We start from the raw sequence: 69,486 nt of genomic DNA, 5'->3' as shown, positions 1-69,486 counted from the left end.
AAGCAGTTAAAATAGCTAGTAAAAAGTAAAAAATGAAACAATTACAAAAACCATGGATCTATTTGTGACGATCAAGTTTCTAATTTTATTATATATAGCTGTTCATTACATACATTTCCATTGCTAATCAATAACAGCTTCCTCTGTCCGCTATCTAATAAAATCATAAATCTGTGTAAAAGGGTTGGTTTTATACTTCTGGACCTACTTCCAAATCATCCAACTGATTTAGGCAGGCTTGGCCTTTTCTGCTGATTAGTTGCCCTCTTCCAAATTATGAATGAGCCAGATTTTACTGAGAAAAAGGTGCTTGAATGACAACTACCCTTATTAATATGCAAATCATCCAACCAATTGTAGCAAGGAGCAGTTAACCTGTAAATTCTGAAACACCACAAATTCTGAACTTTCAGAGAAAAAAATATCATGCTTAATGTCCCAACATTTTCATTAACGTGCTATACTTGCAAAATAATTATCAATTACAGTTGCCATAGGTAGTCAAGCCTACTTATTAAAAATGTAAGAACACTTTTAACAATAAGGTAATTGCTAATAAATTACAAGCATCTTCGAAGAGCTCTTGTGGTGCAGTAGTAGTGAAGGAAGACAATGCAGTAGGGCACCAACTGACTCAACCTTCACCTGAGAATTCAGAGACAGTGGGGGAGGAGGCAGTAATGGACCCAGAGGGTAGCAGGTGCTGAGAAGGAACAGCAAAACAGAAAGAGACAGGTGCATGAAGAACACACCAGCAGCTCCCTTGAAGTTCATGAAGACATGCGGAAGGGTGGCCATGACCAAAAGAACAGTTAAAGTACCAAAGGGGAGAAGGAGATGCATACTCCACTGCCCAGAAACGGCAGTCATCGCAATGAGCCCAGTGAAACCTCACCTACTGTCATCAGAAATCAAGGGGTCTCCATCGCACCACAGTTCCAGGTGAGCAGAAACTGCAACACTTTGACTAAGGAGCAAAGAGGAAAACCAGCTCTGCCAGATTCAAAACTGGACATTCTCAGTTTTGCTCCAATGACACATAGGGGCAATGCTCTCAGAGAGGGATAGGAGAGCTACCTCCAACTTGCAAGAGTGCAGACGTTTGCCCACATAACAGGTATGCAGGAGCTTTTCCAGTGACAAGACCTCAGGAAAATTTTATTAAACTTGTGGGACAAATATGGTAACCTAAAAATATCTTAAAAGTGGGTTCAAAAATTGTCATTGTGAAAGACACGACATGATGTGTATCCAATTTGCATTATCTGGCCAACTTCATATTGGACCACATGTTCCTGCAGGAGTGCGGCATATTGCAGCTCAGCAGCTACAGGAAATGGCCAAGCTTGTAGTCCCACAGGCCTTCAATTTGGTCAGGGGCTAGTGATTGTTGTCCCCGACTTTGGTATTCTATTGCAAGGAGATAACTTCACCATCTCTGAAGTTACATAGGTGTTGGGCCAGCACCTCATCATAGCATACATTATGTACAGAAACGCTCTCCTGGGACTAATTAATGTATACATTCCAGCAGTAAAGAGTGAGCCACTGGCCCTCTTTCAGTTGTTCCCATTCCTGCTGGCCACATCCAGATTTCTGATGGAAACTGCAAAAGACGCCATGTTGCATGACATCTTTCGAACTCCTGTAGACTGAGTGCAACAGAGATGCACCTATTACAGCCAGATGGTTTATCTGCTCAACGATAGATTTCCTGTTTTGGCCTGAGCATTTTCAGTCAGATCCACTGACGTTAACCTGGGCTTTTCTCTGACCACTGTCTCCAGCTACAGAACTGTCACCCACAAGCTGACCAGTGGACGAGCAAGGGAATGTGGAAGCTGAATGTTGAACTGTTGACCCCAGTACATATCAAGGAACTCAAAATGAATTTCACAGGATGATAACCGTAAACCCCCTTTGAGTCTCTGGCAGACTGGTGGGAAACTGTCAAGGGATACAAAAGAGGTTCTTTATCCTCAACGGTGTTCAGAAGGCAAGAGAGAGATGGGGAAAACTGTCCAAACTCCAGAAAAGTAAGCAGAACCTAATCCTACTGCAGATGATGGGGGGCAATATTACTGAGGATGTTCAGGAAGTGAAGAGCTAGCAAACCTCGCTCTTTGTCTCAGAGGTCTCGAAGATAATCTTTCGGTCCAGGGTCCATGCCATGCAGTAGGATGATATGTGCTCATGTTTCATCTTCCAGAAGGTACACAGGGAGAGTCTGTGACCAGCAGTCTGAAGGAAAAAGATGGCTTGGTAACATCATCTCAGTCTGACATCCTGAGATTCAGTTAATCCCTTTTTGCCAGACTGCACGACACGAAGCCCACAGACAGTGTGGACTCCCAATTGTTCCTGTCATCTATCATGGAAGTCTTAAACAAAAGCATGTGGAAGACGGTGGATCTGCCATTATCTCTGGATGAGCTGACCAAGGTCCTCAGGTCCTTATAAAATAATAAAACTCCTGGAAGTGACTGCTTACAGCTGAATTATATTCAGTTCTATGGGACTTGATTGGCCACGTCCTGTTAGGTAGCATGTATGAAAGGAATGTAGGGAAATGTATCATCACCCTCCACAAGCAGAAGGGGGAGAGGGAGGAAATTAAAAATTGGCGAACAATTTAACTATTGAACGTAGATTATGAAATCCTGACTACGATCATTGCCAATCAGGTCAAGTCTGTTCTGGAGTCAGTGATTCACCCCAACCAAACCAGAGCTATACCAGGGAGGATGATCTCTGAGAGCCTGGCACTCCTCAGGCATATGATTGCCTACGTGTAGGGTGGGAAGTGGATGCCTGCCACATCAGCCTGGACCAGGAGAAGGCCTTTGAGAGAATATCACACACCAACATGTGGGACATGCTCTCCAAAATGGGTTTTGGGAAGGGAATCCACAGCTGGATCTGACTGCTGTGCACCAACATTATTAGTGCAGTCTCAATCAATAGGTGAGAATCAGAAGGTTTTCCATTCAGATCTCTAGTCAGGCTATTCATTCTCTTCGGAGATAATGGGAACTGCAGATGCTGGAGAATGTGAGATAACAAAGTGTGAAGCTGGATGAACACAGAAGGCCAAGCAGCATCTGAGGAGCACAAAAGCTGACGTTTCAGGCCTAGATCCTTCATCGCCTGCTGTGTTCATCCAGCTTCATACTTTGTTCATTCTCTTCTGCCTTGTTTGTGAAGGATATGAGCATGAGAGGCATGATTATTCCAGCAGTGTGGATGATGTTGCTGTTTTCTCCTTTGATCTGCTGTCAGTTGTTAGACTAATGAGCATCTCAAACTGGTCTCAGGAGACAAGGTAAATTGAGGAAAGAGCAAGGTCATGTTCTTTGGGAATTGGGCTGACTGATCCTTTATCCCTTTCACCGTCAGGATAGATTACCTAGAGGTGCTAGGAATATGATTCAGAGGGGCTGGCTATGTGCCAAAACTTGGCAGAAGCATGTCAACAAGGTGAGGCAAAAACTGGGCAAATGGGAGCACCAGTCCCTCTCCATTGTGAGTAAAATCCTGGTCATCAGGCATGAGGTACTCTTAGTTGTTGTATATGGCGCAGGTCTGGCCTGTTCCCCAAGTGTACACCACTGCAGTCACCCAAACCATCCTCTACTTCATCAGGAGGTCAAAGAGAGACCATGTCCACAGGAACACCATGTACAAATCTCTAAATAAAGGGGGAAAGGACATACCTAACACTGCCCTCATCCTTCCTCCGGTACATTGATGACTGTATCGGCGCCGCCTCTTGCTCCCCAGAGGAGCTCGAACAGTTCATCCACTTCACCAACACCTTCCACCCCAACCTTCAGTTCACCTGGGCCATCTCCAGCACATCCCTCACCTTCCTGGACCTCTCAGTCTCCATCTCAGGCAACCAGCTTGTAACTGATGTCCATTACAAGCCCACCGACTCCCACAGCTACCTAGAATACACCTCCTCCCACCCACCCTCCTGCAAAAATTCCATCCCCTATTCCCAATTCCTCCGCCTCCGCCGCATCTGCTCCCATGATAAGACATTCCACTCCCGCACATCCCAGATGTCCAAGTTCTTTAAGGACCGCAACTTCCCCCCCACGGTGATTGAGAACGCCCTTGACCGCGTCTCCCGCATTTCCCGCGACACATCCCTCACACCCCGCCCCCGCCACAACCGCCCCAAGAGGATCCCCCTCGTTCTCACACACCACCCTACCAACCTCCGGATACAACGCATTATCCTCCGACACTTCCGCCATTTACAATCCGACCCCACCACCCAAGACATTTTTCCATCCCCACCCCTGTCTGCTTTCCGGAGAGACCACTCTCTCCGTGACTCCCTTGTTCGCTCCACACTGCCCTCCAACCCCACCACACCCGGCACCTTCCCCTGCAACCGCAGGAAATGCTACACTTGTCCCCACACCTCCTCCCTCACCCCCATCCCAGGCCCCAAAATGACATTCCACATTAAGCAGAGGTTCACCTGCACATCTGCCAATGTGGTATACTGCATCCACTGTACCCGGTGCGGCTTTCTCTACATTGGGGAAACCAAGCGGAGGCTTGGGGACCGCTTTGCAGAACACCTCCGCTCAGTTCGCAACAAACAACTGCACCTCCCAGTCGCAAACCATTTCCACTCCCCCTCCCATTCTCTTGATGACATGTCCATCATGGGCCTCCTGCACTGCCACAATGATGCCACCCGAAGGTTGCAGGAACAGCAACTCATATTCCGCCTGGGAACCCTGCAGCCATATGGTATCAATGTGGACTTCACCAGTTTCAAAATCTCCCCTTCCCCCACTGCATCCCTCAACCAGCCCAGTTCATCCCCTCCCCCCACTGCACCACACAACCAGCCCAGCTCTTCCCCCCCACCCACTGCATCCCAAAACCAGTCCAACCTGTCTCTGCCTCCCTAACCGGTTCTTCCTCTCACCCATCCCTTCCTCCCACCCCAAGCCGCACCCCCAGCTACCTACTAACCTCATCCCACCTCCTTGACCTGTCCGTCTTCCCTGGACTGACCTATCCCCTCCCTACCTCCCCACCTACACCCTCTCCACCTATCTTCTTTACTCTCCATCTTCGGTCCGCCTCCCCCTCTCTCCCTATTTATTCCAGTTCCCTCCCCCCATCCCCCTCTCTGATGAAGGGTCTAGGCCCGAAACGTCAGCTTTTGTGCTCCTGAGATGCTGCTTGGCCTGCTGTGTTCATCCAGCCTCACATTTTATTATCTTGGAATCTCCAGCATCTGCAGTTCCCATTATCACTGCCCTCATCCTGATGGCCACCTTTGTGTGTGGCTACATTAAACTGTGCGTAGACGCTTGGTACGCACACACTAAGTGACATAACATCCTGAGGTTCTACAGGTCTCTGCTGATGTAAAGGATGGGTCTGGCTTTGTTGCAATGGAATGCTCCAAGTAGTAAGACCATTCTGTACCACCTGTCCTTGTGGAAAGATTTACAAAGGAAAAAACCTTGACAATTCCATCAGGAAATGGTCAACATATAGCATCCTCAAGATCCTGCAGGAAAAGGAGAGGGTTGATTCCGTCATGTTGTTTCCTGAACATACTGTGAACGTCATTTGGCAGAATGCCTAATCCCCAGAACTTTCCAACAAGCACCAAGTCATCACTTGGCCGGTGTTGAGAAAGGTACTAACCATCAGATCCTTCATGTATACCCAGACTCTCTCCTTGAAGCGGCTGCAACAGGGTGGGAAGTGACTGTCACAGACTGCCTTTTGGAATGTGCCATTGCAAAGAAGGTCTTGAGAGAGGTGCGGTGGGTTTTGTAGATGTTCATCCCACGCAGCTCCGCAACACAAGAGTCTGTTCCCTGGGATGCACACTGAGACAAACATCAACTGTGCCTGCAGGACCAACTCAGTGAAAGTTGCTGAGATAACAAGGTGCAGAGCTGAACGAACACAGCAGGCCAAGCAGCATCAGAGGAGCAGAAAGGCTGACGTTTTGGGCCTAGACCTTTCTTTCGAAAATGAAGAAGGGTCTAGACCCGAAACATCAGCTTTCCTGCTCCTCTGATGCTGCTTGGCCTGCTGTGTTCATCCAGCTCTGCACTTTGTTATCTCAGATTCTTCAGCATCTGCAGTTCCTACTGTGAAGGAAAGTTGCTCTTTGGTCTGCCAGAAATTTGTTGGTCTTCCAGTGTAAAGAGTTGACCTCAACCAATTATTGCAGGCTGGCACATTCCAAGGTCCAGGACTACATGTTGAGGGATGAACTAAAACTTGACACAGCTCCCACCAAGACACATTATGGAAAAATCATCATCTAAGATCTTTCTGCCAAAGTACAATGAATGTCAGTTTAGTTGTCAGACACACACATTGCCTCAAAACGAATGAAGACAGTGTCCTGCATGAGTAGAAAAATTTGCAGGGAAGCCCTGATGAGTGTCAAAGTTCGATGTGTTTGTTTTGTTCCGCTGCAAAGACTGTCCAGAACTATTTTTGTATGTGCAGAAAGATATATTTTCGTGAATAAAGTGTAATAGTGTCCCTATCTCCAGGTCAGATGGCCCACTGGTTCCAGAGTCATATCAGAACAGGTTGATTGAAAATATTTACAACTGTCTTTTCGGACATGTGGAAAATTTTAAAGGAGAATTCTTACATTTCCTTTTTAAATTTTTTCCCCAATCTTTCTTTCTATATATATAAATCCATATTTTTCTTTCTCCAACTGTTTCAGTATAGAATTTACCTTACAAAACTGGGATAGCAGCAGAAGAAACAATAAAGACTTAAACAATTTACTCTCGAAATAGATGCTTAGATACAAATGGGAGCGAATATTCATAGCCTGAGATACATCTTAAGTGATTTTCCTTGCTCAAGTAAAACAGCTCTATGTTAAAACCTGTTATTTGGCAATGCTCTTTCAATAAATTATTTTGTTACTTTTTTAAATAAAAGATTAATCACACTTGTGGCTTAGTATTTTGTAACAGCTAAGATAATTTCAGTAAGTTACACTGAAATCTCTAAGCATACTAATTATTTCTCATCTGTATTTTAAGGCATGAACATTCAGTTGATCTTCATACTTTCAACACATTTTATCAGTAAATTAATGCAAAGATTACTATTGCTTTAACCTTTCATTATAACCAACATTGCACCAAAGGAAATGGAGATTTCAAGCACAATCATTTATATAAATTGAGTTTGTTCTCTCAATGAACAACATCTCTCTAAAATTGTCTTAATTCCTCCAAATAAAAGGTTATGGATACTTGAATGGGCCCTACTTAAAACTGTCCTTTTTGTGGGATATGTGCAATATTTCGTGTTCCTATCATATTCAGGGTCCCCTCCCACATTTTTTGGCACTAAATCAGTAATGCTTCATTTTCCCATCTAAGAAGTGGGAAAATGAATAAAGATTGCTTCCAATTTTCATTCTTCTCTCACCCTCACCTGGTCCATCTCTGACTTTTCCTTACCTTCACTTGATTCTCTATCTTTATTTCCAAGGTTACCCATAAATATTCATTAAAACTTCACCAACTCCAAAGTCATTTCAACTATACGTTCTCGCGCCATGCTTCTTGTAAGGGTTCCATTCCATTCTCTCAGTTTCTTTGATCGAAATCTTACAGGGTTTATGTGTCCACGAAATATGTGGCAAAATTGGGTGACAAAACATGGCAAAATCCATCCTGACGTAAGATTATTTCACTCCAACTTTTATGCTTATAACAAGTGGGATGGCAAGATTCTCACTCGGCAGCAGTAAGGCACCAATTAACACTTATTATTGATTGCTAAATGCCTTGTTAATATGCGTTATTAATATTCTAACTCCCACACTATGAAACTTGCCAAGCAAACCAGACATAGGGAAAACTTGACAAGGAAATCAGAACAAGTGTGTGGCAGATTCAGCTCACAGCTTGCTCTGAACAACCTCCATGTTGGAAACCCACCTGATCTTCTCCCTACGTTACCATGCTCTGTGGGCAATGGCTACCAATATCCCACGTCCATGAATATTGACATCCAACATGTGTCACCCTCTAATAATCCTCATGGCACATCTCCAGTTTATCACTTGTACACTTCTGCATTTAATTGCTGTATCATGGCCTGCACTGGCAAATATCATTGTAATGCAAGGACACTAAGGGACATGCACCCAGCTTATGGGCTGGACCACACTGCATCTCTGGGCTCTTTGCTCACTGACATAGCGCTCACTCACTTTGAAATTACCTGGGCGCCCACAGCACTTCTGCTGTGCATTATCTTGCCCTGCCTTACTTTATCTCGATGTGCTTTGCCCCCTCAGCCAGAGATAACTTGTCTTGCTGATTAATGAAGACACAAAGCAATGAAACTTGTAATAGTTGTCATCAGGCTTTTGCTCAGGGTTTCCAGCGCAGTAAATCAATTGCAGCGTCTGATGCCAGTCCAGGTTCTGCTCGGGGAGGTCAGACTCTTTCCCTGTAATCAGAGTCAGGTAATCACTCGTTGACCCTACTGCGGTCTGTTCCCTCATGGAATGAGAGAAAGACAGGTAAAACAGAATATAAAATTGTATGGCACAGCTATTGCTGTTGCTGCATGTGGGGAGGTGTCATGGACAAGTGAGTAGGCAGCACAGAGGACATGCAAGGATGGTGGTGTTGGGGATTGGGCTGAGTGACAGCAAATGAGAGAAGATGTTGTAGGCAATAGTGAGAGTTATAGAGCATGGAAGTAGGTACAGAAGCAGAAGGTAAGATATTGAAGAGAAGATGGTGCACTTAACATGCCAGAGTAGGGAAGGACATTGTTATGCATAAATGACTGAGAATGCTTTTACTGAGTGGAAACCTCTGATTTCAAATATGAAAGATGCTATTGGGTGTGTTTGGCAATTAATGAATGAGTTTGGTAAAATAAGACAAGAAATCTCGCTCAGCCTTGTGGTGAGAAACCCTTCAAAAAACCTGATTCAACTGGACCTCACCAAAAAAAGTAAGATTCAGTTCTCCATTTCTGTTGTACCCATATTGATTCTGCAACCATCCATAAAAAACTTACATCTTGTGTCCTTTCCTCAAAAGAGGCTGCAATCGTAGGAGTACAGGGACACCTACCATGCTGTCAGAGAGGGAGTTTATCTACGCTGGGGACAGACTGGGTGACTACTTTGTGGAATAGTTCCGCTTATTCTGCAGGCACAGCTCTGATCGTCCAGTCACTTGCCATTTCAATACACCATCTTGCTCTGATGTTCATATTTTTATCCTTGGCCCACAACCTAATTCAACCTGGAGGAATAGCGCTTAATTTTCTTTTAGGTATTTTCCAGATTCCTGAATTCAGCATTGAATTTAACAACTGCAGATCATGACCTCTGTTTTCCATTTTAATTTTTTCCCAGTGTTTGTATCTTATTTTCATGTTTTTCTTTTGATCAGAGCTGAACTTTATCCTGTTTATTCTTGGAAATGGCATATCACTATTCAAGTATTTTTATGAAGAAATACTTTACTGTTAAACCGATAGAGATGTAAACTTAGTACTTTTCAATGTACAGTGAAAAGAACATAACTTGCTGGACTTTTCTGAAGCCAAGTGTCAACAGAGTCGAAAACCCAATTGTGATAACAACTTATGCTTGCTCGTATTATTTCTGCGTGAGTAATTGAATGCCATTTTATTTTTACTTCTGTTCTGCCCGAGCTGATTTCCAGCAGACTATTAATCAGCACAGACCTGCAGTAAATTGCTTTCCAACTCTTTGCAGAGAGGCAGATGTGTTTATAATTATTCAAAAAACACATCCCAGTAAAAAAGATTTCACGTTTGGGAATAATTATATAGGTAGACAGAATGAAAATCCCAAATTGTAGACATCTGAGATTAATGTGAGGCAATTATACTAAACTAATGGGTGCAAATGTGTATACGATTCTTCATATTTTTTCCTCATCAATTATCCTACCCAAGACTTCTCTCCTACAAGAACACCATGTCATGGATATTGGTCTTCCAGGAAAATGCCCAAATGGCTATTTTGCATATGTGAACGTTAACAGTGAATGTTAGAACATTCTTTGACCATAATTTGGTGGTGCTGATATTTTTTAACCAATCCTTTCAGGCATGTTATTACATACCTCTGGAGCAGGTGGGAATTAAATCCTGCCTCAAGGACCAGAAGTAGGGGCAATACCACTGTGCCACAAGAGTTCTAAAATTTTGTTGCGTAGACTGCAGCTGAACCTAATATTGTCAATTAATGTCCACATTAAAACCGTTCTAGCTGCAAGTGATTGAGAGTGGATAACTTAGCTGATTTTATCTTCTATAATCCACGAGATGTAAGAGTAGAAATAAGGCATTTAGCCCATCAAATCTTCAATGAGTTCATGGCTGATCTGATAATCCTCAAGACTACTTTCCTGCCTTTTCAACATAACCATTGATTTTCTTACTGATTTTTAAAAAAAAGTCTGTCTCATCCTTCAGATATTAATGACCCAATGTCCACAACCCACTGTGATAAAAAAAATTCCACAGGTTCACAATCCCCTGAGAAAATAAAATTCCTCCTCATCTCTGTCTGAAATGTGTGACCTTATTCCAAGATCATGCCCTCTGGTCCTGGACTCTCCCACAAGGAGAAACAGCTACCTTGTCACGTCTCCTAAGAACTTTGTTTCAATAAAGCTATTTTGCATTCCTATAGACTCAAAAGAGTAGACACCCAACCTACTCGAGCTCTCCTCCTAAAGCGGTCCCTTCATATGTGAGACCAACACAGTGAACCTTCTCTGGACTACTTACAATGGCCATATATCTTTCCATCAACAAGTGGAACTAAACTTTCCAGAGTGCTCCAGCTTTGGCTTAACCAGTGCCTTCGATACTTTTAGCAAAACCTCTTTATTTTCATACTCTATTCCCTTTGAAATAGAAATCAACATTCCATTTGATTTCACTATTAAGGTTTTGGAGTAGATTTGTAGCTCGGGTTGTGGGTGTTGAGGCTGGTTGGCTCGCCAAGCTGGTTTGTTATTCCGCAGACGATTCAGTATCATGCTGGATGACATCCTCGGTGTGCATTCCTATAGACTCAAAAAGTCTATAAGCATTGGTGTGTTTTCCCGCCTGGTTTTTAAACTCTGGAGTCTGTTGAGCTGGATTGCCTCACTTGCGGCTTTCCTTCGTAGTGGAGTGTACATGGGGTCGAGTTCTATGTGTTTATTAATGGCATGCTTCATGGATTGCCAGGCTTCTAGGAATTCCGTGCCTGTTTCTGCTTAGCTTATCCCAGGATTTTGGTGTTGTCCCAATCGAATTGGTGGTTCTCCCTTTCCATGTGGATTGAGATGAGTGAGTTTTGGTCACATCTTTTTAAGGCCAGTTGGTGTTCATGTACCCTTATTGTTAGTTTCCTTCTTGTTTGTCCGTTGTAGTGTTTCTCACAGTGTCTGCAGGGGAACTTGTAGATGACATTGATCCTGTCCATGGAGGGGAGTGGGTCTTTAGTTCAGGTGAGCAATTGTCATAGGGTTGACGTGAGCTTGTGTGCCACTCTGATGCCCAGCAGTCGTAGGAGTCCTGCGGTTAGTTCTGATGTGTTCCTGATGTAGGGTAACGTGATGAGTGAGTCAGGGCGTGTAGTACCTTCCTGATGTTGTTCGTGTAGGCATCTTCTGACCCAGTTTTTTGGATATCCATTATCTTTGGAAACCTGGAAGAGGTACTCTTCTTCCTCTTGGCATAGTTCCATGTTGCTGCAGTGTGTTGTTGCCCGTTTAAATAGTGTTCGCACCCAGCTTCGTTTGTGTGTGCTGCGATGGTTACTGTTGAAGTTCAGTACCTGGTCTGTGCGTGTGGCTTTTCGATGTACTTTCGTTTGGAGTTCCCTACTTGTATTGCGCTCTACCATGACTTCCAGGAATGGGACCTGTTTGTCCTTCTCCTCCTCTCTGGTGAATTTTATTCCAGTGAGGGTGTTGTTTATAAGTTTGTGTGTCTCCTATAGTTTGGTCCGTTTAATGATGACAAAGATGTCCTCCATGTAGTCTATCCCTAGTTTTGGTTGGATTAGAGGAAGGGCCATTATTTTTAGTCTTTGCATCATTGCCTCTGCTATGAGTCCAGAGATAGGTGATCCCATGGGTATCCCATTGATTTGTTCGTATGTTTGGCTGTGAAAATGAAGTAGGTGGTAAGGCATAGATCCAGTAGTTTCAGCATGTTGTCCGTAGAGATGGTTTCACTGGGGTGTTGCTCTTATTCCAGTAGTGTTGGAAAAGGAGAGCCACCAATTCGACTGGGACAACACCAAAATCCTGGGACAAGCTAAGCAGAGACAAGCACAGGAATTCCTAGAAGCCTAGCACTCAACAAAGCATGCCATTAATAATCACATAGAACTCGACCCCATATACACTCCACTAGGAAGGAAAACTGGAAGTGAGGCAATCCAGCTCAATGGACTCTAGGGTTTAAAAAGCAGGCAGGAAAACACACCGATGCTTCATTGGAGGCTGCACTGAGGATGTTATCCAGCATGGTAATGAAATGTTCGCGGAACAACAAACCAGCTCAATGAGCCACCCAACCTTCACTGTTACATGCTGAACACATATACTAGCTTTTAGTGATTATGCACAAGGACTCCAATTCCTTCTGTGCTGGAGCTTTCTGCAGTCTTCCTCCATTTAAGTAATATCCAGCACCTCTGCTCTTCCTGCCAAAGTGCATAACTTCACATATTATTTGCTGTCTCTCAAGTTTTTTGCCCACTCTCTTAACTCATCTATATCCCCCTGCAGACTTTGTTATATTCAACAATTGCCTTCCCATTTATTTCTATGTCATCCATAAACTTGTCTAGAGTTTCATCATCCAAGTAATTAATATGTACTGTAAATAATTGTGGCCCCAGTGATGATCCCTGCGGCATTCCATTCAAACAGGTTGCCATCTTGAAATTGCCCGACTTGTCCAACTCTTCGATTAATTAGCCAATCTACTGTAAAAATATATTTTAAAAAGCTGTAAATTCATTGAGTGGACAAATATGAGGCTAAGGCAGTATAATTGGGGATAATGTGGAATTGTCCATTTTGCTAAGAAGAATATGGCAAATAAGAATTAAAGGGAAGTATATTTTCTAAATAGCAAAAGATTGCAGATCTTTAAGATGCAGAAGATTTACATATCATTGTGTGAAAATCACAAAAGTTAGCATGCAGATACAGTAAGTAATTTGGAAAGCTAATAGAATGTTATCATTTATCGCATGAGAAATTGAAAACCAAACATAGGGATGTTATATTTCAGTTGTACTGTGCAGTGGTGACACTGCATCTAAAATACTGTGCACAGTATTAGTCACCTTATTTAAGGAAGAATATAAATGTATAGGAGACAATTCAAATAACACTTGCCATTCTAACACCTAAAATGAGAGTGGGATGATCTTTTGAGGAAAGGCTAGACAGACTAGGCTTATATTTGCTGAAGTTCTGAAAAGTAAGTGGTGTCTTGATTCGAACAACTAAATCCTGAGAGGTCTTGACAGGGCAGATGTGGAGAGGATGTTTCTTCTTATCAGAGAACCTAGAACTAGGTGACACTGTTTAAAAAGTCAAATGTCACCCATTTAAAACAGAGATGAGGCAATTTTGTTTCTCTTAGAAGGTCTTGAGCCTTTGAAACTCTTGCCAAGAAGGTGATTGAAGTAGAGACCTTGAATATTCTTAAGGCAAAAGTAAGTTGATTCTTGTTAAGCAAAGAGGTGGATTATTTATATTAAAATGTGACTCAGAGAAGAAGTCCTGTATATTGTATCCACAACGGCAATGGGAGCTTGCTGCTGTCCTGAGCCATGGTCCAATTAAAATCAGGGTTACTCAATAAAGACAAATTCTACTTTACCCACTGCTATATACAATACAATACCTCATTGTTAAACTGGTAAATCAGGGCATGAAAATTCATATTGTATTGTGTTTATACAAAGAGAATTATGATAATAAGTTAACAGATCTAATCTGGATGAGACAGTGAGACATGAACGTGCCACATTCCTTGAATGCCTTCCCATATTCTTATAGAAGGAATAATGATTATTACACCATATTTTTCATGGGATGAACCAAGCATTTGACTGCCTGTGGTTTTAAATAGCTAACAACCCTCCATATCAAACAGGTTGTAACATTCATTAATGCCATAACTAGCATTTATTCATGTTGCTACAATTTGGATCACAATATTCATGATAATCTGCAAATTCCACACAAATATACCACAGTTAAAATTTCGACAAAAAATTAACATAGAATTTTTTAAGTGCCTATGATTTCAAAAAAAAAACAAGGTTTGGTGGTGTGACCATGTTAAGAACAAAAAGCTTGATCTTCAACTAATTAAAAATTGGAGAAATGCCTATTCCAAAATAATTAACAAAACAGGAAAGAACTTGAAAGAACTTTTTCTGGAATTACTAAAAGACTTTGTTAGTACTAATGAAAATCTAATAGCCAAACATGTTGCTTCTATAACGAATGAATGTTTCCTAAGCAGCTACTATTTCATTTAAAAGTTATAACTATCAAAAATCTAATGATAGCATATGAAATTTAAGGGGAAATAACAAGTGAGAAGGACTAATTTAACTATTAACGCTGTCAAATGCTGTTACTTTATTTTCTGCAATAAAGCAAGCATATTTAAAACAGTAACAGAAATTGCTAGAAAAATGCAACAAGTCTGACAGCATCTGTGGGGAGAAAACATTAATGTTTTGAGTCCAGCGACTCTTAGTCGTAACTAATTTAAACACGATTACAACTATTTAAAACAATGGTGGACAGTCTTAATCGTAACTAATTTAAACACTATTACGACTATTTAAAACAATGGTGGACAGCCCCAGATAATCTAAGCTAAGCAATGTCACTGACAGAACAGTCTCTTTCTCAAGTGTTCAGAGAGAAAATACAAAAAGGAAATAAGTGAACATTATTATAAATATATTCACCAGAAGTTTCCACATAATCCTCCCAACCTCACTTCCTATCTCCACTGGAGTGTACATGAATCATCTGCCAAAGTTACAAATGAAAATGCTATACTGACAAAGAAATATGAAACCCAAAGCATTACATGAAGTAAAAAGAGCTGATAATGGGAACAGGGAGTTTAGGATTTTCCAAAGGATTATATCTCTGTATCTCCAATGCTCCTGCTCCTATACTAAAGGGTGAAACTCATGCATCTATGAGGGAGACACGGTAAGTGAGGGGTTAGATTCCATTACTTTAATCAACACTCCCATTATTGATTTATTCGAAGAGAGTTTGGAAGATATTGAGACTATGGAAAATAGATAGTATAGAGTTACTGTCTTTTACCATTTTTACATATGACAAATGAACCTCCCCATACAGCAGGTGAACAAGAACATGTTGATACATAAAATGATACCACAGTTTCCAAATTAAGGTATTTAAAAGATAAGAACATAAAAAATAGGAACAGGTGTAAGATATTCAGATCTTTTAATCTGCTCTTCCATCAATACCATCATGGCTGATCTTTCACTTCAATTCCACCCTCCCACGTTATTCCCATCATCCAATTCCCTTAAGAACCTAAACACTATTAATCTTTGATTTGAAAATGTCCAACAACTGGGAATCTACAGCTCAATAATGTACCATTTACATTCTTCTTAGGATAATAAGAATGCAATAGGCCCTCAGTTACACCCAACCAGCATTACATACTTCAGCATCAACCATTACCGCCCTTACTTAAACAAAGTACGAATAAAAATATTACAGCAGACATGCATAGTAATGAATACAGGAAGCATAAAGTTAGAATTTACTTGTGGTCAACAAGAGTTACCTGAGATGATGGTTTCTCAGAGCCACTTTGTACACAGCCAGGTCTGGTGTACTTAGTCTTAAACACATACAGGCAGTTTGTTTCCAACAAGAAGTTATGGTACAAGCAGCACTTACTTCTGTGCTCTTTACATTGAAAGGTATCTAATCGGTGGGAGGAGCCCAGCAATCCAGGATGTCTTGCAATCTCCCACATGAGTCATGTCATGCAACACTGGTTTAGCATCATTTTAATCTGTTTTGAATATGTTGCATAATTACTGTCATCTGTATTATAGACATCACACACAGGCTACATGCACATACGATGCCTTACTTATTGACATGAATATTCTAACAGCTTTCGAATCTAAATTTGCAAGATACAAGTATGTTGGTTTTCAACTTGCTCAAAAACAATTAACAGATAACCGAAACACAGAGATTTGCAGACGTCCAATCACCACAGTTGTATGCAAACAGACGAGGGAGCGCCATGAACTCGTCCCTCCAGCAAGACAGGAGTACTGTGTGGAAAAAAATGTTGAGACCATTTACGACTTCTTGTTATTCGCAATTGTTTGTATAAATGGCAAAAGCTACTTGCCACTAAAGAATGAGTCTACTGAAACTAATGCAAAGTCCTGGAACTATTTTCAGTCCACCAGAGTAGCAACAACAGCAGCCGAATTTGCATAGTATTTGGCTGCATTAGAGAAAAATCACACGTAGATGTAACCAAAATGTGACGACCCAGAGAGAGAGCAGAGACCAAAAAGTTGAAGTGGACTTGAGGAGGTTTTAAAGGAAGAGAGATGGAGAAATTGTAATATTTAGCAATCGAGTTGTAAGATAGCCAACATAGCTAAAAAGTCTGATACCAAATTTATGGAATTGTCTACCCAGAGGACTGTGAAAACTCAGTCATTGATATGTTTCAGGTAGAGATTGATAGATTCATGACTACCAATGGCATACTGTTACGGAGTTAGTGTGGATAGAAGGCTTTGAAGTGTTCAAACAGACGTGATAGTATTAAATTGCAGAGCTGAGTCAATGGGACGAATGGTCCACTCCTATTCCCATGTTCTTACAAAGAACTGGAGGATATTCAAATACTAAATTTAGAATTAAGGAGGAGAAAAATTCTGATAATAGAGAAGGATAGCAATTTTCAATTTAACGTGATGTTAGTTTCAGGAATGATGCAAATCGAAGACAAAAGTGTGTGGTTAAGGTAGTTGATGGGTAAACCTGACTTATTGCGATAGGATAATAAAGTGTGAAGCTGGATGAACACAGCAGGCCCAGCAGCATCTCAGGAGCCGGACGCAGCTGAGATTTGGACAAATCATTTTTTAGAAGAATGAGAGAACACCAAGCCCAATATTGATTTGATCAAGTTCGGAGGTGATACAGATATGTACAAGAATTTCAATCGTAGAAATATGAGGAAGGTGGATACAGGCCATCTGCAAGAGGTTAAAAGAAGCAATCTTGTTTAATGTATTATCCATTTGACAGCACCTTTACAAAGCAGCATATCCTCAGTATTGCACAAGAATCATACACTGGAGATGCACCCATCTGCGATATACAACCGAATAAGAGGTTTTATTTTGCTTCCTATCACTTAATAATTATGCAAAAAGTAGTAATTGCCCAAGTGACAAATAAGTACTAAATCTGAGTCTTCACGTGCCACCTTTAGATTTCTGAAAAGCACCTGTAGCATTCAAGTTGAAGGAAATTGCAAAATTCACGATGCCAAGAAATGAATGTCATTTTATTGTTGCTACAAATCGGTGTGGAAGAGGTGGCACACATCAGTGGGACTATCATGATCGGGATCTTGAACGATAATTTTGGAGATGTTATAACTTTTTAGATCCTTAATGTGTGAACAATATAGAAAACAAAAGGATTTGACCACCAGCTACAAAGTGCCAGAGCAATGTCAGTTTCTTTGTTTCAAATGTGCTTGTAAACGAGGTAAACGTTTTACAATAATGTTGTGTGAATTTTCATATTCGTAAATCAACATGTGCAACAATAATACTCTACCTTGATGACCGACAAACCTTTTGTAGTTGTCAGTAAAGTGTTTTCAAAAAGCTTATTTTAAAGAGAAAGAAACACTTAGACTCAAACTTTATTGCCAAAATTTTAAAACGACTGAGACATACTTATTCCAGAAACATAATATGAGTGCTAATATTTGATCTTAGCTGAAGGAAACTTTGGTCTTCTTTGGCAGTAAGAGAGATTTGATTGTGTTGTCATTGTTAAAGAGTGTTTTTTGTTCGTCTGGCTAAGTTAAATAAGTTAAAAAGTCTTGGGAAAGGAATCTACGTCACAACACTCGCGTGCATTTTATCTGTGATGGTATTATGAAGAACGGCTCGTTAGAGCTGGAATGGATTTTCTGTTTGGTTTGGAAAGTTACGCGAATGTGTTTGGTGTGTTTATCCTTTGTCTCGCTTGCCTTCTGATTGATCGCAAAGGGCTAGCGGCACCGAGGGGGTTAATGCGGCGTCGGCAGCGGCGGTTCCATTCTTAACGTTCTCCCAATTCACCTGGCAACCGCTGACCCGTGCCTAGCAACGGTCACACCAGGCAGGAGCCGATTGGTCAGTTGGTGATGTGGGTGACGTCACGGTCCGCGGCCGGAGTGACGGGTGAAGGGGAGGAGGAGACCCGCGCGAGCACAAAGTGGAGCAGCTCGCGGGGATGGAGGAGCTGAGCGCTGTGGGAGAGCAAGTTTTCGCAGCGGAATGCATTCTGAGGAAAAGGCTGAGGAAGGTCTGGGGAGAGACAGCAAAAGAAACAAAGCAAAAGAGCATTCGTTGCAATTTTATAGATGTGGATAACGCGCGGTAGCGATATTGCACAGGGGCTTTAATTCGTGTTTATGATGATGATGATGATGGGGTAACGGGACTGACTTGTTATTTGTTTATTTTTTTTCTTTTCCACCACCGCCCCCTCCCCCGCAGGGGAAGCTGGAGTACTTGGTGAAGTGGAGAGGATGGTCTTCCAAGTGAGTGGCATCAGGTTTTAACAATACTACAGCAGCAGCGTGTGCGCGCTCTCAACTCCAGCAACGAGCTGGTTTGAAAGCTTCTTCCTTTGTTTCCACCCCCCCCCCCCAACTTGCCCCGTATCCTATTTCTTCTCATCACTTCCATTCAAAATTAAACATACTGTATTCTGTTTCCCTTTATTTTGTTTTACAATACTCTAGTGACATATTTTTGTTTTGTTTTCTTGGTACCTCTACATTTTAATCCTTAATTGTTGATTTTGTTTTCTATTGTTTAATGTATTTTAAGAGTGCCACTTTCCTCTAATAATATATTTTATGTTGTGATATCTTATTTGGGTATATATAACCTTGTTTACAACTTTTTTAATGCTTAAATTCTGATAGTTTCACTTTTGAGATTGGCAAGATCTTTTATTTATATCATTGTTCTTGTATAATATATCCATAATTTTCTTTTAACTCCAATGTTTGATTTAGTCACTTGAGGTGATTTGTTCTGTCTTTCCAAAGATGATTGTGATGGTGTGATATTTCTACAATGAAGGCAATGATTGTATGTTTACTGAATATATATTGTTCAAAAGTTGAGTTTGTTTAACACACAGAATTATGTATGCATCTTAATCGTTTAATAATTGCTTTTATTTTACTTTTAAAGTTGTGGATTTTTCTAAGATTGTGACAACCAAAGAGCGTGCAACTGCTGTTTTATTGTTTGGGGCCCGGGGGAAGGCACGGGGGATAATGTGCTAATCTGCTTTTTTTTGTTTTGATACAATCAGGTGGCTTCACAATAACAAGCTGTTCCCTGTTCCACAGTTTACATACCCTCCATCTGTGCACTATTCATCTCCACCCCCACTCCAACCCTTACAAAAGTGCATCTTTCTTTGGCATTAAACAAAGTGCAAAGTTGTGATAAAGTCTTTTACCCTTGTTTTTATAGAGTACTGGACTTGAGCTTTAATGAGTTGCAAGTGAAAGTATAAATATATTTGACCTGAGGTCTTGCAAACAGTAACAGGACTTAACTTGCCATCCTTTTGCTTGATATTTGTGGCTGACAGACTGGGGATTTGATGTAAAATCCAGTCTGAAGACAAAAAAAATGAAGTTCCATATGGTATTGAAGGCACAGAAGCTCAGATTTTTCTATGACTAAACTTGGCTTTTTTTTTAACCCTTTTAAGCCAAGTCGTATAATGAGAAATTATTTTCAGAACTTGTACACACTGTTCATTTTATGTTGCAGTGTTGTGAGGACAAGACTTGGGATTAAGATGCAACAGACTTGGAATCTTGGTTGAAACATTCCATTGCTAACAAACCTGAGGCTACTTTCTACCAACCATTTATCAATCTGCTAGTAACATTATCCCTCCACTCCAATTTCTTGTGTATTTCTCCACTTTTTTTTATCGAGCCCCGCATAATCCTTTGCATTCCTTTCTTGTTCAAATGATCAGTTCTTAATCTAAAGTATTAAAGACAATTTATTTTGTAAGACTTTGTTGCTTCTGCTTCGTGAATTAGTGGGTTTTTGTTTTGTTTTTTGAATGTGAAAATCACTTGAACCACTTCACAATGTGCAGTTTTCTAACATATTGCTAAGGTAGGGCCATTTTTCTTTTGAAGAGGAGTGATTTTATAGTATGTACACCTGTGTTTTGAAAAGACCTAACTACAATTAAATGTCACAGTATGCTTTATTACATTTTAGAGGTAGGAAATTGGTGACAAGGTACAAATAAGACCTTAATTTGTTAATCAACGTACAAAAATGCAATGTACTCTTGTTTTAGTCTTTCTCCATTGAAGAAAAATTTAACATTCATTATGAATGGAACTTGGATTATGTTACAATGTAAACCTTTCACTAACCAAACACAGAACAAAAACAACCAACCTTAACTGCTGCGTTCTAAAGATTCACCTGACTGATTCTTAGGATGCGAAGTCGTGGATGATCTATGATCTTGTGAAACCTCTAAAGGATATAAAATTCTTACAGGTCTCAACAGGGTGAACCAAGGAAGGATATATTCCTCTGGTGAAGGGGTGCTGCTGTCTAGAGACAGGGACATTGTTTCTGAATAACAGCTAGGGATTTAGGGCTGAGATGTCAAGGCACATCTTCAGCCTTTAGTGGTGTACCGTCTAAGCTGTGCAGCCACACTGAGTTCCGTGCGTACCAATGGGCATGCTGCCACATTGACTTCTGCTGTCAGCAGTCCCTGCTGCACATAGATCCCTGAAGGTTAGTGCTCCAAGTTAAAAGTTAGTGGTTATGGATCAATGGGTGATGAATCTTTAAAATCCTCTTTAAAAAAAGGGCTGTAGAAGGCAGATATAGCTTGGGATGTCAAATGGCCTGTTATTGTTCCTATTTCACATGTTCCTATGTCTTTTTTTCTCACAGGAGAAGTGGAGGAATTATTTCCTCGCACTCCATTGCAGTGCCCTTCAAATCATGGATGAGATGTATTAACAAAGTGATATTTATGTTAATAATGAAGTGTATTTGTGTGCCCTTTGTAAAGTGTTGTACTGTTTAATTCAAAGCTGTTCCTGTGATTGGGTAGTCTGTTGCCTTTACATCTTGTCAGTTAAACCACAGTTCAGTGCTCACTTTATTCAAGCAATGCATGTGATTGGCATTATTTTGTTTACTACTTTAGAATCATGGAGAATTGTCACATTTTAAAATAGTCTTTCAGGTTGACAATTGGATACAAAATTGGCTTAACAACAGGAGACAGAATGATGGAGGGTTGTTTTTCAGACTGGAGGCCTCTGAACAGCTGTGGTCCACAGGGATCGGTGCAGGGTCCACTTTTGTTTGTCATTTGTATTCTCATAAAAATCATTTTGTGTAAGAGTCATGGTTAAGTTTGCAGACGAAACCAAAATTTTTGTATAGTGATCAATGAAGAAGGTTATTTAAGATTAAAAAGAGATCTTGATCAATTGGGTCAGCGGGCTCAGGAGTGGCGGTTGGAGTTTACTTTAGATGAATGTGAGGTATTACAGTTTGGTAAAACAGATGAGGGCAGGACTTGTATAATTAAAAGTAGGGCCTCAGGTCGTGTTGTAGAGAAGAGAGATCTAGGGGTTTAGGTACATAATTCTTTGAAGTTTATGTCACATACAAGGTGGGTAAAAAGGTCTTGATCACACTTGCCATCATTGCTCACCTCTTTGAATATAAGAGTTGGGACTGCCCTGTTACAGGAAGGATATTATTAAACTGTAGAGGGTTCAGAAGAAACATGTTTATCAGGATGTTGTGGAGGGTTGGAGTTAAAGGAGAAGCTGGGTAGGAGGTTGGGGGCTGACTTTTATAGAGGTTTATAAAATCGTGAGGTATAGATAGTGATTGGGAGATGTGTTTTTTCCGTAGGGAGAAAGATTTCAAGAATGGGGGACATATTTTTAAGGTGAGAAGAGAAAGATTTTAAAAAAAAAAGACACGGCAACTTTTTTACATTGGTTCATGTGTGGAATGAACTTCCAACTGATGTGGTGGATGTGAATACTGTTACAGCATTTAAAAAACACTATATACATGAATAAGGAATATTTGGAGAGATGTGGGCCAAGTGGTTGCAGGTGGGAGTGATTTGGGATTATGGTCCTAATGGTTGGACCAATGGGCCTGTTACCATACTATATGACTGCCTGATAAATCCAAAGACACGTATAAGTCAGCATCACAGAAAAAATGTTTAGATTATGACAAATAGAGGCAATTTTTAGTGCTTTTCTTGGTGATCAAGATAATTGGGGAGAAACAAGTCATTGTGCAGCTCACATGAGAGTTCATTTGTAGACAGTAATTCTTTAGTTAGAAACTGTACACTGGTTGAGCAACACCACAAAGGGTCAGGTGGCTAAGGTGGATTGATAGTGACATAGAATAATGGCAACTGTCTAGGTACCTGTACTGCTGAGGTAGCTCTTGGGAACAACTGTCCTCACCCAATCATGAAATTGTGCTTTAATCTAGGATTAGCAAACATTGGATAACAAAGATACTACACAGTGTAAAATCATAATCTTTAAGCCTCATGATGCTTATTTGGGAGGGGGCAGTTATGTTTTGAACCAAGGCTGGGGGGTGGGGGTGGTGTGCGGAGAAAGTGTTTGGTCCTTGCCTGTTCTGGCTTTCATGTGACTTCACACCCATAACAATGTGACTTGTTCTTAGATAATAAAATGTGAGGCTGGATGAACACAGCAGGCCAAGCAGCATCTCAGGAGCACAAAAGCTGACGTCAGCTTTTGTGCTCCTGAGATGCTGCTTGGCCTGCTGTGTTCATCCAGCCTCACATTTTATTATCTTGGAATCTCCAGCATCTGCAGTTCCCATTATCTCTGACTTGTTCTTAAATGCTTTCTGAATTAGTCTAGCAAACACTCAGTTCAATGGCCTTTGAACTGGATGGACAACAAATACCAGCTTTGTTTCTGCCCACATTGTGACAATAAAGAAGCTGATCTCTGCTATAAAAGTAAAATCTAGTAGATGCTGCAAATGTGACATCAAACAAAATGCTAATTAATGTTTCAGATCATGACATTTGATCAGAATTACCTGAAACATGAACTCAGTTTCTTTCCACAGATGCTGTCAGACCTGTTGAGTAGTTTTATTTCTCATTTCTTTGCTCAACAGTTTCACTACCTTTTCAAGATCAGGTGATAATCTATGAATCCTGGTACAAACCAACAACTGGAAGTTTTGTTTCCATATTGTGAGAAACCTTCTCAAATCTGTGCATCATCTTATCCCCTGAACAGACATCACAAAAAAAGTTTGCGTGGAATTACAGAATATTATCCCATTATCGAGTCAACTAATGATTGTTACGGAAAAGTACAAAAGCTGACACAAATTCCATTCTTACCTGAGAGTCAGAACAAACTTGGGTGCATGTTCTTTTTTGTTTGGTAGTGTTCTATTGAATTTTCAGAAGTGTTTTATATTTGGATGAGATGTTCTGCGTGTGAAGGTAGATGCAATAAGGTCCCACAGCAATATTTGAAGAACAGAAAAGTTATCCTAGTGCTTCTCTTCCCCCCCCCCCCTTTTTTTTGTACATTCAAAACAGATTTGGTTGGTGCTATTTATAAGATCTTGCATGTAGAGAATGAGGTGTGTTTGTCAACAGTGACAACACTGCCGAAGTTATTAATTGCTGTAAAGCACTTTGGGAAATTAAAGGTGCAATAAAACTTTACAGTAATAAACTTTTGCACAATACATCTGGATGCTTGATTCTCCTCACAGCAAGTTCCAGCATTGCTTGTGTCATTAGAAGATAATTAATTGGCAGATCACCTCAGCCTCTATATTGCCTACCTGGGACCAGTTGGAGTACTGAGACCTGGGAAAGTAAACTAGTCATATAAATAAAATATTACAATTGGAGAGTTATATATGACTGCACTTACATTTTTGAAAAAATTAATTTGTTTATCTTACCTTATTCTTTGTTCCATTTTTGTTTTGTAACTTCACTCTAGTTATATATTCTTTCTTGCTCTTGCTTCCTTATTTTCTAATCTATATGTGTGGCATGCTTGTGTCTGTTTCCTAACTGTTACACTCAGCCTTCTTTTCAGCTTGAATCTGCTATATTTTTTTCTTACCCAGACTGGTGCAGAGCTGAAGGTTACTTTTGTTGCATGCTCCTGAAGTCTCCTTCACCTTTTCATTCCATGACAGCAGAACAGGAAAGAAAAATAAATATTTCTTCCACACGGTAAACAGTCATCTCTTCAGGCCTGACTGGTTTACCGCATCTCTAAATAGTTGCTGGTATCGCTCTGCAGGAAAAACCTGAGGTTTCAGTTGGGCAGTTGTATTGGGTGCAAAGGATGACTGCAGGGTCCTAGTGCTTGCAGATGTTCAATGAACTTGGAGCAGACTGAGGTTGTACTTTGTTTTTATCTAAAGATATTTTTGAAATGATTTGTAACTGAGCCCTCTTTGAATAAACCTGTATTCCTAATTCATAGATTACAGGACAATAAAAAAAGTAAATGATATTGAGGCATTTTTATTTTCCCATCATTGTAGTGCATCATTTAATTTTTCTTATGTGTATGTATATTAGCTTTCTATATTTTCAGTTTGTCCCAGTCTTTTTTCTTCTCTTCAGTTACAGAGATAATGTAAGTGCATTTATGTAATACTTTTCCCAACCTTTTGCTGCCAGTGATGCATTTTCTTTTGAAGGCTAATCATTATTGCACTGATTGAAATACCATACAAGTTGAGTCTGAGAAACAACTTGCATAGTGTGAAACAACATGTATTGCAGATGTTCATGATGCACCAGCGCCCTTTCAAAAATTTTGAGATGGGCAAAATATGCTGGCTCTGACAGCATGCCCACCTAAGAATGCAATTGTTAAAAATTGTGCCAGCCTAGTTTCTGTTACTGTTAAGGAAACAACTTTTTTTTTCATTTTAATTTAAGTATTAGCACTTTTATACAAGTGTGGAACAACATAAATAAGGGGGATACTTTTCTACAATACACCTTTTGCCACAAATTTGCTGGTGACTGTGTTTAAACATTTGCTTCAGTTGAATTTTAAGTAATAACTTCCTTTGTGGATGCAATTCTTAGTTTTGACTAATATGTACTGGTTACTTTTTTAAATTAACAAAACTGAGTTAACAGTAAAATCTCAATTTGTTGGATGCTTCTTTTCTCTTACCAATGGGCCATGTAAACATTTATTTAATGTAATTCTCTGGTTTCAGGATTAAACTCAACAGTGTCAGTTCACCAATAAAATGAATGAAACACTTTTTTTTATTTAAACAGTTAAAAATTGTAACTTAGCAATATAGCAAGAATGTAAATTTAACCAAGCCTTAAAGTTTCTGCTTTGGTCAGATTTGATCTCCTCATTCAAAAGTGTGTTCAGTATGTTTTCTGTTAACATGAAAGATAATCTTGCATTTCAATATTAGGAACATTTTAACTAGCTAAAAAAGTCAGTTTTACTTCAATTTTTTTTAAGCCAGTTTTCAGTGCAGACTTAAGCAAAAGTGTACCCTACCTAAAAGGCGCAAATATCAGTAAATTTGCATTTGGTTTTGCAGAATAAATAGTGAGCATAATTTCTGTATCTTAGAATAAAGTGCAAAATTACATTTTCCTTATCTTAATGATATGTTATTTTTTTTGATAGACATAATAGCTGGGAGCCAGAAGAAAATATTCTTGATCCCCGGCTCCTCCTAGCTTTTCAAAGAAGGTAAGAATATTTCTTCCATTTAATTCCATAACTGTGTTTCTTCTATACCTCAGGCAAGAGAGTGAGTAGATCACCTTTGCCTTCTACTTATTTTGATGTTCACTTAACTATCTAGGTGTTAGAAGCACAAAAGCCCCTTCTAAATTTTTTTTGTTCCACTTAGTTTCCCAGTGAAATCAAGATTGGAAATTTGTTCGTACCTTTTTTATTGTGGGTTTGAGCAGCATATTTGAGTCATCAACAGACATGTGAATATTGTTTTGAGTAAGGATGGAATTTTGTTCTAATTGCAGCCAACAAGAGAGAGAACTGCAGAATCGGAAACGAGGCAAGAGGCCCAGGGGCAGACCAAGAAAACATGTGGTATGATTGTTTGTTTTTTTTTCTTTTTTGTTTTATGTCAGCCTAATAGTGAAAAAAGTACTTCTTGTTTTCAGTCACTCTGGTGATTCTATTAGCTCAAGTCAAATTAGAATTGCAAACAAGCCATTTTTGGAATGCCACAGAGGATGAGTGTTACTTGAATTTATAACCATCTTGGTTTTTTTTAGGAAGATAATCAGTTAGGTACGTAACAAACATACAAGAGCAACCAATACCAATTTTGAATCTTGTCCTGAGTTGTAAATATTTAATGACTATTTCCCCAGAGTTATTTTTTTGGATAACGAGAACCTCCTGTTGTTGGTTGCCTTTTTAGTTTGGGTATCAGTCAGCTACATTTGCTCTGGCATTGACAGAATCATTTCATGTGGAAAATAACAATTACTTTGTTTATTTAAAATGCAGATTGCTTGCTCAGTGAACAATATAATAGTTGTCCCTTTTTCTAAAAGGCAACCTTAACTTTTTTGATCGCTATTACTTTTGTCATACGTAGACCATAGAACAGTACAGCACAGTGCAGGCCCTTTGGCTCATTATGTTGTGCTAACCTATTATCCTACTAACATCAAACTACCCTGCGTAACCTGCAGTGTACTGTCATCCATATGCCTTTCCAAGAGTTACTTTAGAGACTTTTAAACATCTGACTCCACTACCATTGCTGGCAGCATATTTCACACACCCACCACTCTGTGTAAAGAACCCACCTCTGACACCTCCCGTATACCTTTCTCAAATCAACTTAAAATTATGCCCTTTGTAATAATAATTTCTGCCCCGGGGAAAAATCTCTGACTGTCCACTCTGTGCCTCTCATCATCTTGCATATCTCTATTAAGTCACCTCTCATCCTCCCTTTGCTCCAATGAAAAAAGCACAAGCTCCCTCAAAATTTCCTCCTAAGACCTGCCCTCCAGTCCAGGCAGCATCCTGGTAAATCTCCTCTGCACCCTCCCTAAAGCTTCCACATCCTTCCGATTAATGAGGTGACCAGAATTGAACACAGTATTCCAAGTGTAGTCTAACCAGGGTTTCATAGAGCTACAGCATAACCTCATGGCCCTTAAATTCAGTCCCCCTGCCAATGAAAGCCAACACACCATATGCCTTCTTTACAACCGTATCAACTTGGGTAGCATCTTTGAGGGATCTATGGACATGGACACCAAGATCCCTCTGTTCCTCCACGCTGCCAAGAATTCTGCCATTAATCCTGTATTCTGCATTCAAATTCGACCTTCCATAATGAATCACTTCACACTTCTCTGCGTTGAATTCCATCTGCCACTTCTTTGCCCAGCTCTGCATCCTGTCAGTGTCCCTTTGCAACCTACCACAGCTTTCGACACTATCCACCACTTCACCAACCTTTGTCATCGGCAAACTTATAAACCCACACTTGCACTTTCTCATCCAAGTCATTTATAAAGATCTCAAAGAGCAAAGGTCTCCGAACAGATCCCTGTGGAACACCACTGGTCACCATGCTCCAGGCTGAATACTTTCTATCTACCCTCTGCCTTCTATAGGACAGCCAGTTTTGTATCCAGACAGCCAAATTTCCCTGAATCCCATGCTGCCGTACTTTCTGAATGAGGCTACCATGGGGAACTCTATTGAATGCCTTGCTAGAATCCATATACACATCCACTACCCTGCCTTCATCGATGTGTTTTGTCACAGCCTCACAAGAATTCAGTAAAGCTTGTGAGACATGTCCTGCCCCTCACAAAGCCATGCTGACTATATTTCTAATCAAACTGCTTTTCCAAATAATCATAAATACTATCTCTCAGAATCCTCTCCAATTTGTCCAGCACAGGAGTAAGATTGACTGGTTGTAAGTCCCAGGATTATCCCTATTCCCTTTCTTGAATAAGGGAATAACATTTGCCACCTTCTAATCATGTGGTACTACTCCCAGTGGTCAGTGAGGACGCAAAGATCATCGCCAAAGGGGCAGCAAACTTTTCCGTTGCTTCCTGTAGTAACCTTTGGGTATAATCTTGTCTGGCCGAGGAGACTTATCTGTCCTCATGTTTTTCAAAATTTCTAGCACATCCATCTTCCTAACATCAGCCTGTTCGAGTATATCTGCCTAGTTTATGCTGTCCTCACAAACGTCAAGGTCCCTTTCACTGAATACTGAAGCAAGGTATTCGTTAAAGACCTCCCCTACCACCTCCGACTCCATGCACAAGTTCCCTCCACTATCCCTGATTGATCCTACCCTCACCCTGGCCATCCTCTTGTTCCTCACATAAGCACAGAACGCCTTGGGATTTTCCTTGATCCTACCCACGAAGGCTTTTTCATACCCCCTTCAAGCTCTCCTAAGTCCATTCTTCAGTTCCTTCCTGGCTACTGCCCCCCCCGCCATTTAAATACTTACCCATAATCATCTGCTCCTATCCGTCTCCGTAACTATAGTCAAGGTCAGGGAGTTGTATTTGCTATCACCAAAATGATCTGACACATGGCCTGTTTCATAGCCAAGCACCAAATCCAATATGGCCCCTCTCGAGTCAGCTTATCTACGTATTGAGTCAGAAATCCTCCCAGACACACCTCATAAAATCTGCTGCATCCAAACTATTTGCATGTAGGAGGTTCCAGTCTCTGTTAGGGAAGTTGAAGTCACCCATGATGACAACCCTATTACTTCTGCACTTTTCCACAATCTGTCTCCCAATCTGTTCCTCAGTGTTTCTGTTGCTGTTGGGAGAGCAGGGGTGTCTATAAAACACCTAATAAAGTGACCGTACCTTTCTCTTTTCTGACTTCCATCCAAACTGACTCAGACAAACCATCCTCTCTGACTTCCCTTTCTGCAGCTGTGATACCATCCCTGATTAACAATGCCACTCCCCCACCTCTTTTATTTCCCTCAATATTTTTTTTTTGAAACATCTATACCCCGGAACATCCAGCAACCTTTGCTGCCTGTGTTATCCAGCTCTCTAATGGCCACAATGTCGTAGTTCCAAGTATTGATCCATGCTGTAAGCTCATTACCCTTATTCCTGACACTTCAACCCATTGCACTGACTGCAACCTTGCCCTATTGACTGTTTATCCTTCCTCACAGACTCTCTATGTTGTATCTGCCTGTATATTGGCTACCCCTTTTTTTGATTTTGTAGCTCCAGTTCCCATTGCCCCCTGCCAAACTAGTTTAAACCCTCCTGAAGAGCTCCAGCAAACCTCCCGCCCAGAATATTGGCGCCCCTCTAGTTAACGTGCAATCTGTCCTTCCTGTACAGGGACCACTTTCCTCAGAAGGTATCCCAATGTAATGTTTGCTTAAAGTGAAAATGCTATTGTGACTTCCTAACTATCTATAACAGACCCTATAATGTATTTGTAGCCCTCATGGGCTTTATTTCTTTTATATTGGCAGGGAAATAGGCAGGTATATTGCAGAGAAATGTGACCTGATGCATTTTGGAAGGAACACCAAAAATACAGAAATTAATTTTAAACACCCAGAAGCCAGAAACTTCAATTTATGTACAAATTTTTAAAGGCGGCAGAATAAGTTTAAAAACTCCAACTGGGATCCATGGCTTTATTAATTGAGACAGAGAACCTATGCAGAGAAACTCTGCTCAACCTTTTAATTTATTGGCTAGGCTTTGAATGGAGTAATGTGTGAAATTCTGCATTTTGTAATTTAGCAAGGATATCAAGGCTTTGGAAGAGAGATTTACCAAGATGATACTAGGGAACTTCAGTTATTTGGAAAAACAAGAGCATCTTATGATTTGAACTTTACAGCAGAAAGGTTTAAGGTTAATAGAGTTGATAAAAGCTCGGAGCTTTTCAAAGAGTAAATTTTTAAAAAAAGACTCCCACTGGTAGGAGGGTTAATATCTGGAGGGTGCCAATTCAGGATAATTTCAAAAGAACTGGGGGGGCAATGTGGTGAACCTTATTTAATGCAATGTGATCCATTTATGTACCTCCTGTAAGGTGGTGGGAGAAGACTCTACTTGTTAGTTAAAGTTATTAGACTATATACTTGGAAATGTTAGAGGGGCAACACAGAGAGTAGGGGAGTGAAACTGATTGAATGACTCTTTTGAACAGCTGATATAAGCATAATAGGGCAAATAGCCACTTCCTATGTTCTACAATCAGCTGCATTACATTGGGCCAAACCTTTTTGTGTTTATCTTCAGTACTAGTGTAAGTATTGCTAAGCTGCAACACTGGTATATACCCGTTTCCATATTGCCAGGTATATCCTCTCGGAACAACACAAACCACTCAATTTCTATCCCATATGTCTGCCCCTTGATTATGAGCAAATTGATGCAAGGTGTCTTTGGCAGTGCTATCAAGCGACTCTTGCGTACAATAAACTTCTGGCATTTTTGGCTCTACCAGGCCACTCAACTCTCAACCTCATTTAAAGCCTTAGTCACAATGGCACGAAAGAGTCAGACTCCAGCGGTGAGAGTTACTGCACCTGCCATCAAACTAGTATTTGACAGAATGCAGCTTCAATGAACTCTAGCAAATTGAGAGTCAGTGGGAATCTGGGAGAAAGTTCTCCACTGGTTGGACTCGTATCTGCCACAAAAGAAGATGATTGTGATTATTCTGATGAAGGGTCCCGACCCGAAACGTCAAGCTTTCCTACTCCTCTGATGCTGCTTGGCCTGCTGTGTTCCTCCAACTTCACACCATGTTATCTCAGATTCTCCAGCATCGGCAGTTCCTGCCAACTCTGATTATTGTTCGATTGTCTCTGTCTCTATCAGAGGCCATAATTGCAAGAATTTCTCAAGGTGGTGACATAGCCCCAACCATTTTCAGCTGCTTAACCAATTACTTTCCCACCATCATGTGTCAGATGTTTGCACATTTTTCAGTAACATTCTCACTTTTCAGATGGCAAAGCAGTCGTATTGATATCAGTGTCAGCCCAAGCATGAATGTGGCCCAGGCTACTGCATAAGTGGCAGCAAGCATTTGCGGTGTGCAAGTCTCAGGCGATGGCCATGTCCAGCAAGAGAATGTAACTATCATGCCTTGATATTCAATGGCAGTACCATAACTGAATCCAGTAATACTAACATTGAGGTCTAACATCAACCAGCATCTAAACATTAGTGACTCGGAATTCTGGTGCAAGTAACTTGCTTCATGTCTCTTCAATGCCTGTCTACGGTGTAGTCAACATGGACTCAAGGGCAAGGTCATACCTGATAAATAAATCTGTTAGAATTCTTTTGAAGTGGTAATGAGCAACTTGGACAAAGGAGAGCCAGTGAATGACCTATTTTTGGATTTCTAGAAGTCCTTTGTTCAGGTGTGCATAGGCTGCTAAATAAGAGAAGAACCCATAGTTTAGGGGCATCGATAGGGATTGGCTGATTGGCAGAAGGCAGCCAGTAGGGATAAAGTGGTCTTTTTCAGGATGGTAGCTGGTGACTAGGAGAGTTCAGCAGGGGTTTGTGTTGGAACCACAACTATTCACATCAATCCGTTACAATCTGTACAAAGGAGCTGAGGGCACTGTTGCTAAGTTTGCAGATGACAAAGATAGATTGAGGGACATGTAGTCATGAGGAAGTGAGAAAACTACAGAAGGACTTGGACATGTTAGAGTGGGCAAAGAAATGGCAGGTGGAAAACAGTGTTGGAAAGTGTCAAGTGTGACTTGTGCACCAAATCTAAAGGATGGGTTGGCATTGAAGGGGTTCCAGAGACACACATGATCCTGACGATGAGGGCCTTATCTAATGAGGAGCAGTTGAGGACTCTGGTCTGGACTCTGATGCAGTTTAGAAGGATGAGGGCGAATCTGATTTATAACTTGCACAATACTGAGGGGCATGGATAGAGTTGACGTGGAGAAGATCTCTCCACAAATAGCAGAGACTAGGACCTGAGAGCACAGCCTCGGAGTGAGGAATCTCCTCAGCCAAACAGTGGTTCATCTGTGGAACTCTTGCTGCAAAAGGCTGTGAAGGGTAAGGTCTTTCAGTGTATTTATGACAGAGGTAGGTAGATTCTTGATTAGTATGGGGAGCAAGGGTTACAGGGAGAAGGCAGGAGAATGGGGTTGAGAAACATATCAGTCACGATCAAATGGCAGAGCAGATTCAGTGGGCCAAATTGTCTTATTCTGCTCCTATATCTTGTGGTCTTACTTCTGGTCTACCATCTGCAAGGCACAAGTTAAGAATTTGGTAGATACTCTTTCCCCTTGCCTGTCTTGTGTGCAGGTCCAACAAAAATCAAATAACTCAATCACCAAGACAAAACAGCCCACTTTACAGGCATTCCATCTATCACCTTAAGTATCGACTTCCTGCACTACCAAGGTACAGTGGCAGCAATACGTGCCATCTATAAGAAACTGTTACAGTCTCTCACATTGTCTGTTTGGGCTTTAGTAAAGCATTTGACCAGGTTCTGTGTGGTAGACTAATTATAAAGTTAGGTCATATGGGATTCAGAGAGCGCTTGTATCCAGTCAGCATAGTTGGTTCAATGGCAGGAGACAGAATGGTGGTAGAAAGTTGCTTTCCAGACTGGAGGCCTGTTACCAGTGGGATTGATTCTGAGTCCTGTTTTTGTTTATCAATCGTAAATGATTTTGTTTGAGCATCTAGAAGGCATGCTTAGTAAGTTTGTGGATGACACCAATTAGTCCCAGTAAAGAAGATTGCCAAAGGTTGCAAAGGGATCTTGACTCATTTGGTCAATGAGAGATGTTGTTCAATTTGGATATGAGATATTGCACTTTGGTACAACAGCGACAGGGCTTATACAAATAATGGTAGGGCCTTGGGTAGTGCCCTAGAACAGAGGGGTTCAAGTACATAATTCTTTGAAGTTTGCATCACATAGGGTGGTTTAAAAAGTCATTTGGCATGCTTTCCTTCATTACTCAGACCTTTTTGAGTATAGGGCTTAAAACATCCTGTTGAGGTTGTACAGGATGTTGGTGAGGCCTGTCCTGAAGTAGTGACCAGAACTAGTCACCCTGTCAAAGGAAGAACATTAAGTTAGAGAGTCCAGTAGGATATATGAAGATGTTGCCAGGTGTGGAAGGTTTTGAGTTATAAAGAAAGGCTGGGACATTTTTCACTGGAGCATAGGAAGTTGAGAAGTGACCTTTTTATAGAGGTTTATCAAATCTATACCCCTCATGATTTTAGTTAATGGTAGGTGTCTTTCCCTTGGATGGGGGATTTCAAGATTAGGGGGCATATTTTTAAGGTGAGTGGAGAGAGAGATTTAAGTCATGAGGGGGCAAATTTTTTTAGTGTGACACGTGTGGAATGAACTAGCAGAAGAAACACAGCTACAGTGTTTAAAAGACACTTGGATAATTAAATAATTAAGGAATATTTGGAGGAACATGGCCCAAGTGCAGATAGGTCAGACTAGTTTAGTTTAGGACGTTCAGCATGGAATGTTTAGACCAGAGGGTCTGTATAACTCTTTTTATTATCATTTTCTAAATCCGTTGATCTCTACCAGCTGGAACAACTAGAGCAGCAGTTGCATTGGAACACCACCTCTTCAAGCCGTACAATATTCTGACGTGGAAGAAATGGCTATTCCATTACTATTGTTAAGGCAAAGTCCTGGAACTTTCTGTTTAATGCCTGTAGCTATCCTGGCACCATTTGGACTGTAGCTATTCACAAAAGCTCATCACCACCCTCTTGAGGGTAACTACAGACGGGCAAAAAATGTTGGCCTAGGCAGTAATGCCCACATCCCCTGTGATATGATTTTTTTTAGTTTTAGAAGGCGATGATGTCATGTATCCACCTTTCTTAGTGGAGAAAACTTGCCAAATAAAGCAATATTTTGAAGAAACCAATGCACCAGGATGGCATTCATGAAATTAAATACATTTCTTTAAAAATTTGACAACCAGCAGAATAGTAAATTCTGCTATTGATAGCAAAATTGATTTGGGAGGGGGGGGGCTGATTAAAATATAGTGGTGAAGTTAATGACACTCACTTACTAATGCATAAGTCAAACAACAGCTTCTGCAAAACAGCGTGCATGTCAAGATGTAAAAATCCAGGAGCTGCTGTTTTGAGATGTGCTACTGTGCCATAAGCTGTTTCCAAACAACATCTGGTATGCTTCTCAACTTTGCTCAGCAGATATAGGAGTGTGTTTTGCACACCAAACATACTCGAATAGCAAAATATTGAGAGACAAATACCAGAGGATTGGGAATGTGGCCAGTGAGCGGATTTCTTCAAATAAAATCGAAGTGTGGCTACTTGTACCAAAATGCACTCTGCATCCATGCAGTAATTCAATCTGTGGAATCTGAATCTAAGGGTCTGGAATCCTCAATTTACATCCCAGTTAAAGTATCATTGGTTAAAAACAGTTTAGGAACGGATATTATTCAAACTTAAATTTTTGAACTTTACACACTTTGTACACACTCACTTTGGTAATGTCCCAGCCAACCTTTCAGATTAGTCTACAAGAGCTTAAAAGTTAAATTTTACCATCAGTCTTTGTGTAGAAGATGTTAATAGCATTCCAAAATTACTAAATAGTCGATTGGGAAACAGAAGGAGAGGAAATAAATCTAATAACCATCACTAATGTGCTCAGGAAGCTAATGGGGCTAAAGACCATAAGGCCCCAGGACCAGATGAGATGTATTTTGGGTAATAAGTAGTTGCAGAGATAGTGAATGCACGAGTAGTAATCTTTCAAGCATCCTTAGATTTCAGAACATTGACAGTTTGCCAATGTAATATCCTATTTTTTTTTGGAAAAGAGACAAAAAGAGGGAAACTGTAGGCCAGATAGCTTAATTGTTGTTGGGAAAACGTTGGAGTCTGCTAATGGATGTCATAGCAGAGCTTTTGAAATCAAGCAGAATCAGCATGACTTCAAAAAGAGAATTCAAGCCTGATAAATTCTTTGTAGAAGTAACAGTCCAGGATAGATAAAGGGGCAGGATACTAAATATTAGGATTTTCAAAAGACGTCTGATAAGCTACCGCACATCAGGCTACTTAAGATAGCAGTTCTTGGAGCTGGAGGTAGTATGTTAGCATGAAATAAGGATTGTCCTCTAATAGTTAGCCAGAGTTGGAATAAAGGGGCCAGTTTCAGGATGGAAACCTAGAACTAGTGGAGTACCACTGGGATCAGTGCTGGAGCCACAATCATGTGCAATATGTATTAACAATGTGGATGAGAAAAATGATAGTGATATAGCCAAGCTTTCAGATGACCCAAAATACATGGAAAGGCAAGTGGTGAGGATGATATAATGTTTCTATCCCTCTGCAGACAGGCTGAGCAATTGAGCAAAAATTTAGATAGAAAATGATAGAGTAAAAAATGTGAGGTTATGCATTTAGGCAGGAAAAATGGAGCTGAATATTACTTAGAGGAAAACTACAGAAAGCTCCAGCGGAGGTCTTTGGGAGTCCTTATCCATGAATCTTAAAAAGCTTGCATCCAAGTGCATTGTGCAACAGGAAAATGGAATGTTGACTTTTATTTCAAAGGAAGTAAGGTCTAAAGTGTGGAGGTTTTGCTAAAATTGTACAAGATATTAGTGATATCACAGCTGTTATGCAGTGAATAATATGGGCCCCTTATCTAGGGAAAGATATCTTGGCCTTTGGAGGTGGTCCAGAGAAAGCTCACTAGGCTGATACAAAGTATGGTAAGTTTGTCTTATGAGTAGAGGTTGAGTAGGTTGGGCCCATTCTCATTGGAACATAGACAAATAAGTGGTAACCTTTATTGAAATATACAATGTCCTTAGGGGACTTGATAGGGTAGATGCACTAAGATTGTTCTCCCTTGTGGGAGAGAGGGATAAGACAGCATAATCTCGGCATAAAGGGTAACACATTTGAAACAGGTGAGATGGAATTTCTTCTGAGGGTAGTGAATCTATGGAATTCTCTTATTACAGAAGGCTGTCTAGGCTGGGCTGTTCAAGTATATTGAAGGCTGAGACAAATTTTTTTAATGAGTAAAAGAATCAAAAGTTATAGGTGAAGGCAGAAAGTGAAGCTGAAGATCATCAGATCAGGCATCATGTCACTCAGTGGCAGAACAGACTCAATGGGCTGACTGGCCTACTTGCGTATGTCTTATTATCTTAATCCTATCAAAACTTTATTTTTTTCAAAATCAACTTGTTTAGTAGATTTTTTTTAATCAACCTGTCATGACCCACCTCTGAGGCAGGTGAGACTTGAACCCAGGCCATCACTGTACCACAAGTGCTCTATGAGGGGATCACATTAAACTTTGATCAGTTCAAGAATAATAAAAGAACTATTGGGCTGAACATTTCAGGGGCTTAAGCAATATGGACTGCGGTGAGATGTGTGATAGAATCAGATGAGTTTTTGCAAAGCAGTGGAGAGTTTCTTCCTAGGCAACAGCAAGTTGCCAATTAAGGGTGATTATTGGTGGTTAAATGCCTTGATAGCAGCCTCATTTAATATTCTACTTTCTACTTTGCCAAACATTCCAAGCAAGCTAGGCATTGAGAAAACTGGTCACGGAAATCAGAAAGGGTTCCTGGTGGATTCAGCTTGTCGCTTGCTCCACGTTGCATTTGATCAAACTGCACCTGAGGCTATGATCCACAACATCACTAAACACGTCCCTTATCCAAGGACATTAGCATTGGTGTTTGCCAATTTCACACAACCATCATGTCACCTCTAATGTTGTGGTAGGGATCTCTGGAAACACAGACTGGCCACTAACATTGGAAGGCTGCTGAAGGGACCCAGCCACATGTCAGGGCTCCTAGCTTGCTCACTTAGTAGCTACGTGCTTGCTTGCACCATCCATCCCTTGCCATTTAGAAGAATTGTACAACCAGACTGCTTGCCTTGATATTCAGGAGTCCTCCGTCAAGAGTGTACATTTAGCTGTATGGCAGTGTGCTACACCAAATTCATGCCTGCTCCATTTGCCATCAGTTTACATGGCAGAGACAGAACATGTGCAGCAAGCAAGCAGCCATCAAAGTCTTTGGGGAGTAGTTCTCTAAAGTTGTAGTCATACAGCACAGAAACAGACCCTTCAATCCAAACAGTCTGTGCTGACGAAAGTCCCAAACTAAACTACTTCCACCTGTTTGCGCTTCGCCCATGTCCCTCCAGACATTTCTTATTCATGCACTTATCTGAATTCCTTTAAACATTGTAACAATACCTGCATCTGCCACTTCCTCTAGATGTTTATTCTGCACTGGAAATGCTCTCAGTTTAAAAAACAGAAGTTTCCCCTCAAGTCTTTAAGTCCATGGAGGCACCCATCAGTAAGAGTATCCCAGCACAATACGTCAAAGGTATCAGTCCAGGCTTTTAGCAGCCAGGCATCAGTTCAGAATGATCCCATTAAGGTGCTTCATGCCTCTGCAATCCAGTGTGTCACAGTCAGTCCTGTGACTCCATCGCAGCTAGCCTGAGGTTGAGGGTGAAGAGAATCACGGAAATGCACAACCACCAGTCAAGGGTCTCAGTACTTCTAGAATGATGCATGCAGACAAGTTTGGGGATCTGGGAAAATTTGAGGCCAATGGGAAGACTTGCCAGGAAGGGGATTTAGATATTCGGGCACAGACTGCAAGACACTGGATGAGGAATGCTCACTTGCCTTTACTTTTGCTGGAAACCAAAGTTCATTTGGAAAGAAAATGGCTGTACTCACACTGAGAGTGATTTGGGGTAATTGACAATCCCTTACAAAGGGGCTATAGCACCCAGATGCTAGGGCTGTTATAGAGAAAGGCATTGCACACAACCATGCATGATACATGGCATAGACTTGCAGAATCCCTAGTCCTTGGATTTTCTAATCCATTGTCCTTGCCTGCTTTGAAAATCTGACAGGTAAACGTTAGGACACAGTCTGCAAAAGAATAGGGATGTTGTACTAGAACGTAGAACAGAACAGGCCCTTTGGCCCTCGATGTTGCGCCGACCTGTGATCTAATTTAAGCCCATCCCCCTAGACTATCCCATCATCATCCATATGCTTATCCAAGGACTGTTTAAATGCCCCTAATGTGGCTGAGTTAACTACATTGGCAGGCAGGGCGTTCCACGCCCGCCCTTACCACTCTCTGAGTAAAGAACCTGCCTCTGGCATCTGTCGTAAATCTATCACCCCTCAATTTGTAACTATGCCCCCTTGTACAAGCTGACGTCATCATCCTCAGAAAAAGACTCTCACTGTTCACCCTATCTAATCCTCTGATCAAGAAGGGCCAAAGGTATCAGCATGACCTGATGCCCTGTGTATGCATTGTTCCTCTTTGCTTCTAGATAATGCAGCAGGTTCTGGGCGCACGGACCTCCATCTATGGAACTACTTCCTCTGTGGTCATGAAGTGATGCTTGATTGTGTAGCTGAATGACTTGGTGACAGACTCTAAAAGCCAGCTGTTAGATTAAGACAATGAAATTTTTATAAAAGTGCAATATTACTTATAATTCATTATCACCTATGCCACCCAAATGTCCTCAGTAGGTCACCTCTGTACTCTCCCACTATGTCTCGTGTCTTCCCATCTCTTGCAGCTGGAATAGAGGGAGCCTGTTTGGCAGTGTTGGCCATGAGGGTTTGGTCGTGTGACTTTGGAGGACTTGTATCCATGTGAGCCAGACGTACTAAGGCTCATCTTACCAGAAGCAATTTGATCCTCCTTGGTGTGAAAATTCAAGGGGCAGGGTGGTCAGGCAAGGTGGACCAAGATCCTACCTTTGAGCGTTCTGAGAGGAGACTTCTGAACGCCTTATGTGTGATCCCTTCTCTGGCTGGGTGCCTCCAGTCACTGCCCTGTCTCCTTGAGGAAGGGGCACTGCAGTTTGTGCCAAGACTAACGGTTTGGGTACAGGTGAGTGTGAAGTGACAAATTGTGGCACTTACCCAAGTGCAATGGAGAAGACCTTTTTACAGCACAGTGGAGACCATGCTGACCCAGGTAGTGACTGGGATGACGCTTTCAGGGTCTAGTGGCATGGCTTTGCCTGTGTTCTCCAGGCAGAAGATCCCTCAACCAGTACCTCTGGCTTCCAACCAGTACCTCTGGCTTACCACCAGAGAATGAATGGTGCAATCGTCCCTGTCTGTGACATCTTCTTCTTCCAGAAACATTCAGCAAACAAGCCACCTACGAAATGACATTACTTTGTTCAAATACATAACAGCCTCTCAGCCCCTTTTAAAGGCATAGCCATGAGAGATACTGGTCTTTCGCTGGATATTTTGAGTGGTAAGTTGCTAGTCACTGGTACATGGTAAGATGGGCCTGCTATGGATCAGGCTAGTTGATTAATGAGACACATTTGATAAGATGCAAGGAGAGAACTTGCTAGACTTTGTGTTGAAAACTGTCCGAAAACCTCAATGGAACGTGGACTTTGCCAAAAAAGAAAACACAAGGTTCAGCCCATTGATTCAATTGAATGGATAAGATTTGAACAAATATTGACAATATCCTGAACCCCCATTGCAGCTTCACCACATAATGACACAAGTAGGTGGCTCTCCAACAGTTTTGACAAATTTGCCTGTGTCGTGGTGGTGGTGGTGTTGGTGCTTGGAGCGGTGTCTCCTTGCTGTGGTCGGCCTGGACTGGAACCATCTTTGGGACCTCTCATTGAAGATGAATCCTATTTTTAAGTACTTTTTATTTTAGTCTTTTATACCTCAAAATGGCAGCAGATTGTGGTGACAGAACACTTTTCACTATATCTCCCTAGATTTATGTGATAATAAATCATCGTCCATTTGCGCATGAATTCCAGTGAGCTGGATTGTCAGCATGCCCACATTCCGTGGATGAATTTACAAATGTTGCTTCAGTGGAAGTGTTTCCTTATCTTCTAGATGCTTTGGTAGTCAGCATGTGAGGTTGAAACTCCTGATTGATTTGTGACACTATTACACAGTTAATTGCATGAGGCGATTTCTTTCACATTTCCCCATTTCTCTTAAGGTGTGTATTTGGTTGATGAGAAAAACCAACATGGATTTCAAAATATTCTGACCATTCATGCCTCCTTGAATATCTCCCATCTTGGTTACTCCTTTAGATCTCAATTATTTGAATGGATATGATTGACAAGTAATGTACACATCGACTGCAGTCTGGCAAGACAGTAAACAACCAGCTCTAACCTGCCTAAACTATTGACCATTCCATATCCTGAAGATAAACCTCAGTTTATTTTCTCTCCTGCAAACTGTCTTCATAATCACCACTACGAGCTCCCATCTTCTCCACCCTTGCTTCCAGAATATATGAAGAATTCCCAGATGATTTTTGTTATTAAAATTGAGACCATCCAATTTTGTTTTTCTGTACTTACCCACCCTATCAGTCCAAACTTCCTCAAATTTCCCACTGCTGTACCCTTGAATTCATCTCATTCAGCCATTCCATTAGAAAACCATTTATTTTGTACCACTGTGACATCAATCGACATCATGGCTACTTCACCTCAACTGCTGTTGAAATCCTTATCCTACCCTTGTTATACCCTTATTGGCTATTCCAGTGCAGTCCTGACTGGCTCCTCAGTTTCTGCCTTCCATAATTTTGATCAACCAAAAATCTCCTGCCATGTCCTAATTCTCATCCAGCTCAGTTCACCCGTCAAACTGTGCTCTTTGAAGCATTGGTATGCAAAGCTTTAATTTCAGAATTCACAACCTTGTTACTAAATTCCTCCATGTCCTCTCCATTCATGTCCCAGTATTTTCCTGCCCTACTACACTCAAGAGACATCAGTTCTCTTCCAATTCCAGCCTTTGGAGCAGTCCTCCACTACTGTGGAATTTCCTGCCTAAATCTCACTACCTTGTTTCCCTGCTTATTTTTATTTTGAGGCATTCTTTGAGCCCACCCCTTTTAACCAAGCTTTTGGTTATTTGCCCTAATTGCTCGTTGTTATTTGATGTCAAATAATACATCTGTGAAGCATTGTAGCATAATTTACACTGTAAAGACTTTTTTAAAAGTAAAACTTACTACTAAAGTTATCATGTCATACCTATTGAGCAGTGGGTATTTTGGATTTACTGAAAATGTTGGTAGCAGGCAGTAAAAACATGGATTTCTTGCCTCTTACCTAATTGAAACCCTCACTCACTTTACAAATATTGAGGAGTTAACTGTTTGTTTAGTAAGTAAAATGTGATCTGTTCTGTGGAAACTTTGCTTAGGAAAGTGTTATTAACTAATCCAGAGTGACACTCTCTCATTTTAGTACAAAAGAAATGCTGCATTAATAAAGTAGTATCCATCAGCTGAAATGTTCAGATTATTAATTCAGTGCAGTTGAAGATGCTGTAGCACCTATTTTTGAAAAAAGACAAAACAATCAATGTTCTCCAGTGTCATGGTCAGCATCTGTATATCAGTTAATAACTTAAACAGATCAATGTGACATTGTCACATTATTGTTTTGAGAGAATGTTAGTGTAGAATGGCTGTGGATTTTATCTCCATAATAGCTGCTGCACTTGATGAAATTTATTGCATAAAGTGTTTTGCAATGTTTTCAGTGTGAGAGGTAATTGTCTAAATGAAAGCTTTAGAATTATTCATTATGGAAGTTTTTAGAGGCCGTCAAATGTTTGCTATTTACAATTGCCAAGACTTGCAGATTAAAATATGGCTTTTTACAAAACTTCGTAGTTTTTAAAAGAAATAAGCATGAGCTCAACTGCTGAATGAGGAAAGGCCAAAAAGTTATCTTGCTATTCCTATTCAGAGTGTCACCATACAGTGACATACCTACACTATAGAACACAGTCGAATATGTCACTGGCTGTTGGAGGTCCTTCATACAAATATCTATATAATGAATTCAAGTTGTCAGTCCACAAAGATATAGTCTGCATGATAGTTTACTTTTTGAGTTTTCTGTAAATTGAACCTTTAATCCAACTTGAAAATAATTACAGGGATAGTAGGAACTGCAGATGCTGGAGAATCTGAGATAACACGGTGTGAACCTGGATAAACACAGCAGGCCAAGCAGCATCAGAGGAGCAGGAAAGCTTGATGTTTCGGGTCGGGACCCTTCTTCAGAAATGGAAGAGGGGAAGGTGATTCTGAAATAAATGGGGAGACAGGGGGAGGCAGATAGAAGATGGATAGAGGAGAAAATAGGTGGAGAGGAGACAGGCAGGTCAAAGAGGCGGGGTTAGAGCCAGTGAAGGTGAATGTAGGTGGGGGGGGTTAGGGGGGAGTAGGTCAGTCCAGGGGGGTGGGTTGAGGTTATTGGGTAGGGTATGGGGGTGGGGCTTGAGGTGGGGACTAGCTGGACTAGTTTTGGCATGTGGTTGGGGGAAGGGAGATTTTGAAGCTTGTGAAGTCCACATTGATACCCTTGGGCTGCAGAGTTTCCAAGCGAAATATGAGATGCTGTTCCTGCATCTTTCGGGTGACGTCATTGTGGCAATGCAGGAGGCCTAGGATGGAAGTATCGTCCGAGGAGGTTGGGTGGGGGTGGGGGTGGGGGGGTGGAATTGAAATGGTTTGTGACTGAGAGGTAGTTATTTACTACCTTCGGAGCACCAACGGTTTTCATGGATGACATCACAGCCGCTGTCACCCGGTACAGCACTAACCTCCAAATCCAACGCATCATCCTCCGACATTTCTGCCATCTGCAATCCGACCCCACCACCAAAGACATTTTCCCTCCCCACCCTTATCTGCTTTCTGGAGAGACCACTCTGTCTGTGACTCCCTTGTCTGTTCCACACTCTCCTTCAGCCTCACCACCCCCTGCACTTTTCCCTGCAACCGAAGCAAGTGCTACAGCTGCCCCTACACCTCTCCCCTCACCCCAATCCCAGGCCCTAAGAAGACTTTTCACATCAAACAGATGTTCATGAACACATCTGTCACTGTTATATGCTGTATCCGCTGTTCCCATTGTGGCCTCCTCTACATCGGGGAAACCAAACGGAGGCTTGGGGACCACTTTGCGGAGCACCTACTCTCTGTTCGCAGCAAACAACTACACCTCCCAGTCGCGAACCATTTCAATTCCAACCCCCACACCAGGCGACATGTCCATCCTGGGCCTCCTGCATTGCCACAATGACGCCACCCAAAAGATGCAGGAACAGCATCTTATATTTCACTTGGAAACTCTGCAGCCCAAGGGTATCACTGTGGACTTCACAAGCTTCAAAATCTCCCCTCCCTTGACCACATGCCAAAACCAGCCCAGCTAGCCCCTGCCTCCCTAACCATTCCTCCCACTTCAAGCCCCACCCCTACCCACTAACCTCATCCCGCACCCCCTGACCTGTCAGTCCTCCCTGGACTGATCTATTCTCTCCACCCCCCACCCCCACAACTCCCCACCTACATTCACCTTCACTGGCTCTAACCCCACCTCTTTGACCTATCTGTCTCCTCTCACCCTGTCATCTTGAAAATAATTAAGCTAATTTATTGTGCATATCACAAGGGAAGTGAAAAGAAAAGGAATGAAAATTGAAAGAAAGAAATACAGGAAAGGAGATGCTGATTGTTATTTGTTACAAATAAGGTTGATGGAATCACAATTGCAGTGTTCTTTAATTTCCTTCTACAAGAATAAAAATTGCTACGTCTATATTCTACTTATGCAGAACCACATTACCACCTCCCAACAGTTGGTTGAATCTTTTAAAGTAGCTGAAACTGTGAAAGAAACATCAATTATTGGAATGTGACTGTAAGATTTTTAAAACCTCATCATTCTGTCTGAAACATGTGTAATTAGTGTTCAGTTTGACGTTGCTGATGCCTTAAGGGTATCAGCAACGTTTTAATGTGTGGGGAGGTGACAGCCGAGTGGTATTATCACAGGACTGTTAACCCAGAGGCCCAGGTATTTTTCATTCAATTAAAAAGAAATCTGGTATTAAGAGTGTAGTGATGACCATTAATCCAATGTCAATTTCTTGAAAAACAACCCGTCTGGTTCACTTAACTTTTATAGAAGGAAACTGCCATCCTTGCCTGGTCTCGCGTACGTGACTCCAGACCTACACCAATGTGCTGGGCTCTTAACTGCCCTTTGAGCAATTGGGGATGGACAATAAACACTGGCTTAGGCGTGACTCCCTCATTCCATAAATGAATTTTAAAAAAAAAATAACCTGGACACCTGATTGAATTTTTTTGTGAAACCAAGCAACTAATGCAATCACGTGAGAATAAATCTATATTTTTAAAGCTGGGTCTCTAAATTTCCAAAGAATGATGGAATAGAGACAAACATTTACTTAGTTTGGTACTGTTTTTGCATTTTCATTGTAAACAGGATTTTTGTCCTTCAAATGCAAAAGACAAAACATTCCCAATTAAGAAGAAAAGTGATATTTGGGTAGCGATTTTGGACAAGTTATAAAATTTAGTTTTTAAGCTTAAAACCTTTTCTGTACCCTGCTACCAGCATCATGCGTAATCTTCTGATTTGCATAACTAGGTGGACACTTGCTTATTCACTTCCACTAATTCTTTAACTAGTTGCAAATGTGGGTATTTCAAAACAGCAACCCTGGGTAATGGCATTTTTTCCCTTTTTTGCCTTGATAAGCCAAAGAAAAGGTGTCCTTCTGTAGCCATTTGTGGTTACAGAACAAATTTTTACCACTACAGCATGTGGTGCAACATTGTCCACAATTACACACTAAATTGGGTTTAGCTGTTGGTCAGCAGAATGGATAGGCTGACTAGGTAGGCTTTGTGGCAAGAGGAAAGGCACCTTTCAAAGACCTGGCCTTTATTAGTACAGAGCTGGTGAGCTGCAAACTTCAAATGTGTATATTGCTGAAACTCACTAGTTCTGGGGCAGTGCAGTATGCCAGCTATCTGAACTACAGAAGTAGAAGTAAATACAGAAGTGGATACAATCAGAAAGGTAGTGGGGGCGTGGCCTTGCTGAAAGTGTCCATTAAAGTAGGAATGCTCACTCTTTCTTCCTCTCCACCCATCATGTTTTACTGAGCAGAGCAGCAGCTGGATAAGTTTACCCAGGAGGTAGTTAAAAATGCACTGGAGTCCTATTTCATATCATGATTAATATAGATTAAAGATGTTTCCATAAAGTCAGCACTTAGTGGACAGGTGGAGGAGTGGCCCTGGGAAAAAGTAGTGAAATGATTTTGGAGCAAGAAGTCTGTACCAGCTAGTACCTGTGAAACAGATGGAGTTCAATTCCTCTCTTTTAATACTCTTGTCAGTCTCTTTTTTTTTCCCTCATTTCTACTAAAAGTAAAATTATCAACTTATAAATCTTTGACTTGGTTTTTATTTCCTGAACCCGTAAATTCAGTCTTAAGAGTTGTGTAGATAACTTCTGGAATTGGAATACCACTTAATGAAGAGGAGGATTTTTTGCTATGCAAAAGGTATGTGGGGAAATCTTTCCAGCATTTTCACATGTAGGGAATCTCACCTTCTGCTAGTATATTTCAAGATGATTTTGCCCACAAATCATTCTCTTCTATTGGATGAGGTTTTGTTATCTCCAAAGGATGCTAAGAAAATAGTCCCAGTAGCAAAAGCTTTAATCTGGAACTAGCATATGAACTTGATACTGAAAGAAGACATTATAAAAAGCAGTTCATATTTCCAGAACTAATATCTTTAGCTTTCAACACAAATTAATTATAGTTCTCCTGTAACATTCTATGGTTTTAATTCATAACAAATTATTAATGGTGCAGATTTGCAAGGCCTCTTGGGTGAATAAGCTTTTGTTATTGGAATATTGTCTTCACTATAAATTGATTTCTGATAAAAGGCTAAATTTCATACACTGATAACACTTCACTTGTAACAGTAATAGATGTGCATCTTTAAAAATGCAAAAGTAAATGCTCAAACATGGCATCGTGAACAGAACAAGCAGCTTCATTTAAGAATCTTTGAACATTGTGAGTTTCAATGAGTCCAGTTTGCCTGTACATTCAAAAATATGGTCTGATTTGAGTGCTTTCAGCATATTCTGCTTTTGTTTCAGATTTCCAACACTTAGAATTGTTATTTATGTGTGAAAATTTCTAGGAGCAAGCTTGGCTTTTGTCCTGTTGTTTATTTTTGTCGTTCTGGTTTTTGCCTAGGAACAAGAAGCTCCCCTTTCTTCAAAATCAAGTAGCTCTTCTGAAGAGGATGATGATGAGGAGGATGATGAGGAGGAGGAGGAAGAGGAGGAAGAAGAAAGTGATGATCAGGCACCGACCACACTTCGCAGCACTGAGCGACGAGAAGAATCTGAACGTATCCCTCAAAAACGGATCCAATCTGAAATCAGCCAGACTAAAACAGATCTGAAGGACACTGGCAAGAAGAAACGGACCAGCAAAGTAATTTGCACTGAACCTCGGAAGAACATAAAAATTAAACCAGGAAAAACATTGAAAACATCTGGAAATGATACAAGTGGTGACTCTGGAACAGATGAACCTTCAAAAGAGAAGCTGGAAAAACCAGAGGGACCTTTGAGTGAAAATAACATGGGCTCAGAAAGGAGTACTTTGGAATCTGTAAATGTGTCAAGTGGGATGTTAAATTCAAACATCTTTAATTCAGCAAAATCCAGTAATCCCAGGGCAGCCTTGCAAGTAGCAAATAGTACAGGATCAGGCCAGCATTTATCTAACGTACATCCTGCCAGTGCAATGGCACTGAATAAGACTGCCTCTGAAATGCAGTCTGGGAATACAATGCCGCTGAATTCACAGGGAATGAATGAGAAAAATAAGATTGGATTAATTAAGAATCCAGGAAATGCTAAAAACTCAGAGTTGTGCAAATCAGACTGCGACTCAAAGGGTTTGAATATGCCTGGACCAATCAAGCCCAGTTCTGGTGTTTGTAATTCATCTAATTCAGGGTCAAATTCCCAGAGTACAAATGGTCAATGTCCTACTACTCTTGGGCGGAATTTACAAACACCAAACTCTCAGAACACTAATTCAGGATTAAATTCACATGCCTTAAATCTACAGAATACCAACAAAATAGGATTGAGTTCAAAAAGTGGATCTAGTCCATCGGGTTTGACTTCAAAAAACATCAACAATAGTTTGTCGTTTGTAATCTCTAGAAGTGTTGGCACTCCAGGACTGAATTCAACTGAATTGAACTCTCATGTTGTTTCTAATAAAGTATTAAATTCACAGGCTGTCAATAGCCAGGCATTATATGAGAGCAGTGGAAAAGATAGTGTTGAGAAGGAGAATCAGATTAAACCAGATAAGGAGACTGCAAACACTGCAATTCATCATTCTGACAACCAAATGCGAGACACTGATAAAAAGGATGTTTCATCTGAGATATCTAAACAAAGCAGCACCATGCCAACAGAGCTGAGCACAGGTGAGGAGACAATGAGTTCGGACTCTGATCATGACTCTTCGTTTTCAAGTATGATTCCAAACCCATCCATTTCAGTCCAGACAAACCAAGACTGGAAACCTACCCGCAGTCTGATTGAGCATGTGTTTGTCACTGATGTAACAGCCAACTTGGTCACAGTAACGGTGAAGGAGAGTCCAACCAGTGTCGGCTTTTTCAACATCCGACATTATTAGAGTCATTAGTTGAAAGCAAACTCTCGATCTGATGTTGATTTTCCTACAGAAATCCATTTTGACCTTGGCCTTTTATGACCTTTTGCCTTGTACTTTACAACTATAGACAGCATTTACAATAATGTACAAATTACAATTTCTTCCACTTTGAACAAAAACAGCGCATTACATAGAAAGTAGACCCTATGAATAGGCTGTTTTGTCAGATTATCAATCAACAGCCCACTTCAGTTTTTTTTGTACGTAGACTTTTGTGTAAACTGAGTCTGATTTGAGTAACTGCAAAGTAACATCTGTATTTGACTATCCATTTTTATAAAATGGAGGTTAAAGAATGAAAATCATGAACAAATAAGTAATTTTTATTGATGCCAGGAGCAGTAAGAGCCTGGGGAGTTCAGCCATGATGAAGATTATGTTTTAGTGATTATTATAGGTGTTTAGTCAGTGCATGGAACTTTATGTATAGAAGTAAGGTGACCATGGAGGAATAGTGTAACTTGTTGCTGAAACATCTTAGATTTTGATTTGTGTTTGTTAGGAAGTGCAAGAAAGTTACCATCTACAAGCATGTATACATGCCCCTTTTCATCAGAGAATGCACCCGGTATTGATCGGGCTACAGCTGAGAGTTGACACCATAATTGGTCACTAGAAATTCACAACACCACTCATCATTGTTTGTTTCAGTTAGGGAGGGATTGATTAAACTCAGTACTCCGAAAGAGCAGAAAATGGTAAGTGAACAAATGTTATTTGATTATTTAGAATGACAATTCTATTCTGAATCTTGTACTTGGAAACTGCTTGAAATGCTGCAATGGTGACCAAAATGTGTTGGTCACTAATCGTGTGTGTGTGTGTTTTTTGCCCTGGGTAGTAGGGATAATTGACGCCATGCTGATAACGATGTTATAAAAACTGAATTATATTGAGGCCACCAGCAACGTATCAAATGATGAGATGTAATTTTGAGCTTTTTCATCAGCAGTATTGTTTACAAACTAGGTAATAGGATGGAATTTAGAAAACAGCCTTTAAACTTTGAATCCAGTTGTGGGGTGGACCTGCCAAAAATTATTTCCTTCAATTTTCTCTTAATCCTATTGGAAGTCTTCACCTTTCGTAAAACCTAGTCTCCCAACTACCTGCTCATTTAATCTTTTTTGTCTTTTTCTTTCCAAATGGTGTCCTACACTGCTCTTGAATTCTAGAATATCAGCTATGATTCAGCAGATTGGCTGAGAATCCAAAAACTGTGGATTCAAGCCTTACTCCAGAGACTTGAACACTGGGCAGACTAACATTCCTGTTCTGATGCTGAGATAGTGTGCATGCTTAAGGAATATGTTTCAAATGAATCATTTTATTTAAAAAAGATTTTCTATCCATCCTCTGAGTTGGCCAGATGGGTACAGAGTGATGTAGAATCTCAATAATACAGAGTCAATCTCAGCTAGGCTTCCTTGGCTTACCCCACATTGATGCCTTTTAAGCTATATCTTGCTAATTGTTTCTGTCCCTGGATAATAGGGAAAAGCCTAACTATTGGATTCACCATGGAACACCAAGTAAGCTAATAGCTGAAGTTTTATTGACCAAGGCTTGAACCAGTGACTTAGATATGAGTCTAGTACACCAGTGATTGAGTAGCCTTGAGCCGACTGTGCTGTTCATTTTAGAATTGGTTTATCAGTATCTTTTATCATACTTGAAACTTAGCTAATCTGTCAATTTCTATTTTACAAACTTCGATTGGAGCAACAGCCACAGGGTTCAGGAAATAGGAGGGGAGAGAATTCCACACCTTCCGTTGAAAAATATTCCCTGACTTGGTCCTGAATGGTTTTGCACCATCAGTTCCCCCACTTCTTTCTGGATATCTCCACCAAAGGAAAAAGCTTTTCTGTGTCTACTTTGTTTTGAATCCTATCATTTTAAATACCTCAAATTAAACCACCTAAAATGCGATGGAATGAACTTGTCTTCATAAATGGCCCCTAAACAGTTAATTATCAATCTGTGATTTCAGCACCATTGGTTTGCACATGCATATCCACACACATATGCACACACATATGTTCCAGTGTGATGTGCCCAGAACTGAATGCAATATAGCTGATGGGATATGATTGAATCTTGATATATGTCAAGCGGAACTTCCTTGTTTTTGGGTACCAATCTTCTTGATGAAGACTAACTTTTATTAGCCTTCTTGCCTTGTTTGTGGCTACATAAGCCAAGTTTTTTAAATCTAATGAACAAACTTAATGGTGGTTTAAAAGTTGTGAAATGTGACTTAAACAATGAGCTACTTCATTTTAATCTATATGAGTATTCATCTATTAGTTGAGGTACTGGATAATGACTGGTGGTCAAACCATACTTGAACAAAAAATATTAATCTCTGTGGGAGGAGAGGGCAGGAAAAAAGTAAGGTGAAAATACTAATTTTTTTATTATTTGAGATTTTTGAATAGCTGTAGATTTAACCTTTAGGCTAACTCAACAGTAGGTTCAGCATTAACTTAATTTTTATAAAATTAAAATGTGTATCAAAGTGTTACTGTGAAGTTGTTTTTGTATTTTTTTTAAAGGAACAGAAAATTGAAAAATAAACCAATTCAAGTTGCAATGTTGTCATTTTTATTATTTTTAATTATGAAAGATATTTTCTTTCCCACTTCCTTGCACCTCACAGGAGCTATTATTTCAGTTCTACCCCCACTGATGAAAGGGTCAGGACCTATCTTACTCCACAGCTGTAACCCCTACTGTTCTAGTGTTGATACAATCTCTTATTCTGTGCAATCCAAGCATTAAGCAGACCATGCATTTTATCTGTATTAAGTATTTCGAAAACAAGTTCATAAACCAGCAATTATTTTGAAATAAACCAGTTTTCAACTCACTTGTGTATTCCTTTATAATATTACATAAAAGAAAAGAATAAATAAATTGTCAGGAAAAATTACAACAGTGGAAGTCATCTGCTGTCAACGCTTCCAACAACTTCAACCGAAGCATGGAGTTCTAAACTGAAATTGGGCCGTTGGCTTTATTAAAAATATTTCACTGAGTTCCTCCACAGCCATTGCCTCTAATAGATGGAATGTCTATTAGACTACTGGCCTGTCCTCATTGACTTAGTTTTCAAGGGGGTGAACTAGGTGGAAAGGATTGAGTGCAATGATTGGGATATTGTGGGGGCAGGACAGCTATGCCCTTTCTCCAGTTGAAATTTTCATTTTATTTTTTCATATTTGTTTTCTTCATAGCTGCCACAGTGACTCAAAATCCAAAATACAGCAGCTCTTGCAGTGTAGAGTTTATTTCCCACAGGTGCTTAAAATGGGAGTTAGATCATTTATTTATGTGGAAGAATGGGAAAAATGGCTTGTATTAATTTGCCACATTTATTGAAGTAAAATATTCCAGAGCAATTCACAGGCGTGCAATCTATTTCCTGCCATGTCACATTAAAACTTCCCAAGCTAAATTTCATAACCTCCAAGCTCAGTCCCAAAGCATACAATTAAACTTCTCTATCACCTGGTTTCCCAAGATAAACCAAGGGAAAGGTTTATCCAAAACAACATTTGAAAAAAACTCAGGATTTTAGCAAATTTGTACACAAAGAGGCCATGACATATCATCAGGAGTGACGTAGCAAGTGAAATATGGGGGCAAGGATTAGAAGTTGGTTGGTCGGTCAGCAGTTGAGAGGTAAAAGGGTCTTGTGAGCAAGAAGTAGGACTCAGAGACAGGATGAACTTTGAAAGGAAATATCACAAAATAGTAGAGAAACTATTTCTTAAAATATCTTAAGGAAAGTGAGGTCTGAGGAAGGAATGCCAATGTTGGTGAAGCAAATCAGGAGGTCAGAATTAGGAGGCTACTACTCAGGGGTGATTAATAGAGATTACTGAAAAAATTAGTCTGGCATCATCTGTAGTTTGTGAAACTAAACATTTCAGGTTAGAACATAGAACAATACAGCGCAGAACAGGCCCTTCGGCCCTCAATGTTGCGCCGACCTGTGAACTAATCTAAGCCCATCCCCCTAGACTATCCCATCATCATCCGTACGCTTATCCAAGGACTGTTTAAATGCTCCTAATGTGTCTGAGTTCACTACATTGGCAGGCAGGGTGTTCCATGCCCTTACCACTCTCTGAGTAAAGAACCTGCCTCTGGCATCTGTCTTAAATCTATCACCCCTCAATTTGTAGCTATGTGCTCTCGTACAAGCTGACGTCATCATCCTCAGAAAAAGACTCTCATTGTCCACCCTATGTAATCTTCTGATCATCTTGAATGTCTTTATTAAATCCCCTCTTAGCCTTCTTCTCTCCAATGAGAACAGACCCAAGTCCCTCAGCCTTTCTTCACAAGGCCTTCGCGCCAGACCAGGCAACATCTTGGTAAATCTCCTCTGCACTGTTGCTACCACCATCATGTTGGAACGCCGCATGCCCCGGTTCCAGTGGCCTCGCATCGGCATTCACAGTGCCAACATCAATAGTTGAGTCATTTGGTGAAGTTGAGATTTTGGCCTGGAAAGGCTGGGATGCTTTCATCAGAACTTGAGTGGAATCAAAAGATGAGCTAGTGCCTGTTTCTGTCCTACTGCATTTCATCTGACAAGGGGATCAGGAGCAGTGTCTTTGTTATCTATAGACTTGAATATTTCAATACTCTCCTAGGCAGCCACCTATGTTCCACGTGCTGTGAACATTAAAGTGATCTAAAACTCTGCTACACATGTCTTAACATGCACCAAGCTCAATTCACCTATCATCGAAGTAATCTGCTTCCAGTTAAACAAAATTCCTATTTAAATTTGAGAGGGAAAAGTCTATTCAAGGATAGGAAAAGAAGGTTGGAGATGGGGCAGTAATTTGTAAAGATGGAGGGCTTTTGTGAGGAGAGAATGGATATTGTCAGTCAAAGAGGTGGGGGAAAATACCTGAGGAGAAATTATTGTTAAAAGTATCAGTGAATATGTGGGTATGGTTTATAAGTTGGTTGGTCAGCAGTTTAAAGGGAAAAGAGTAGTGTGAGCAAGAAGTACGGCTCAGGGACAGGATGTACTTTGGGAGGAAACATCAGAAAATAGGAAAGAACCGAACAAAAATAAGTTGCTGGAAAATCTCTGCAGGTCTGGCAGCATCTGTGAAGAAAAATCAGAGTTAACATGTCAAATCCAGTGTCCCTTCCTCAGAACTTTTCCAGCTGAGCTTTTCCAACTTCTGCTATTGTTCCTGATTTAGGGCATGTGCAGTTCTTTCAGTTCTTATTTAGGAATCCAAAACTTGATTGGAGCCCACGAATAGAGGAAAACCTTATAGGACGTTTAGCACAATAGGTGATAGAATTGACAATGGTATTTGAATAGATTGTCTAATTATTAGTGACAAGGAAGGTCATTAGCTCCTTGTTGGGATGTGGCTTTGTGGGTGATAGCTTCCTTTGTTATCTCACCCAAATGTTTGCTCTTAATCTGAAAATATTGTGAGGAAATGTCAGCAGCTTATTTTATCATAGACAATACCACAACCAAGCCAGCTTCTCAGAGAATTCCAAGATAATAAAATGTGAGGCTGGATGAACACAGCAGGCCAAGCAGCATCTCAGGAGCACAAAAGCTGAAATTTCGGGCCTAGACCCTTCATCAGAGAGGGGGATGGGGAGAGGGAACTGGAATAAATAGGGAGAGAGGGGGAGGCGGACCGAAGATGGAGAGTAAAGAAGATAGGTGGAGAGAGTATAGGTGGGGAGGTAGGGAGGGGATAGGTCAGTCCAGGGAAGACGGACAGGTCAAGGAGGTGGGATGAGGTTAGTAGGTAGCTGGGGGTGCGGCTTGGGGTGGGAGGAAGGGATGGGTGAGAGGAAGAACCGGTTAGGGAGGCAGAGACAGGTTGGACTGGTTTTGGGATGCAGTGGGTGGGGGGGGGAAGAGCTGGGCTGGTTGTGTGGTGCAGTGGGTGGAGGGGACGAACTGGGCTGGTTTAGGGATGCAGTAGGGGAAGGGGAGATTTTGAAACTGGTGAAGTCCACATTGATACCATATGGCTGCAGGGTTCCCAGGCGGAATATGAGTTGCTGTTCCTGCAACCTTCGGGTGGCATCATTGTGGCAGTGCAGGAGGCCCATGATGGACATGTCATCTAGAGAATGGGAGGGGGAGTGGAAATGGTTTGCGACTGGGAGGTGCAGTTGTTTGTTGCGAACTGAGCGGAGGTGTTCTGCAAAAATTTGCAGAACACCTCCGCTCAGTTCGCAACAAACAATTTGCAGAACACCTCCGCTCAGTTCGCAACAAACAACTGCACCTCCCAGTCGCAAACCATTTCCACTCCCCCTCCCATTCTCTAGATGACATGTCCATCATGGGCCTCCTGCACTGCCACAATGATGCCACCCGAAGGTTGCAGGAACAGCAACTCATATTCCGCCTGGGAACCCTGCAGCCTAATGGTATCAATGTGGACTTCACCAGTTTCAAAATCTCCCCTTCCCCTACTGCATCCCTAAACCAGCCCAGTTCGTCCCCTCCCCCCACTGCACCACACAACCAGCCCAGCTCTTACCCCCCACCCACTGCATCCCAAAACCAGTCCAACCTGTCTCTGCCTCCCTAACCGGTTCTTCCTCTCACCCATCCCTTCCTCCCACCCCAAGCCGCACCCCCAGCTACCTACTAACCTCATCCCACCTCCTTGACCTGTCCGTCTTCCCTGGACTGACCTATCCCCTCCCTACCTCCCCACCTATACTCTCTCCACCTATCTTCTTTACTCTCCATCTTCGGTCCGCCTCCCCCTCTCTCCCTATTTATTCCAGTTCCCTCTCCCCATCCCCCTCTCTGATGAAGGGTCTAGGCCCGAAACGTCAGCTTTTGTGCTCCTGAGATGCTGCTTGGCCTGCTGTGTTCATCCAGCCTCACATTTTATTATCTAGCAGTTATGTGTAGTTTAAATTGGTTACTTGGTCTGCAGCCATTTGCAGGAACCTTAAAACCACCCACACGAAGATGAGCTAAAGGAATAGGCTGGTAATTAAATCTGTGACTATTTTGTTTGTTTGGCACAATTACATGCTGGGCTTGCCAATAAATTGTTTTCATTTTTAATTCCTTACTAGGCTATTGCTGTTCTTTATCTTATATGCAATACTTTCTGTTCATATAGGGAATGTGTGTAAAAATGCTCTCAAACAACCCACCTACCTACCTGAAGCAATGTTGATGGGCCCTACACACTACTTTCATTTTGTTTGCATGCAGGGATTACCACTACACTTCAATCTCTTGTCATCCTGAAGTTCTGCTTTTCATAGAACCAAATATCCAATAGTTCTATTTTTAAATTTATATTCACATTTAGACATTTGGTTTAACATCTCTTCCTGAGGATGAAGTTTTAATTCCACAGCACCCCCTCACTACTACAATGAAGTGTCAGCTTATAACATGCTAAAATCTCTGAAGCAGGATATGAACCCACATAACCTCACTTAAGTGAAAGTGCCACCTCTGAACCAAGACCAAAATCTAAAGCTGGGAGCAAACTGGATTCCTTCGCTTCTTCACAGAAATACTATTAGGAGACACAACATTTGTCAATCCAGGAAAATGCCCATTGACCCTTACAGCCTATGGTTTTATAAGGAGAAAGGTGACTGACATCAGGCATAATGAACCACAACTGCATACTGACATTCCATCACATCACAAAATAGCAACTCTAAGGAAGATAGTGGTTGGGATTGCAGCCTAGCAAAATATTTAATACTCTATATTTGGATGTTGATTCTTTGGCTTTATTAATTGAAGTTTGATCCATGCATTCATTTATAATAATGAGGGCGATCTCACCATTTTGCTATTCACCGTTATTATCACTGTAACAATAGGACAATGTGGGTCACACTGTAGAGCTGATTTTCAGTCAGCTATATTTTATGTCGCAGTTTCTAGAAATGTATTAGTGATATGTAAAGCTATGCAACAGTATCACTCTTGTGGAAAATTGGACTTTATAGACCCTGAGCAACCTATTACAATGTGCACTTGACCAATGCAGTAAAGGAAATGGCTCTGACAACAACTGCATTTATTTTCCAACAATTTGTTGTCTGTTTTAGAAATTGAATGCAATCCAATTTGGGACTATAATATAATTCATTTTGGATTCAAAGAAAAGTAAATTGGAATATTTTCTAGACTGTCATGGAACAAAGGGATTTTGTTGTATCAAAGTTTATTGTAGTGTTACTCTTCAACACCAAAGGAGGAGTGTTGCTGTTTGATACAAAAACTATGCCAGGCTATCTGACAAATTCTTACATATCAATATTGTTAGTTTTTTCACTTGTCCAGAGAATATTTTCATAGCCAGTTAAGTTCAGGTCCTGTTTCAGGCCAGCCATACATGTAATGTGTGAGATATACATGCCTTAACTGTCCATTACCCTTCATTGCAAGCCTTATAGGAATCTTAATCCTGTCTACTTGGTTTGCTGAAAGTGAAATGCAAACAAAATAACAAAAATTGCACTGCAAAGAATCAGAACAATTCGGCATCAAAATTCAAGTAGGTCATCAACAAATTAGAACTAACAGTATAAAAACACAAAATATCTAAGAAAGGAATTCTATCAGTGTGTGAGGAGGCCAATCAAACGGTCTGAACTAGCCAAAACTTCTGTAATCATTTCAAAAGAGCAAACAGGCTACCAATGAGAAAGCTCCATAATCCAGTGTGTGGCATTTTAAAATAAAATTTCAATGGCTAATAAATCTCTGCTGATTACCATGCAGATTTGAAAATTATAATATTTGTGTGTCACCAAATATGCCTTACTGCAAATCAGTTAAGTCTTGCTTTGCAACCCACAGTCAACTAATTTTGAATTTATAATAAGCAGTTCATTAGACAATTACTGAGTGGCCTAGCAATTATGTTGTGATATTAATGTACACAGCCTAATATGTTTGTCTGAAATCATTTTGTCTTTTTTTAATGATGGTGTTTGCCTGACTATTGTGAAGGAGGTGTTAACACATTTAAATTAGAATAAAATACTGTTCATGTGCTGAAAATGTGCAATGTAATTTCTAGGTTATAAGTTATTGGAAGAATTAAAATGTCTAGGGCTTGAGATTCACATTGAAGTTATCCTGTCTTTTGAGAAATGCTTCTATGTTCTGAAGCATTACTAAATTGCTTTGAGAATGACTTCAGTGACTTTGATAATTGTACCATGGGAAAATGCACATCAATAAATCCTACAGATCTATATTTTCTGATAAATTCTTTGTTATTAGGTCAAGTCCAGATTTGTGCCATCCTCCAATTTCATTGGACTCAAATGAACAGAAAGAAAACTGGATATAGAAGTTTTAGCTGAAGAAGTACAGTTTATTTTCCAAGCTTATGGTGGTTTAATAGGAACACAAATAGGCCATTGAGCTATCAAACACCCCATTGCAATTTGTTAGCCAAGTTGGCACTGTCTTTTTAATCCCAATTCCCTGCCTCATGTTCAATTATTAATCCCCTGGTGTAACCGTGGTGAGATATATAGAGCACACCAAACAGAATCAGAATAACATCACCGCTTAAGAGCTGCAGCACTAAATGTTCTAAACAACAGAAGCCTTAAAGTGATCTCAATTCTGTAATTTAGTTGCGGATTTCGATGAGTGATATTGACTGCTTATGTGTAACTACTTATCAGTGATTTTATGGTTTGACATTCCCTCAGCTGGTATTATTAGATTTATACATTTTAATTATTTTGTAAATCTATTTTTAAAAACATAAACTGGGCTTTATGCTGAATTTTAATATCTTCCTCACCCTTAGCAATATTACAAATGTACTTATGAACAGTAAAGATCTTTGATTTTTCCATGCTTTGGTGCCTTTTTCTAGATCTAACACGTGAGCCAATTTAACAGTTAAATTAATTTTCACAGGTTGAAATTAAAATGGATAACTGTTCACACCATAATTATTAAATCAACAAAGGAGTTAGGATACAGATTTTAGTCTAGAATCTCCAGTTATCTGATATTTATCTATTGGTCCAAACATCGTAGAAATATGTGGGCTTTATTTTGCTATCAATAGCATGAAATGTTTACATACGAAAGAGAGTAAAATTGTGTGATCATTTAGCATCATTGCTACAAATACACACACACTTCCAATCGGAAGATGATTTTTGCAATCAAGTATGGCATTGCAGCCTGATCTCCAGAAATATACAGATTTAGAATCTTTGTCACAATCCATTAATGTACTTGACCTTTAAACCAATGCACAGAATTTATAAAGGTAACTTACAGCAAGAACACCTTCTAAATCCTTTTCATAGTAAGTTGTTAGAAGTTGAACTATGCAGATACAAATACCAAAATATGAATTCTCATTTTTTTCACATTTTCTTTGACTAGACTATGTTCTAGTTAGTCTAGCAGTAAAATATCAATCTATCGCATTGTGATAAGCTTTCCTATCATTCAGATGCAAGCATACATTTCCTCAAGAAGTTTCCATGTTAAATATTCACCCATTTGAATATTGTCAGCCTGCCACCTAACATCAAAGCAATCTATTGGAGGTAGTGCTTTCAGTGTTTCTTCAACCTCACCTCTGCTCACCTATTCCATGCCAATACTTAATTCAACAGTTTTCCCATTGAAGTCAGAAAGTAGCTGTCTCAATCAAGAAGAAATAGTCAGCCTGTCAGCAAGGCAGTCTGCTAACATCGCACAAGATATACATTATTCATCATTATGATTATAGAAGTGCTTTGTGAGAATTTGCATCTTTACCAGACACTAGCAGAGTGCACCTGTTTCACTTCCATTCAAGCAAAATGTCTAACTTTTCGCGCTGTGCAGGCAGAAATGATCACAAACTGAAAAAGTATTAAAATATGAGAACATAGATCTCCTTTGGTGTTTCTCAGAAGTCCAGCATCTGGTGTATGATTTTCTTTTTGACTGTTGTAGTGATTGGAAGGAAGTCAGCCAGGTGGATCCATAGAATATGAGTTCCCTGATTGGGGCTGTTAACCTGGTCCAATCAGGGACTCCTGGCTAACAGATAAAAAGGAGTGTCGGGAGTTCTAGTTAATCAAAGAACTGGCTCAGAACTAACTGGGTCAGTGTCATGTACAGTGCCCGTGTAAATAAATGGGGACTTGTTGATGGGATACTAACCTTTGTGGAGTTATTTCAGCCATACTCTGAGATCTTGCAACTACTCAGAAGCACAACTTCTGTGACTCTGACTCAGCTATTGATTGTTCTTCCTGAATAGTCCATGGAGTCTTAATTTTTAAGGAAGAAGAAAGGGAAAGTAACTGATCAGAATGATACAATCATAGAATTTTACAGTACAGAAGGAGGCCATTCAATCCATCATGTCTGTACTGGTTCCCAAAAGAGCTAAATAACTAGTTCCATTCTTCAGCCTTATCTAAATTAATCACTTTCAAATATATACCCAGCTCTCTTTTGAAACCTCCAATGGAATCCACTGTCACCCCTCTCCCAGGCAGCACATTCCAAATCCTATCAACAATTTTCTCCCCATCTCATTCCTAACTTGCTTGCTGACAATCTTGTAATTGTGATCCCAAGTTACTGGCATACCAACTAGTGAAGCAGAATATCCTTCTTTACTCTGTCAAAATTATTCATAATTTTGATGAATAACATAATCTTTTAATCTTCACTGATCAAAGCATAATAAGCCCAATTTCTCTAATCTTTTCTTGTACCTAAAATCCATCATTCCTGACATAATTCCAGTAAATCTCCTTTGCACTCTTTTCAGTGCTTTAACTTTCTTCCTTGAATAAGGTGCTCAGACCTGATCACAGTACTCCAAATATGGTCTGACCAACGATTTGAAAAGGTGTAGCATCACTCTTCCTTGCTTTTGTACTCAATGCCTCCACTTAAAAAAACCCAGAATCCTATCAGCATTCTTAACAACTGCTGCAATTTGTCTGGCCACATTGAGTGAATTATGCACGTGAACCTTGAGATCTCTCTGCTCCTGTACTCCCCTCAAAGTTGTACCGTTGAGCCTGCATTCTCTCTCCATGCTTCTATCAAATTGCATTACCTCACATTTCTCAGCATTCGAATTCATCTGCCAGGCGTCTGCCCATTTGGCAAACTTATCAATGTCCTTCTGAAGTCACTCAATGTCAACTTCACAATTCGTTATTCTCTCTAGCTTCTTCAGCATCATGGTGGATCCAACCCAGGATTCCTCTCAGTGGGTTTGGCATCAGCTTCAGCAGTGGCATGGGATTCCTTGAGGCAGCTTCAGTGCTGGCTTGCATTGACCGCAGGTGCCCTGTAACCATGAATTGAACTAAGATGGACTTTGTCTTTATTTCCTTTTCTTTCATTAATAGATATAATTTGTTACTAAAATGGTGATGGAGTATGGCGACTTAAATACTTTTCACTGTACTTTTTAATAAAAATTACAAGTGACAATAAAAAATTTCTATTACTAGTAAAATAGTAAATAGTGGACAGTACAGAAGGTTACTTTCACAACAGGACCTCAATCAGATGAGCCAATGAGCCAATGTGTGGCAGATGGTGTTTAATTTAGATAAATGCGAGGCCTTTTGGTAAGGCAAGTCAGAGCAGGATTTATATACTTAATGTTAGAGTCCTGAAGAATGTTGCCGAACAAAGAGATCTTGCCATGAAAGTTCATAGTTCCTTGAAGGTGGAATCGTAGATAGACAGGCAGTGAAGAAGGCATTTGGCATGCTGGCTTTTATTGGTCAGTGCATTGAGTATAGGAGTTGGGATGTCATATATAGGGTATTAGTTAGGCCACTTTGAAATATTGCATTTAATTCTGGTCTCCATGCAAGGAAAAATGTTGCGAAACTTGAAAGGGTGCAGAAAAGATTTACAATAGTATTGCTAGGATTGGAAGGTTTGAAATATAAGGAGAGGCTGAATAGGCTGGGGCTTTTTTCCCTGGAATATCAGAGACTGAGGGGTGACCTTATAGAGATTTATAAAATCATGAGGGGCATGGATAGGATGAATAGCCAAGGTCTTTTTCCCAGTGTAAGGAGCAACTTCTTCATGCAGAGGGTGGTGCATGCATGGACTGAGCTGCCAGAGGAAGTGGTGGAGGCTGGTACAAATACAGCATTTAAAAGGCATCTGGATGGGTACATGGATACAAAGGGTATAGAGGGATTTGGGCCAAATGGTCAAATTTAGGATATCTGGTCAGCATGGACAAGTTGGACTGAAGAGAGAGAGAGATAATGGGAACTGCAGATGCTGGAGAATCCAAGATAACAAAGTGTGGGGCTGGAAGAACACAGCAGGCCAAGCAGCATCTCAGGAGCACAAAAGCTGACGTTTTGGGCCTAGATCTTTCATCAGAAAGAATCACTTTTTTCTGATGAAGGGTCTAGGCCTGAAACGTCAGCTTTTATGCTCCTAAAACGCTGCTTGGCCTTCTGTGTTCTTCCAGCCCCACACTTTGTTAAGTTGGACTGAAGAGTCTGTTTCCATGTTGTACAACTCTATGACTCTACAACTCTAATTACCTTTACTAGCTTGGTATCATATGCAAATTTAGAACTTTTGTCCTCAACACCCATCTTTAAATTATTTATATAAATCAAGAAAAAGCAAGTGTCCCAACAGCAATTCCTGAGGAATATGACTTTCAATTGTCTCCAGTCTGAGAAACGCCCATCTATACTTACACTTTGTCTCCTATCTTTTAGCCAACATCTAATTCATGCTGCCAAGAACCCATCAATCCCAAATATGTCTAATTTGCTAACCAACTTGCCACAGTATCAAATGCTTTCTTCAGGCCCAAATGACCAATATCAACAGCACTACACTCATCAAATGTCTATGTCACCTCATCAAAGAGCTCAGTTGAATTGGTCAGACGTGACTTGCCCTTGACAAAGCCATGTTGAATGACTAGTATTAATGTATTCTTCTCTAACTGTATATTTATTTTATCCCGTATTACGGCCTCCATCAGTTTCCCATTACTGACATCAAGCTGACAGGTCTGTAGTTTAATGAGTTATCCCTTTCCCCTTTCTTAAACACTAGTATCACATTTGCAATCCTCCAAAGTAAGATCCTGAATGAGTACTTTGCATCGGTATTCAACTAGGATATGGCGGATAATGAGGTTTGTGTGGAGCATGCTGATATGGTCTGTTGTTTTGAGATGAAGGAAGAAGTAGTGTTGGATCGCTCGAAGATCATTAAGGTGGATAATTCCTTGGGGACTGATGGTATCTACCCCAGGTTATTGAGAGAGAGAGACAAGAGAGGAGATTGCTGGGGCCTTGACCAAGATCTTTGTGTCCTTGCAAGCCTATGGAGACGTACCAGAGGACTGGCAAATAGCTAATGTTATTCCACTGTTCAAGAAGGAAATAGAGATAATCCAGCAAATTACAGACTGGTGAGTCTTGCATCAATGGTTGGGAAGCTATTGGAGAGAATTCTTAGGGATAGGATTTACGCACATTTGGAAAAGCATGGCCTGCTGAGGGACAGTCAGCATGGCTTTGTGCAGGGCAGGTCATGTCTTACTAAATAGATTGAATTTTTCAAGATGGTGATGAAGGTGATTGATGATGGTATAACAGTGGATGTTGTTTATATGGATTTTTGTAAGGCTTTCAACAAGGTCCCTCATGCTAGGCTCATCCAGAAGATTAAGATGCATGGGACCCACGGTGACTTAGCCACATGGAGTCAGAGTTGGCTTGCCCATGGAAGACAGAGGGTCATGGTAGAAGGTTGCTTCTCAGGCTGGAGGTTTGTGACTAATGGTTTTCCACAGGGATCAGTACTGGGACTTCTGCTGTTTGTGATACATATAAATAACTTAGATGAAAATCTAGATGAGTGGGTTAGTAACTTTGCCAACAATACAAAGATCGGTGGAGTTGTGGATAGTGTAGAAGTTTGTCAAAGGATGTAGTGGGATGTAGATCAGTTGCAGACATAGGTGGAGAAATGGCAGGTGGAGTTTGCTCCGGCTAAGTGTGAGGTGCTGCACTCTGGGAGATTGAATGTTAAGGAAACGTATACAGTTAATGGCAGGACTCTGATCAGCAATGATGTAGAGAAGAATCTTGGGGTTCAAATCCATAACTCCATGAAAGTAGCCACACAAGTAGATATGGTAGTAAAGAAGGCATACAGCATACTTGCCTTTATTGGTCTGGGAACTGAGTACAAGACTTAGGATGTCATGTTGCAGCTTTATAAGACTTTGGTTATGCCACAGTTAGAATATTACATTCAATTCTGGCTGTCACATTACAGGAAGGATGTGGAGGCTTTGGAGAGGGTGCAGAACTGCTTTACCAGGATTCTGCGTGAATTAGAGGAAATGAGCTGTGAGGAGAGGCTAGAAAAACTTGAGTTGTTTTTTTGGTGCAGTGCAGTTGAGGGAAGACTTGATAGAAGTCTGTAAAATTTTGAGATGCATAGATAGGGTTGACAGTCAGAACCTTTTACCCTGAGTTGAAATGTCTCATACTAGGGGACATGAATTTAATGTTAGAGGGGAAAAGTTCAAAGGAGAAGTAAGGAGCATTTTTTTACACAGAGAGTGGCAGGAGTCCAGAATGCACTGCCAGGGATGGTGGAGAAGGCAGATACAGTACGGGCATGTTTTTGGGATTTTTAGATAAGCACATAAATATGCAAGGAATAGAGGGATGTGGACCTAGGACAGGCAGAATGGATTAGTTTCATTTGGCATCATGTTTGACACAACATTGTGAGCCAAAGAGCCCATTCCTGTGCGGTACAGTCCTTTGTTCTATGTTCTAAGCTGTGTCCATCCAGGCCTGGTGATTTATCTACCTGGAGAGCTGACAGTCTTTTTAGCACCTCTTCTTCATCAATCATTCTTTTAAGCAACTCTTGGATATGTACATGGAGGATATAAAATGTAGGGTATGCAGGGTAGATTAATCTTAACTAGGATAATAGGTCAGCACAACATCGTGGGCCAAAGGGCCTGTACTGTGCTGTACTGTTCTATGTCCAATGCACAATGATGTTCAGTTGCTCAACACCCACATTTTCAACTGGGCCATTGTTACCATTTTCTAATTTGGTAAAGACAGAAGCAAAATACTCATTTAGTATCTTTGCCACCCTTTCCTTCAGTCAACAGCTTATCCTGTTTGTTCCTTTTGAACGCCACCGTATCCTTCACTAATTTTTAATATTAATATGTTCAAAGAATATTTTACTTTGTGTTAGTACAGCCCGCCATCCTCTTCTTATACCATCCTTAGCCTCTGTCTTGCATTTGGCATAATTTTCCTGATTTCCTCTACTATTATTCCAGTATGCAACATGTTCCTCTTTTTCCTCCCTTATTTTCTCTTCAATATCCTTAGTCTTCCAGGATACTCTAGCCTTTGATAAGCAGGTTTGTTTCTCATGTGTATGTACCTGGCTTGCACCCTCTCCATCTCTCCTTTGAAAGTCTCTTATATCTCATCAACTGTTTTAACTACCAAAATGTGTTTCCTATCAACTTGTTTCAGTTCAACTTTAGACCCCAAAAATCAGCCCCTTTCTTAATCTTTGACTGATTCTTTTTTATCATTTTGCTACATAATGTTTAATCTTAATATGTTACGATGGTTATTTCTCAAATGCTCACCCACTCTGACATTCTCCACTTAGCCTGCCTCATTTCCTAAGACCAGATCTAACACTGACTCCTCCCTGTTAGGATTGGAAATGTACTGTTTTAGAAAGTTCTTCTGCACACATTGCAGAAATTTATCACCTTCTGTGTCTCATATTCTACATTTTTCTCAGTTTACCCTAGGATAATTGAAATCACTAACTATTACAACCCTGCCTGTCCTGCAGATTTCCATAATCTACCTGCAAATGCTCTCTTCTACTTCACTCTGACTATTTGTAGGCCTGTAATAAATGTTCAACAAGTTCACCACTCCCTTCCCTCCCACTGTCAACACTGAAGCCTTCCTTCATCTCCTTTTCCCTGTTCACTGCTCTTTAACACTGGGTCCTTTGCTCTCTCCTTCTCAGTTGTAGTGAGCGAGCCAGCTTCTCCCAAACTCTTCCTCAATCACTTCTTACAACTGTTCCCTAGTTAGGAAGAAAAAAAGTCGATAAATGTTTAAGGAATCGGATGTTCGCTAAAGAAATGACAGTAGCCAATTGATGCTCCTTTCTCTCTGGTGTCAGAACAAGTAGAATGAGAGCTAAAGCTGATTCTAAAGTTATGGTGAAGTATTCATTTTGATAAACACGCAAAACAGTTTAAAACTAACAGATACTATGAAACTAACCTTATTATGCGCATTCCTAATGAACTGGTCATTGCTCTTAATTTCTTAAAGTTTCGTCCCTAATTTGTTCAATTTCATCCTTCACTGCTTTGGACTGAATGTTACTAAAAATGGACCAAGTATCAAATTCGGGATGTTTCAAGGAGGGTTTCTCTCTGTGTGCTCTATGAGTTATCTCCTCAAATCCACAATTTTCCTCAGTTCACCTCATTATATGTGCCTCTTTGTTGTCCTGTTTTCTTGTGTTCATCGGAAGTGAAATTGCTCACTGCTGCCAGGGCCTTCTGCGATTTGTACTATCAGTGTCATATTTAAATCTCAAGCCGGTCACCAGGTTAAATGCTGGCTGCCAGGTATAGCCTCTCACAATACACTTAGTGGGAGGGGAACGAGAAAGAAAAGCCCCTGAGGACAGTTTAGTCGTATGGGTGCACTTCATTGAAAATCGAACCTCATATATCCAAATGTATTGCTTCTTTCAATCATTACCTGTCTGATCAACGGTCATAGTAACGGCAGCTACAAGAATGAAGTTACAGTGACTACCCATCCTTAGCACCATACAATGTTAGGACCTTGTCTGAAGGAGTGCTAGGAGTGTTTTCCCCTAATCCCTAGTGTAACATAAGATAACATCTTTACATTGTTGAATGTGGGAGCATCACATGTTGGAAAGCCTTCAAACAGCTGACAATGTTAAACTTTTATTGAACAACAGGAAGAGCAAAAAAAGACAAACACTAAAGCTACATTTGCTTCTGTGAATAAACAGGGTTCAGCAACAACAAACTTACAGTCAATGAATGATGACTTTGCCCAGTTCACATCAATTGGAGGCATTGTCAATTATGTCTTTTCAGACATGTCACACTTCTTACCCTGCTATTCTCAAGCTTGCTGAAGGTGATGTTTTTTTCTACTCAATGCCCTCATCCTTCTCAGAAGAAGACTGCTGGCACTGTCCCAGTTCTTCAATGTCCATCACACCCCAAAGTGGCCATCAACAGGTCCAGGCAATGGGTCATGGAGGGGACCATAGTTCCCAACTGTCTGCCCCATTCCATAGCTACCTTTGACTCAGTGCCTTGAGAGAGAGGTGGGGATCATGGGGATTGGAATGCCTTATTTCCCCTCTAAGTCCATTTTCGTTTAAGCCCCTCTTTCTCTTCCTATCTTTTCTCACTGTTTCCATTGTTGCACTGCTTCTGTTGGGCAGTGTTTGTAAATATTTTGCTGAATGAGAAACACAGGTTATTTTGCGCATAAAAGTGTCAATGATTTGAGAAAGAAAAAGAGCTCAGTTTTTGTTTAGTTATTCGAAGAATCTCTTGTTATTCCTTTGGCAGCACACAAGCCCATATTCTTGTTCTTTGGGCACCTGATGCAAGGGGAAGTCCATCCATAATCATTGAGTATCATCTGTTTTTAGCACCATTGCTTTTGAGTGAGTTCCATTCGCTGCAACTCACTTCAATTATATTGTCTTTGAGCATGTATTCAATCTCTTTTTGAACCTGTGTCAACTTTAGAGGGTTAATCTTTTAAGGACATTGCTTAATTGGAAAAACATTTCCTATATCTACATCATGCATAATCAGACTAATACTTCCCAACTTATTCCTACACATTTCCCTATGTGTTTGTAATAACGCTTTCAGATCATTTCAATTTTCCTCTGGAAGACAATTCAATAATTTATCCCAATTTTTAAGAACTTCCTCATTGTCCAATTTAATTTGAGGAATGGCCAATTCAGAATCATCTGAACTTCGTTCTTCACTTTGTGTTGGAAGCTGCAACACATTCTCCTTTCTCTTTCCTTCCCTATCGAAATACATATTGAGAATATTCACATGAAACACTCAGATTTCTTCCTAATTGTCATTCTTATCAAATAATTCACCTCACTCAATTTCCTTTCTATTTGATAAGGCCCACCAAAGTTTGCCTTTAAAGGTTTATCTATCACTGAGAGTAACACTAACACTTTATCTCCACTAGCAAAATTACAAGTTTTTGATTTCTTTTCTGCTCGCTGTTTCATCATTTGCTGCACTACTTTCAAATGCTGTCTAGCAAATTCACTGAGTGTATTTAATCTTTCTCTAAAATTTGATACACAGTCCAAAAATGTGGTCTCTGAACTCTGACTTACTATTTCTCCTTAATTAAATCCAGTGGTCCTCTCACCTCATGCCAAAAAGCAAATTCAAATTGACAGAATTTAGTTGATTTATTAGGTGCAACCCCAATTACAAAAAGTATAAATGGAATTCCTTTATCCCAATCATCTGGATAGTTTTGATTATATGCCCTCAAAACGGTCTTTAAGGTTTGGTGCTGCTGTTCTAATGCTCCTTGCAGTTCTGGATGGTACGCAGTGAAACTGAGTGTTTATTCCAAAGCTATCCATACCTTCCTTGAATAACTTTGGTATAAAACTTGACCCTTGATCCAATCATATCTCCAATTGTACTGTATGGATTGTCAGTATCGAGTAAATTTGAGTAACACTTCTACAATCCTTTTAGCTGTGATGCTGTGTAATGGAATGGCCTTTGTAAGTGTAGTAGACATATCCATTATGGACAACAAATACTGATTCCCACTTTTTGTCTTAGGTACGGGTTCTACGCAATCAGTTAAGACTCTTGTAAAAAGGTTCCTCAAATCCGGGAATGGGTATTAAGGGTGCTGGTTTCATCACTGCCTGAAATTTTCTACTTACCTGGCATATAACATGTCTGGCAAAATTCAACCACATCTTCATGCAGTACAGGTCAATAAATTTTTTTTTTGTTCCTTGGTTTGAGTTTTCCTTACTCCGAAATGAGCTCCAGTTGGTAATTTATGAGCTATCCACTGAACCTCCTTTCTCTATAGCCCACTGGTAATACAACCTGATGAACTTCTACCCATTTCTCATCCACCTGAATATGTGATGGCCGCTATTTCCTCATCACTTTTCACCTGACTCTAATGATGGAGCCCCTAAGTCTGATCATTCCAAGTGACTAATTGACTATGCTGAATCTCTTGGACTGATTTCAGACAATGTCCTTCAAGGATTGTGGTGGGATCCCTTGATTTAACTAGTCCACTTAGACTTGGAGACATGGTAATTTGATTGATGCACATGCAGTGTGTTTTCTGTGTAAGTGGATAACTCATGTTGCAGGTGCAATATTATTGTAGCACAGTGCTATCTAGCAACATATCAACCCCTTTGACCAATCGCTGCTAGCAAATATGACAAGTCATTTCACTCTTTGACTAAAAAGACAGGGCAAGACGAAACGACTGTGAAATTTTACATTCGGAACGAGACTGCGTCATGTAAAAAGACAAAGGAAGGCAGAAATGCAGAGATCATCCATGTAAGCATAAAGTAAGATAACATCAGACAGCAAGCAAAGATCCCTTATGGCCTCATAGTAATATCACTAGATAACTAACACAGAGGCTGAGGTAATGTTCTGGGGTCCTTGGTTCTAATCCCACCATGACAGATAGTGGAATTTGAATTCAAGAATAAATCTGAAATTAAGATCTAATGCTGACCATTGTTGATTGTCAGCAAAAGCTGAGGCGGTTTACTAATTCGCTTTAAGGAAGGAAACTGCCATCCATACCTGGTCTGGCTTACATGTGACTCCAGACCCACAGCAATGAAGTTGGCTCTAAACCATCCATATCCCATGAACGGATAGAAAAATGTTGAGTGCCTGTGTACAAAGCGGCCTGGGGCAGTAGCATTTCATTGAAAGGTGTCAGCATGCTCCAAATGCAGTTTTGGAGGAGTGAACTGTATTAAAAATAAGTCAGAGGTGGCAGAGGATGTGGTAAGGTTGATGTATGTCCAATACCAATACCCAGAAA

The 69,486-nt window shown here is 40.5% G+C and overlaps 1 protein-coding gene across 1 annotated transcript; it reads left to right on the top strand.

Moving 5' to 3' along the window:
- Window positions 1-18,571: 18,571 nt before the first annotated feature.
- cbx2 (chromobox homolog 2 (Drosophila Pc class)) lies at window positions 18,572-50,839 on the top strand. The gene is made up of 5 exons (XM_048555369.2): window positions 18,572-18,692; window positions 18,887-18,930; window positions 26,146-26,211; window positions 26,505-26,574; window positions 46,732-50,839. Exons 1-5 carry the CDS (start codon window positions 18,621-18,623, stop codon window positions 48,202-48,204), a joined length of 1,725 nt encoding a protein of 574 aa, XP_048411326.1. The 5' UTR covers window positions 18,572-18,620; the 3' UTR covers window positions 48,205-50,839.
- The last annotated feature ends 18,647 nt before the right edge of the window (window positions 50,840-69,486 follow it).

This window comes from Stegostoma tigrinum, chromosome 22 (assembly GCF_030684315.1).
Source record: "Stegostoma tigrinum isolate sSteTig4 chromosome 22, sSteTig4.hap1, whole genome shotgun sequence".
Taxonomy (NCBI): Eukaryota; Metazoa; Chordata; class Chondrichthyes; order Orectolobiformes; family Stegostomatidae; genus Stegostoma; species Stegostoma tigrinum.
Note: the sequence above shows the minus strand (reverse complement) of the source record. Positions and strands in the feature narration are given on the sequence as shown.

Bases quoted from the DNA above. Each gene is read 5' to 3' on its own strand.
- cbx2 (XM_048555369.2), top strand. From the start codon at position 18,621: ATGGAGGAGCTGAGCGCTGTGGGAGAGCAAGTTTTCGCAGCGGAATGC. The intron at 18,931-26,145 runs GTGAGTGGCATC...TTTTTTTGATAG, and splicing joins TGGAGAGGATGGTCTTCCAA to ACATAATAGCTGGGAGCCAG. The intron at 26,575-46,731 runs GTATGATTGTTT...GTTTTTGCCTAG, and splicing joins GCAGACCAAGAAAACATGTG to GAACAAGAAGCTCCCCTTTC.